General features: G+C 36.3%; 1 pseudogene across 1 annotated transcript; it reads right to left on the reverse strand.

The window, feature by feature from the left end:
- Positions 1-36,976: 36,976 nt before the first annotated feature.
- On the reverse strand, positions 36,977-41,729 carry LOC143529949 (protein phosphatase 2C 29-like; annotated as a pseudogene). Its single transcript, XR_013134760.1, has 4 exons — positions 39,860-41,729; positions 38,591-38,704; positions 38,232-38,496; positions 36,977-37,162 (listed from the first exon to the last, which is right to left on the reverse strand). The product of XR_013134760.1 is annotated as a protein phosphatase 2C 29-like (transcript).
- Positions 41,730-72,089: the final 30,360 nt, after the last annotated feature.

The raw sequence follows: 72,089 nt of genomic DNA on the forward strand, positions 1-72,089 counted from the left end.
GGTGGTGGGTGGTGGTGGCGGCGGACGGTGGATGGTGGTGGTGGTGGCGAATGGTGGGTGGTGGTGGTGTTGGACATTGGGTGTTGGTACTTGGTATAATGTTAAGAAGTGTGAAGATGTGTGAAGATGGTGAAAAAAGCTTATTTTTTAAGACAATAAAAGCAGTTTTCAGATCTTTTTTTTTTAAACAAACAGTCTTCAAGAGCTTATGTCTGCGCGCCCGCAGACATAGGCTCCTTGCAGACCTTATAAGCAAAAACAAAAACAACCTAAATAATACGTGAGCTTATTACAAAATATACGATATATAAACAAGTCAAATTATCTTTACATGAGATTACATAAGCTAAAAACTAAGATTATCTAAATAATACTTGATCTTACCTTATCGTGCGTAACATTGTATCAACAACAATCTTTTTGAAGAAGCATAAATCTAAACCCGAATAGCTTAAACCGATGATTCCACCGGGCACGGATTATAGAATGAGTAATATGTTAACAAAAGTTAAGATCTAGCAGTTCCAACGATGATGACCAAGCAAAATAGAACCACCGTTAGCTCGTTACGGGAAGAACAAGAGTGGGGTCTTCCCGTAACCACCCTCCAGCGTGAGAATAAGTATCGTTCTTAGATAGAGAAATTACTTAAGTGATTGATGTAATATGTGGAGTGCGAACGAATACCTCATGATGATGAGTTAAGTATTATAGTCGGAGGTTACAAGAATATGATTGGTGCAGCTGTCCTTTTCTAGAAGATATTCTTTCTAACTAACTAGACACGTGGCATCATTTGATAGGAGATGACAGCTAGCCATGTGCATGGTTGTAACAAACTATCTAGCTGTGCTTCTCTGATTGGCCACCTTATCATGTGTTCTTTACGAAAGGAAAGATGTCCCTTTCAAAGAATATTTGTATCAATCTTCTAGAAGGAAATTAGTTATAACTGCTTTGCTGATGTCATCCATTTTTTTTCCGTATTTGGAAGGCTTCCGCACATGCGGGCAATCCTTTACCCTTTAGAATAATTACTTGAACTTGCATTTATGTAGTGTGTGTCTTCCCTTTTCTATGCGAGTGCTGAGGATGACCAGCGAATGACTTCTAAGGAAGTCCTGGATGAGCCGCGGGTGTTATTTCATGGTTATTTGGAGCTTTTCACTACCCTACCTCTATACTTTCTTATCACAATAAGAAGTAGCAACTTGGTCGTCGTCAGTTATAAGCCCTTCACAGTAGTAACTTCTCTTCAATCATCTTCGGTGGTAAGTATTCCCATCATAGCAAGTTAGTCTTGATCAATTTGCACCTAATTTATAACAAACACTTCAATATGAACCACTTGCCATATAAGTACTTTCCAATGTCAACATCTAGTACATGTTTAGAGGGGACGGGGTGGTCCGTGATGGACCATTCATCACGCGTTATAGGTAAAGGAACGTCGCCACCGCCCCTTTCATCATGAGTGATGGGGTGGTTTGCGTGATGGTAATCATGGGATCAGTGGGTTAACGTGATGGTGAACTCTCTCTCTCTCTCTCTATATATATATATATATACACCCCAAATACACTCCTTTCACTCACACAAAAACCTATATATATATATATATATATATAGGTATTGGATCATTTCAGAAGTTTTTTTACAGCGAGAAGTGCGAGAAGTGAATGTGTAACTCCATTAATCCCAAATTTCACTCTCTTTCTTATGTGTAGGTGCGTATGTATGTATGTGTGTAGGTACGTATGTTTGTATATGTGTACGTATGTTTGTATATGTGTATGTATGTTTGTATGTGTGTAGGTACATAGATTTGAATGTGTAATTAAGACATACATACAACCAACCTACATATATGTATGTAACATCATATGAAAGGTTTGAATTGTTGATATAAGATGGTGAAACATTTCTCATCAAAATATAATTGTAAGATAACCATGTACTTTACTAGACTAACCCACATGTTTTATATAATTATCAAGTAAAATAAAGCTTCTTCATAGATATTAGATGGTAAATGGAGTTTAACTCATAATGAGCATGATTATGAACATTAGAATGGATGATGACAACAAACACATGTTTTAACTAGAACAATCTAACCAAATGTGGATGAATCTTCCCTCTTGATGATGGATGATGATGATGATGATGATTGATGATGATGACCTCCAAGCCTTCAAACTCTTCACTAGATCTTCCATATGAGTGTTAGTGGGTGTTTGATAAACGTATCGCGTTATTCAAGTTAATATTATTTTTAATATTGCTTATCATATTTAATTAATATCAATATAACTACTTTGATTTATATGCAAATTCAACCCAAACTTAAACTCTTACCCAAGTTTGTTTCCACCTTAAACCCCAAGGGACTAAACTGCAATTTTGTTATAACCCGTTTTTATAATCTGGATAACCCATATTCAATTCCCACATCCAAACCCTAATTCATAACCCGATCCAATTGGGTTTTCTTGGTCCTCAATTCTCGGAGACAATATGGAAATCAAATCATTTATATTGTTAATCTTCCTTTTTCGGCCTAACAACGCGTTAATTATGTTAATTACAACAAACATATTCGTTTTTCTTGATATAACTAGCCGACCCTAACCCTAGCTTGATATACATATCAAACGATGTTATAAAATCAATTACACCCACAGTTAGCATCATCTATCCATCGAAATCAAAACCCCTCTAATTATTTGGATTCTCTTACGCGTTTGATTAGCCGTTCATCACAAATTTCGGCCGGCCCTGTTCGTGCTCAATACACCCTCAATCTTCGTCGTTATGGGTAATATTTATATTCAATGAACTCGTTTTTCTTACCTAATCATAAGCCCTAACAATAATTACAACAACATCAATCGGATTCACCGATTGATGTTGTTAGGGTTCATAACCAACTGTTATTGTATCTGTATCTGTTTATAATTAATCGGAGTTGTGCCTCATTGCACGTCTCTTGCCAGTCAGCTGGTTAATCACATGAGTTGGGGGGGGGGGGCAGGTCACGAGTTCGAGACCCTACCTCCCCATATTTTGATAATTCAAGTATTTTTGGTTATTTTCATTTATAATAAACAGTAAATAAATGGTAAAACCCGATAATGATACTTATAACTTTTTCCCGCATCTAAGGTCCGTCCATGTGTATATGTATATGTGTATACATATATGTATATATATATATATATATGTTAAATAATGTCACTTGTTTTCTCACGTCTTTCGTTCGTGTATGTACGTATATGTAAACATATATGTATATATGCGTATATATAATAACACGAAAACTAATTTTTATTATTGAATATATATATAATTATATATATATATATATAACAAGTAAACTTTACTTATAAATATACGAACTAATAATATTTTTAAAAGACGTATTTTACTTTTATATAAAATATTATATATACTTTAAATATAATATAATAAACTAATAATTTTGCATATAACATATCTTTATATATAATTGTATTGACTATGATTAAAAAGGGTATAATAGTGACTTAATAATAATTATAATTATCGAGCTTTCTTAATCGATCTCGTTCATTAACTTAGCGTATCCATATTCTATTTTCCTTCTTAGGCTATATCGTCAACGCGAGATTTTCGCATTCTTAATATTCTATCTCACCATTGTTCATCTATCGAGGTGAGTACCACATTCCCCTATTTTACTTGTTTTCCACGTTTTGAGGACATATGCGTAAATATATTTCTCGTATATACTTATACACAAAACTGCAACTTTGTCTTATTATATGGGCTAAATTATATATAAATATTATAAATATTTCCTACATTTTATATAGCTTTTGACTTTGTTTCTATTTAATATTACTCTCAATTGACACATATTTTAACTTTAAAGGTTTTATGAGACAACGAGTTTAAAACTAAATAAATGATTATGTGAATACATTGTAGGTGTCGAAGTGTTGGAGTTCAAATTTTACAAGACATATGGGCTGGGCCCACAAGAAGATCAAAAAAAATAAAGGATTTATAACCAGAAAATAAACTCGTGGGCTTTAATATTTATTGGAACTAAAAAATTTAAAACCCTAACACACACACGTGTGTGTGTATATATATATATATAAAGAGACGAGAGCAGAAGAGAGGAGGGGGAATATATATATTGTTTTTGTTGTGCTGCTCTTGTGCAAAAAACACAGCCAGAAAGTCAACGACACAAAAAAAAATTATATTTGCTTTGGGTATTGTCGAGAAGTCAAAGAAAGAGAGAAGGTGCCGCTTCGGTTTTGACCGAGACACAAGTCAAACAAGAGAGCAAAAGAATTATTATTATTTTCATATTGAGAGCCGCAAATCAATAATAGGAGAGTTGCTGTGCAAATAAGTCAACGTGCTTCTCAGTTATTATCAAAAAGGTAAGCTTGACAAATAATTTTAAGCACATTCGAATACTTTTCAAGTATTATTTTTTTTTATGAACCGTGAACTTTAATATCTATATTATTTTTATTTCGCACTTTATTATAAGTAGCTAAATACTTTAAACTACCTAGGTTTTGGTTGAGTACTATTTTATAATAATGGTTTGACGAACTATTTATTTGATTTTAGTTGATTTGGTATTGTGGTAAAGTTTTTAATTGGTTTGGTCACAACATTGTTGAGTAATTAAATCTAGTTTCTTATTTTAATATCTATTTCACTTGTGTTTAATAGTTTTTTGGAGATTGTTAGGCACATGATTAGGTTGTCTACTTTGTTTTTTCAACTATTTTATTGCGGTTTATGGTCGAAAAAATCGTAGGAATAAGTATTGAAAGTGGTTCAGATTTTATTATTCTTTCACTAGAGAGGCCAGGAGGTAATTTAGTATTGTGTCATCTTTGTCTTTTGCGGGTGTGGGTAATAATTGCACGGGAGTGAGTTATCCTAGGTCCCTTAGATTATTGTGATACAAGTTGTGTTCAAGTTAATTAAAAATACCACCTTTATATTAATATATATATATTGTATCCGAAGAGACCGGGAGGTGATTTGGGTTGTGGGGTACCATAGTATTATTAGGTAAGGTGAGACCGGGAGGTGATCTAAACCTTTAACAATTGAGCTTCACATGTCACTAGAGTTCTAGGGTGTCGTCGGTGAGGCCGGGAAGCGATCTAGCGTATTTTTAGTGGTCTCTAGTGTCATATTTTTTTAAGATATTGTTTTTCAACCAAGTCAAGTTCGTTAGCTATTAAGTTTAACTAGTAGGATTCCATTACCTAGGTAGTCGTTTCTCATATTTGTTTCCAATCCAATTTTTATAAAGTTTTATTTTTAGTTAATTATTAATTAGTTAAGTATTATTAGTATAATTAATATAAAAAAAATCTAAAAAAATCAAAAGAAAGTCTAGGTTAGTAATCTTTTAGGTTTAATAATTAGAGCTTACCCATAGTGTCCTAGGTTCGATATCCGTTCTTACTTGCTAACTACATTGCGACCGGTACACTTGCCGATTGCGTGTTTTTTAGGTGAATTCGGTAAAACTTGGTTTTTAATATTATATATGTTTCTCACACATCAAGTTTTTGGCGCCGTTGCCGGGGACACTGGCAAATTCTTTGTTTAAACCGAGTTGATTATCTGATCTGTTTATTTGTTTATTTGTTTATTTGTTTATTTATTTAGTTGTTATTTTTCCTTTAGGTGCCTCTACTTGCTATTTGTGCCTTTAGGTTTAGCCTTTTCTTAAAAAAAATTAAAAAATAAAAAATAATAAAATAATAAAATAATTTTTATTTCAGTTAATGCATAATACCCGTTCTCAAGGCCCGCCTTTATTCACTGCATCAAAGTGCCTGAGAGAGAGTTTCAGGAGCGACTTAAGGAGACTATAGATAGCGAGAGCGATTTACCCGACATCCAGGTTAGCGTCTCTACTCCTAGAATAGATATGGGCGACGCCGTTCCACCGCCGAGACAGACCGTTCATGCTAGAGCCAGCGATGGCATCATGGGAGCCCGATCCGTAATTGTCCGACCTGCTGCGACTAATAACCAAAACTGGCAAATTCCATCTCACGTCATGAATTATATCACTAATTCTGCTCAGTTCCACAGCTTGGATGACGAAGATGCTCCGGGACACCTGTCCCGATTCGTGCGGATCTGCGAAACTTTTAATATTAATAATATCTCGTCCGACGTCATTCATCTTAAGTTATTCCCGTTCTCACTTTCTGGTCGTGCTGCTACATGGTTTGACTCTCTTCCGAATGCCTCAATCGCCACATGGGCCGACTTGCAATCCAAGTTCCTTAGGAAGTATTTTCCTCCATCAAAGGCCGGACGTCTACGCGAGCAAATCCGTTCTTTTCATATGGACCCCGATGAGTCCTATTATTTTGCGTGGGAGCGTTTCCAAACTCTTATAAGCCGTTGTCCTCAGCATGGCCTAAACGATTGGGCTGTGGTTGAAAAATTCTATAACGGTCTTACTCCCGAAACCTAACAACGGTTCAATACCGCTGCCGGAGGAAATATGCTCGATAAACTCACCATAGAGGAGGCTGAAGAAATGTTCGAGAGCATTGCATTAGGGGATCAACATACACCGAGTAGAAGGTCTGTCTCGGCTACCAAGGCCGCAGCCATCTCAGCATCACGTGGAATGCATCATGTTGATCAGAATACGAGTGTGTCGGCAGATGTGGAGGCATTGAAGAGGGAAGTTAAAGAACTTAGGTGGCAAGCTCGTAGGTGCGAGATATGTCGTGGAAATCACGAGACAGCCGATTGTCCCGTTGATTCTCAGGAGGAGGTAGATTTTCTAGCTAATCAAAACCGTAACTTCAATTCAAGATGGCGAAACAATAATTCTAACTCTAATTGGCGGGCAGGTAACACCGGTTATCAGCAACGCCAGAATCTGTTCCAAGAACCCGCCCCCGAACCTGCTTCTGTACCAAATAATACTTCTAAGATCGAGGAGATGTTGGCTAACCAATCTCAATTGTTAAATCAGCTTTTACAAAATGATGCCAACACCAAATCCACTCTTTTGCAGCATGAGACGTTTATGAAGGGACAACAGGTCGCATTTCAGAATCTCGAGGCTAAGTTTGGTGAGTTGTCCGTAAAGATTGATCAACGACCCTCGGGGAGTCTTCCAAGTAACACCGTCCCTAATCCTGGCCCCACCTATTCTAAACCATTTCAAAATGCTCAGGCCAAGGCAGTGACCACCCGAAGTGGGAAAGGTGTAGTTAGAGATACACCAAGTGAGGAGGAAGTTGACGAGGAGTTAGAGATGGAGACACAAACCGCCTGATAAGGTGAACCAGAGGCGAGGCCCAGTAAGTACCTCACGGTCAGGCGGTGCGTTAGTTGAGAAGGAGAAGCAGGTTGAGCAGGAACTGGTGCGCGTCTATAAGCCAAAACCGTCATATCCCGGTCGTCTAGTGAAGAAGAATGATTCAGAGTAGTACTCTAGGTTTCTCGACATGCTTAAGAAGCTCCATGTGAACATTCCGTTTATTGAAGCTCTCGCGAACATGCCAAAACACGCCAAGTTTCTTAAAGATTTGCTCACTAATAAAAAGAAACTTGAGGAGCTTTTGACTGTTACCCTTAGTGAGGAGTGTTCTGCCGCCGTACAGAACAAGCTTCCTAGGAAGATGACAGATCCTGGCAGCTTTACCATTCCTTGCTTGATTGGTATTCTTCATGTTAGCAATGCTTTGGCCGACCTTGGTGTAAGCATTAACCTCATGCCCTATTTTGTGTTTGCCAAACTTAACGTGGGAGAGCTGCTTCCCACCCGAATGAGTATCCAGCTGGCAGACCGATCTGTTAAGTTCCAAAGGGGCATTGTGGAGAACATGTTGGTGCAGGTGGAAAAATTCATATTTCCGGTCGACTTTGTCATTCTCGATATGGATGAGGACTCGAATGTCCCGCTCATCCTCGGTCGTTCTTTCTTAGCCACCGCACGCGCTCTCATCGATTTTGCCGATGGCAAATTGACTCTTCGAGTTCATGATGACACGGTCACATTCGACGTGCAGAAATCCATGAGGCATACTCAGCAGCATGACGAAACTCTCTACTCCATCGACACTTTCATGATGCATGTAGGCGACTATCTTATGAAGGTCTGCCAGAGAGACACGTCCGACACCCAAATTATCGATGTGGAGAATCAGTCATTCGAGATGACAGAATTTGATTTTGAGTTGCAGGAAAAGGAGGAGCAGCAGTTACTTGAGACAGGAGGATACGAACCTATCATGAGTTCCAAATATTTTCTAATGTCCTTGCGGTTGAAGAGCGAGAGTTTTCGATCGAAAAACCATTAGTTGAGAACCCCCCATCTTTAGAGCTAAAAAATTTACCATCTCACCTCGAGTATGCGTTTTTAGGGGAGGGGTCTCAACTTCCCGTCATCATCTCTTCGAGTTTGGAGACGGAGGAGAAGGAGAAGTTGATGGTTGTTTTGAAATCTCATAAGCATGTCATCGCATGGAAGCTTATGGATATAAAAGGTATAAACCCGTCATTTTGCACACATAAAATCTTTATGGAGGACGAGTTTAAACCTGTGGTTCAGCCATAAAGGAGGCTTAACCCGAACATGCTGGAGGTTGTCAAAAAGGAGGTTATTAAGTTGTTCGATGCTGGTCTGATTTTTCCAATCTCCGACTCCGCATGGGTTAGCCCAGTCCAGGTGGTCCCTAAAAAGGGCGGTATGACAGTTATCACAAATGAAAAGAATGAGCTCATACCGACACGGACTGTAACAGGGTGGCGAGTTTGCATCGACTACCGCAGACTTAACGAGGCCACACGAAAGGACCACTTCCCGCTTCCATTCATCGATCAGATGCTTGAGCGTTTTTCAGGACAACAGTTCTACTGTTTTCTTGATGGCTTTTCTGGTTATTTCCAGATCCCCATCGTCTCGGGTGATCAGGAGAAGACCACATTTACATGTCCCTTTGGCACATTCGCGTACCGACGCATGCCATTCGGATTATGTAACGCTCCAGCCACCTTTCAGCGGTGCATGGTGGCCATTTTTCATGAGTTAATCGAGGATTCCATGGAAGTCTTTATGGATGATTTTTCTGTCTTTGGGAATTCCTTTGATGATTGTCTGCGTAACTTAGATCGAGTGCTTTCTAGATGTGAAGAGACGAACCTTATGCTTAATTGGGAGAAATGTCATTTTATGGTTCGTGAGGGTATTGTTTTAGGTCATAAAATTTCTAGTGCGGGGATAGAGGTAGATAGAGCTAAGGTGGATACCATTTCCAAACTTCCACCGCCAACGTCTGTGAAATCTATTCGTAGTTTCTTAGGTCATGCGGGATTCTATCGCCGATTTATAAAAGATTTCTCGAAAATCTCTCGTCCGATGACCCAGCTTCTAGGGAAAGATAGGCCGTTTGATTTTAGTGAGGAGTGTTTGAGGGCCTTTGAGTTGATTAAGGAGAGGTTAGTGAGTGCTCCTATTCTTGTTGCTCCTGATTGGACTCTTCCGTTTGAGATCATGTGTTATGCGAGCGATTTTACTGTTGGAGCCGTGTAAGGGCAGCGTTGAGAGAAACATTTTCATCCCGTCTATTATGCTAGCAAAATCCTAAACGATGCTCAGGAGAATTACACCACGACAGAGAAGGAGCTTCTTGCGGTTGTTTTCACATGCGATAAATTCCGTTCCTATCACGTGCTTTCTAATACTATCATTTTCTCTGATCATGCAGCTCTCCGGTACCTATTTGATAAGAAAGATGCGAAGACTCGACTCCTTCATTGGATCCTTTTGCTTCAGGAGTTCGATATAGAAATTAAAGATAAAAGAGGGGTTGAAAACGTCGCCGCCGACCACTTGTCACGGCTAGAAAATTCCGACATGGACAAGACCCGGGAACAGGGGATTGGTGATGATTTTCCGGGTGAGACTCTACTGTATGTAAAGGCGAGTGATGAGGGGTTTCCATGGTTTGCTGATCTTGCTAATTATCTATCCTCTGGTGAGTTAGTGCCCAGACTGACATATCAACAAAAGAAGAAGTTATTTGCAGATATTAAGTTCTACATTTGGGAGGGTCCACACTTATTCCGTATTGGCTCAGATCAGGTGATTCGACGATGTGTTTTTGGTGATGAAGCTCGTAGTATTCTTCAACATTGTCATGACGGCCCGACTGGAGGCCATTTCGGTGTGACTTATACCGCCAAACGCGTGTTTGATGTTGGATTCTATTGGCCGACTATTTTTCGTGATGCGCATGAGTTTGTTCGTGTTATGCGTGTCAGAGAGCCGGTAACATCTCATCCCGAAATGAGATGCCCCAAAACCCCATCCAGGTGGTTGAGATCTTCGATATATGGGGCATTGATTTTAGAGGCCCGTTTCCTATGTCTAGAGGGAACTGATACATCCTCGTTGCTGTCGACTACGTGTCCAAATGGGTGGAGGCTCAAGCCTTACCTAGAAATGACGCGTGGGTTGTAGTGGGATTCCTTCAAAAACTCTTTGCTCGATTCAGTACTCCTAAGGCCCTGATCAGTGATCGGGGTACCCACTTTTGTAATGCTCAGATGGATAAGGTTCTGAAACGTTATGGGGTCACCCATCGAATTTCTACGGCCTACCATCCTCAAACTAGCGGTCAAGTGGAAAACACCAATCGTGGCATTAAGAGGATCTTAGAGAAAACAGTAGGTAACAGTCGCGGGGACTGGGCTGAAAAGCTAGATGATGCACTCTGGGCCTTTCGTACCGCATTCAAAACGCCTATCGGGACCACTCCCTTTCGGCTAGTTTATGGAAATGCTGTCATCTCCCCGTTGAGTTAGAACATCGTGCATATTGGGCTTTAAGAGTCATAAATCTTGATTTATCTGCGGCGGGAAAGAGTCGTTTTCTTCAAATTCACGAGGTTGAGGAGTTACGGAATGAGGCATATGAAAGAAGTTGGGGGTATAAGGAGCGGACAAAGGAACGTCATGATAAACATATTAAGGGGCCCAAAGAGTTTAACTGTGGGGATAAGGTGCTTCTATATAATTCCCGGTTGAAGTTGTTTCCGGGTAAACTGAATCCCGATGGGCTGGTCCGTTCATTGTGAAAGAGGCATTTCCGTATGGAACAGTTGAGATAGAGGCTGATGATGGACATTCTTGGAAAGTGAATGGGCATAGACTGAAGCATTATGTTGGAGGTCCACTTGGTGATCGCGAGGAGGAGGCGATCTACCTTGATCCGCCTGGAGAGTAGAGGAGGAGATCACACTCGGGATTTTGCCCGAGTTGTAGAGTTTGTATAAAACTTAGTTGCATTATTTTCTTTTATTTTTATTTTTATTCTGCTTTACTTTATTTTTCTTTGAGTCTGTTTTTTTGTCCTTAGAGTCTGTTTGATGTCTGCTTTGGGTTGTTTTGAGTTTTATTTTGCAGGATTGGATTTTCTTGTTCGTACTCAATCTTCATTCGGACGAGGATTTTTCTGAGCCTATCATATTGTAGAAGACACCCAGAAGCTGCGGCCGCGAATGAAATGCTATATGGTCGCCTTGGAACGAGAGTTTTGAAGATAACTGCATTATTACCAGGGGAGTCTGTTCCAATTTATTGTTTTATTTGCTTATTTTTTTTATTTATTATTTTTTTTATTCTGCTTTATTTTCTGTCTTTTTCTATTCCTACATTGGGGACAATGTAGATTTTAAGTGTGGGGATGGGAACTGGCGTTTTCTTTTGGTTAAAAAAAGTTTTAAAAAATAAAAAATAAAAAGTTTAAAACAAAAAAAATAAAAAAAAACAGTTTAACATTTTATTAAAAAAAAGAAAAAAGAAAAAAATATATAAAATATAAAACAAAAAAAAAAGTTAAAAAAAATGTCCCGAATTTTTAATGATTTTTTTTGCAAATAATGGAAAATGATAGAAAAATTTGAGATTTGTTTTTAAAATTACTATTATATATGAGATTAAATAAAAGATAACGCACTAAATATGTGATGTGTCGGTAGGCCCAACTAGTTTTGATAGTCCTCTTTAGCAAGTTTTTATATATCTAATAATTTGAAAAACGGTGAAACTGAAGTTCGCTGCTTAGAGAGGATTACCATAATCTAAAAACTTTGAGATGGTAAGAATTAGATGCACTCAAACCAGCACACACCACATGTCCATCTTTTTACGAGCTTAGAAATAGTTATATATTTTAGGGTGATATAAAATATTGAAAAAAAAAAGATGAAAAAAAAAGAAAAAAAAAGTATGTTTTGAAAGTTTGTTATGAAAGTTATGTTTGTGTATTCTCAAAAAGTTGTTCAAGAAAAGCAAATACTTGTGAAGAAAGTTATGTATTGTAAAATGCTAAATGAGCATTGTTTAAAGTTAGAAAAAGAGTCCAAAGATGCACATACTAGACGGGACTTAGAGTTTACGTGTTACCTTGGGGATAGTGACTCTGAGGATACACTATTAGGGCTCGAAGGTTCTTTGTCAATAAATATCAAATTAGGAATTTATAGGACAAAGTCCAATAATATTTAGGAATAGCTCGTACGACCTCCACAGGACCATTCATCCATCAAATGTCACCGAGTGTATCTAATTAGTACCATCAACGAGTCCTTGGCTTATGGTGATTTGTCAAACCGGTTTGCTTTGACTCTAGTTTTTTCTAGCTCTCTTTGTCTGAGATGGGGTAGGTGTACCCGTGGTTTTTGAACTTAAAGAACATAATGCAATTGGGGGCTTGATAGGCTGGTGGCTGGGTTTAAGTGGACAACAATATTGGCACTCGCGGTTTTTGCGTTTATCTGTGCTTAAAAGATAACCTATATGTTTTGAAAACTAGTCTTGAGTTCTGATTCCATTGCAATATATATATAATTTTCAGGGACGAAAAAGATTTAAGTGTGGGGATATTTGATATGGGCTAAATTATATATAAATATTATAAATATTTCCCACATTTTATATAGCTTTTGACTTTGTTTCTATTTAATATTACTCTCAATTGACACATATTTTAACTTTAAAGGTTTTATGAGACAACGAGTTTAAAACTAAATAAATGATTATGTGAATGCATTGTAGGTGTCGAAGTGTTGGAGTTCAAACTTTACAAGACATATGGGCTGGACCCACAAGAAGATCAAAAGAAATAAATGATTTATAACTAGAAAATAAACTCCTGGGTTTTAATATTTGTTAGGGCTAAAAAATTTAAAACCCTAACATATATATATATATATATATATATATATATATATATATATATATATATATATATATATATATATATATATATATATATATATATATATATACGAGCGCAGAAGAGAGGAGGAGGAATATATATTGTTTTTATTGTGCTGCTCTTGTGCAAAAAAACACAGCCAGAAAGTCAACGAAAAAAAAATTATATTTGCTTTGGGTTTTGTCGAGAAGTCAAAGAAAGAGAGAGGGTGCCGCTTCGGTTTTGATCGAGACACAAGTCAAACAAGAGAGCAAAAGAATTATTATTATTTTCGTATTGAGAGCCGCAAATCAATAATACGAGAGTTGCTATGCAAATAAGTCAACGTGCTTCTCAGTTATTATCAAAAAGGTAAGCTTGACAAATAATTTTAAGCACATTCGAATACTTCTCAAGTATTATTATTTTTTTATGAACCGTGAACTTTAATATCTACATTATTTTTATTTCGCACTTTATTATAAGTAGCTAAATACTTTAAACTACCTAGGTTTTGGTTGAGTACTAGTTTATATTAATGGTTTGACGAACTATTTATTTGATTTTGGTTGATTTGGTATTTTGGTAAAGTTTTTAATTGGTTTGATCACAACATTGTTGAGTAATTAAATCTAATTTCTTATTTTAATATCTATTCCACTTGTGTTTATTAGTTTTTTGGAGATTGTTAGGCACATGATTAGGTTGTCTACTTTGTGTTTTCAACTTTTTACGGTTTATGGTCGAAAAAATCGTAGAAATAAGTATAGAAAGTGGTTCAGATTTTATTGTTTTTTCACTAGAGAGGCCGGGAGGTAATTTAGTATTGTGTCATCTTTGTATGTTGCGGGTTTGGGTAATAATTGCGGAGTTATCCTAGGTCTCTTAGATTACTGTGATACAAGTTGTGTCCAAGTTAATTAAAAATACCCCCTTTATATTAATATATATATATTGTATCCGAAGAGACCGGGAGGTGATTTGGGTTGTGGGGGTACCATAGTATTATTAGGTAAGGTGAGACCGGGAGGTGATCTAAACCTTTAACAATTGAGCTTCACATGTCACTAGAGTTCTAGGGTGTCGTCGGTGAGGCCGGGAGGCGATCTAGCGTATTTTTAGTGGTCTCTAGTGTCATATTTTTTTTAAGATATTGTTTTTCAACCAAGTCAAGTTCGTTAGCTATTAAGTTTAACTAGTAGGATTCCATTACCTAGGTAGTCGTTTCTCATATTTGTTTCCAATCCAATTTTTATAAAGTTTTATTTTTAGTTAATTATTAATTAGTTAAGTATTATTAGTATAATTAATATAAAAAAAATCTAAAAAAATCAAAAGAAAGTCTAAGTTAGTAATCTTTTAGGTTTAATAATTAGAGTTTACCCATAGTGTCCTAGGTTCGATATCCGTTCTTACTTGCTAACTACATTGCGACCGGTACACTTGCCGATTGTGTGTTTTTTAGGTGAATTCGGTAAAACTTGGTTTTTAATATTATATATGTTTCTCACACATCATCTTATGTGTTAACAACTTATACCTTACTTGTTTATGTGCTTACATGCTTTACGTGAACCGCATTCGGAGAGGTCCAACATAATCTCATAATAGTATGATCATACGCCAGTCGTTATAGCCTTTGTGCTTCTCGATATCTCAGTTATACTTGCTCATTTGGTTATTATGTTATTCTCATATGACTTGTTGCAGCTACGTATTTTGTTATATATACTATATGTACAACTAAACTGGTGTGTTGCTCACTCAACATGTGTTGTTGACAAAATCCTATTTTAAACGCATATGCAGGTTATCGTAGAAATTTAATGCCGGTTGGTGAAGACTTAGTGAAGAATTTAAGTTAGAAGATAATTAATCAAGATCATTTGTGATATAAGTTGTAATGATGCATGATTTTGGATTATGTATTTGTTGTATTTGATTTATTTGAAAACTTAATTTAATTAATAGATATTGTCATTTTAATAATGCATAATAGTAACATTTGAAAAGCTGTGAGCAATCAGTCCACCCCGGCATTTCCGTCGTAGGTTGGGGTGTGACAACCACTAAGGATGTATATATACATAATAAAGGAGACTTTGAAAGCACATATATCTTTCACAAGTAATATGTTGGTTAAATGAACCGTGAGAGTTAAATCAAGAATAGTGGTCGCATTTGGCATAAGGTGATGATTGAATGAGTAGTGAGCATGTGTCTTGATTAGCCGAGTCAAGCTATCGGTAATAGAAGATTCGAAACAACTCATTGCCAACTGATATTATAAGGTGAATACGTTATTTTTTTAGTCATACTCTTATGGGACAAATGGGTGTTTGTCTCCAAAGAGTCAAAACATGTTTATAAATATAAAAAACTTTAAACAGATTCACCAATTGAGCCAAAAGGTGAATATGTTTAATTGTTTATCAAACTGATTTTTACTCTGAAAGGATAGACATATTATTTGTCTTAGAACTGTAAAGACAAATGTACTATTTATCTTGAAGAATCTGAAAACGTTAATAAAAAGAAATGTTATAACACAAGTTAGAAAATAAAGTCACTCAGACCGAGTACACATATGTCTGGATCCAAACATAACTGACAAATAGCAGGCATGCTATGCGTCAGTCTCAAACCATATTTCCAATGGGCACAGTTCCCGGAAATACTGTTGACTTGTGTGTGTATGTTAGTGGTACGCCCCAAGGTACAGAGTAGAAGCCCCGCTGAGCTGTACAGAAAACTATATTTGTGCTATAACAATATTTCTAGAAAATTTTTAGAGTCAACGATTCACTAGCATATCGCTGACGTATTTTTCCAACCCATTTTACAGGAAATCAGAAAGGTTAGACCAGACAAGCAATGCATAATAGAAGATTGGAGATATAGTCATTAGACGTTATATGATGGCTCATATATTTGAAATTATAATTAATGTAAATTATACTTTCTCGGATACGTTTTGTATTATCAAACAGGTATTTAAATCCCGACATTTTATAAAAGAATATTTTAAAGACTTCCGCTAAAATAACGCAACTCTAATATATTTACAAAACCGGTACCAACTATTGGTCATACGTCTAGGCCCTGAGGCCGAGTGTGACAGGTTGGTATTAGAGCCATCGATCTTAGCGAATTAGGTATTTAATCATACCTAAGCTTTGATCAGGGATAAGTTTACATCTTATTATAAAGCCATCGGTTTTTAACGAATTTGGTATTTGACAAAAGTACCTAGGCTTTAACCAGTCTAGAATTTTATAAGTATAGATAAGATAGAAGATAGGATCGTATAATGGTTGTGTTAAATCCTACTTAGAAATTCCATAATAATTGTTGTTCTCGTCTACACCGTGACAATCAAATAATCAATCATGGTAATTGCCCATATCTTAGCACATACTAATAAGACTATCGATTAAACAAATCTAGTAGTATTCATGGAGCAATCCATAAAAAAAAATTGATTTTATTATATAACAACACTGTTAACTTTTATGTGTGTTAAAAGTTATGAAGTTTACAATTGAATTGAAGAGTGTCCTACGGTTTGATGCCATAAAAGAAACACACTCAATTTTATGAGCGGATAACACAATAATAACTATGTATATATAAAAGAATACATACTCAAATCTAAACTATGGGCACATAACACATTAAGCCACGATCTCACACATTAAAAAAATCAAATTTTCAAATTTTTGATTCCACGCATTCACAAACCAACAAACAAGAACCACCTAAATCAGTAACTAATTTTTTTTTTCTTCTAAGGTTTATCTTGTTCAGCTAAATCCATATTATAGACATGCAAAACAAATAAAAGTTGAATCTAAAAAAAATATAAATAAATAAAATAAATTCCAATTAACCATAATGTAGGTGAAGAAAAACTGACCAACATTGACATACGGAGTATATCAAAGAGAAAGAGAGAAGATGAAGACAATGGAAGTAGAGAAGTTGGAATAAAAAATAAAAATAAAATAAAATAAAAATTGGAGCTTAAAATAGATAAATTGAGTTATGAATATACGGGAGTCCACAAAAATAAATAAATAAAAGGGGTTAGTTGGGAGTTTGAACTAAAAGTTTATAAAACCCTCACAGTTTGTATGTGAAGAGACTGAATGAAAAAAAAATAATAATAATAATAATAAAATAAAAAAATTAAAAATTGGCGGTTCAACATAACCACCTATGTAAATAGAATCCAGCCGAATTTCTTAACCCACACTAAACCTAACCTCTTTAGAAAGTATAAGAGAGAAGTGTAAGTTTCATAAAGTATAATGAAACGTAAGTAACGAAGAAATAAAAATAAAAATAATAAGAATAAGAACAATAATAACATTAAATAATAGTTTTTAAAAATAATACTAATAGTACATGAACATTTGATCAATGATGAAGATGAAATTTTAAGAGTAAAAGGACAACTATAAACGACTTGCAATAAGCAAAATGTTTACAATATTAAGAGAAAGAAGCTATAGCACTTTATGAATAAAACAAGTTATTATCATCATGGAAGATAGAAATTCAGTTTTGAAAAAAAAAATAATAAAAGATAATATAAACCTTAGTGGTTATAAAGTGTAGTTGCAATAAATAAGTGTGCATCTTGTAACTATAGTAAGATGAATAAAAGATATTTTTTTGAATTCTTCGAATATTGGACTTAATTTTTTTTTTTGTTTAATTCTGTTGTAGTATGTCAAGAGAAGAAAGCGCAAACTCTCATAACAGTCCTCCCAAGAAAAATGAAAATGAAGAAAATATTAAAAATAAAAATGATGAAATTCCCGCGCAATATATAGAAAGAATTCAAAAGATGATTAAGGAAGCTATGAATCCAGTTTTTGACGCAATCAAGGACATTTCTACAAGTCGAAGTCAACCAAAATCTAACAAGAGAAGTCGAAGTAAGTCTGTTCATTTAAAAAAGGAAGAAGCTTATGATAGCTCTACAACTGATAATAATCCAAGGAACAAGAAACGAAAGATTCAAAAAGGATGTAACTTTAAGAACTTTAAAGTTTACAATCCCAAAGAATTTCATGGAGACTCGGATGGTATAGCCGCTATGAGATGGCTAAAAGAACAAAAATAAATCGTCATCATAAGCAAATGCACCGGTGAAGAAGCTATCCAGTATTCTTCACAAATGTTCAACGGAGAAACTCTTGAATGGTGGAATACCCTGATTCAAAACAAGGGTCGAGAAACAATGTATAATCTAAGCTGGGAGACATTCAAAAATCTCGTATTAGAGAAATTTTGTCCAATCTATGAAATGGATAGAATTCAAACTCAGTTATGGAATCACAAGGTTGTTGGTACAAATCTTAAGGAATATAACACTTAATTCCTAGAATATTGCCGACTGGTTCCACATCTAGTAACCCCAGAATATAATAAAGTTACACGGTATATTTATGGACTGCCAAGAGAGATAAGAGATATGGTAAGATCCAATATGCCGCAAACCACTGATTCTGCTATGGAACTGGCCGGATACTTGATTAACAGCATGATTAGAAACCAAGAAGAGGAAAAGAAGAATAATAATGAAAAGAAAGATGAAAAAGAAATCAAGAAATCAAGGGAAAACAAAGAAGGATTCTCATTATTCAAAACATGTTTGTAAAACTTGTGGGAAAATGCATTCAGGAGTATGCAGATACCACATGAACCCATTTGATGCATCTGTGACCTGTACCTTTTGCAACAAGGTAGGTCATGCCGAAACAAATTGCAGAAAGAAAACAACTGCTTGTTTCCTTTGTGGAGAGAAAGGACATTTCAGCACAGAATGTCCGAAAAAGAAGAACACGACAACGGACGCAAGTGACAGTGGTGCTAAGAAAGGAAACGCTAGAGTATTCATGTTGAATGCTCGAGAATCATCTAACTAAATCTATAAACAAGACTATATGAATACAAGAAATGTCAAGCGAATGTTAGAGATTCAAAGGCATATAATATAGCTAATAGTATACCTAAGTCTTGTAAATTACTTGTAAACTTGTTTTAAGACAAGTAATTTTGTAACCGATGAAGGTTATTTAAATCACTACATTACAAAAGTAATATTAGCGCATGAGTGTAGCTTTACATAAAAGTGCTTATATCCTAAAACGGAAATATCTCAAAAGTCTAGAATATATATATCGTTCCTACGAGCATTAAATAAACATTTGTGTAAGCCAAGTAAGGTATTTGTCTAGATCTCAACATAACACAAATCAAGAATGCTTTTAGAAAAACGAAACATAAGCAATGAAGGAATAACAATAATAATAAATAATAATACATGAATATTTGATCAACAGAGAAGATTAAATAATAATAATAATAATAATAATAATAATAATAATAATAATAAATCACGCATCATGGGAACATTAAAAAAAATTATTATGAAAACTCTAATTATAAAATTTAAGTTTAATATATAATACTATAATATTAGACTAGTCACTACGATTATAATTGGGATAAGTGTCAAGTGACTCGACCCTGGTGTAGGCATGTACTGAACAACAATGCTTAAATTAGGTTGAGTTGTCTGAAGCCTACCACAATTATTAACAATAACTTATAACTAGTTAGCCATGGCATAATCTTTGCATAACAAATCTCGAGGACGAGATTTAAATAAAGGAGGGGAGGATGTAACACCCACTAAAATTTTAATTCTAAAGTGCCACCTTATAAAAATTATAAAGGCTAAAGTGTAAATATATGGTTTGATCGTTTCCTAGATATAACAAGAATATTTAAAATCAAACTATTATTACTTGAGCACCTAGTATAATAAACAATTGTTCGAACTCAGAGTTATATAACGTTTAAAGTAATCAGAGTCGTTCAAGAGAAGAATATGAATACATAACCCATTATTATTGATTAATTAATATGTTATATGTATACAATACATTATTATATATTACGTATGTTGTATATATTATTCAATATTATGTATATAATACTTAATATTATATGTAAGTAGGATGTGGTTTTAAGATATTCATACATATATATATATATTTAATACATGTGGCAGCTAATATAAAGTATATTAAAGCACTAAGGTTGGTTTAACAAATGACAACACAAGATTGGTTTGTCATGTCTCTAACTTATTACACGTTTAGGGACACGTGGTTTAAGAGATTAACCACTAAGGATGTATATATACATAATAAAGGAGACTTTGAAAGCACATATATCTTTCACAAGTAATATGTTGGTTAATTGAACCGTAAGAGTTAAATCAAGAATAGTGGTCGCATTTGGCATAAGGTGATGATTGAATGAGTAGTGAGCACGGGTCTTGAGTAGTCGAGTCAAGCTATCGGTAATAGAAGATTCGAAACAACTCATTGCCAACTGATATTATAAGGTGAATACGTTATTTTTTTTAGTCATACTCTTATGGGACAAATGGGTGTTTGTCTCCAAAGAGTCAAAACATGTTTATAAATATAAAAACCTTTAAATAGATTCACCAACTGAGCCAAAAGGTGAATATGTTTAATTGTTTGTCAAACTGATTTTTACTCTGAAAGGATAGACATATTATTTGTCTTAGAACTGAAAAGACAAATGTACTGTTTATCTTGAAGAATCTGAAAACGTTAATAAAAAGAAACGTTATAACACAAGATAGAAAATAAAGTCACTCAGACTGAGTACACGTGTGTCTGGATCCAAACATAACTGACAAATAGCAGGCATGCTATGCGTCAGTGCACGTTCCCGGAAATACTGTTGACTTGTGTGTGTATGTTAGTGGTACGCCCCAAGGTACAGAGCAGAAGCCCCGCTGCCCCAAGGTACAGAGCAGAAGCCCCGCTGAGCTGTACAGAAAACTATATTTGTGCTATAACAATATTTCTAGAAAATTTTTAGAGTCAACGATTCACCAGCATATCGCTGACGTATTTTTCCAACCCATTTTAAAGGAAATCAGAAAGGTTAGACCAGACAAGCAAGGTATGATAGAAGATTGGAGATATAGTCATTAGACGCTATATGATGGCTCATATATTTGAAATTATAATTAATGTAAATTATACTTTCTCAGATACGTTTTGTATTATCAAACGGGCATTTAAATCCCGACATTTAATAAAAGAATATTTTAAAGACTTCCGCTAAAATAACGCAACTCTGATATATTTACAAAACCGGTACCAACTATTGATCATACGTCTAGGCCTTGAGGCTGGGTGTGACAAATGCTGCCCCATTTGAAGCCAATATGGACGAAGGTGCAGAACTCCAGTGTGTTGGGCAGAAATAGGAGTAAAACAATTATCAGGTCCTGAAATCATACTAGAAAGTACTGACAAGATAAATCAAGTTAAGGAGAGATTAAAGACCGCACGAGATTGTCAGAAAGTTATGCGGATCATCGACGCAAACCATTGGAATTTCAAGTTGGAGACATGGGGCTACTGAAAGTATCCCAATGGAAAGGAGTAATCCGATTCGGTAAGAGAGGAAAGTTAAGTCCACGATTTGTTGAACCATTTCAAATTATCAAACGAATTGGACCAGTAGCCTATCAGCTAGAATTACCAGAAGAAATGACAGGTGTACATGATGTATTTCATGTAAGCAACTTAAGGAAATGTTTAGCTGATAAATCACTAAAAGTACCCCTTCAAAATATAAAGGTAAATAAAAATTTGAAATTCGTTGAGAAACCTTGCAAATTGAAGATAGAAAGATCAAAAATCTCATGCATAAAAGAATAGTTCTGGTCAAAGTGAAGTGGGACTCAAAATGTGGACCAAAATATACTTGGGAATTGGAATCAGAAATGGAACGGAAGTACCCACACTTATTCTAGTAGATCTTGAGGACGATATTCAAAATAAGGAGTGAAGACTATAACAAACTACAAAATAAATTAAAGGAAAAGTAAAGAAATGAAAGAAGAAAACTCCATCCCACATTGGTGGAAGAAAGAAAATGAGAGCCTTCCGTCATAATATAAATAGGAGTGTAAGTTCTTATCCCACATCGCTAAATTATAAAACAAGTGAGTTCTTTATAAGAAAGAAAACTCGTATTTTAATGTTCTTATAAGACAAATCACACCAGTGGTCCTAGCGGAGGGTGCGAAGCACCCAAACGCGCACGGGCGAAGTACGATGGGCGCAATGTGGCGCTTTAATGGCGCACTTTGCACTTCGCACGCTCACATCGCCGCGATCCGCTTAAGGACCGCCTTAGTATTTTTGTTGAAAATTAAGAACTCACTAGTTTCTCGGCTAAGCTACAAGATTCTTCGCGATACGTGACGCCCTTTGTTTAAGGCCATCGCGTATCGCAACGGCTTCCAAAAAACGAGACCTTCCTCCTTGCACCAAATCATAATCTCTCTGAAATTTCTGTCTATATATGGTATAATACCCGAGTATCGTAGCGATTTTCTATCCGATCGAAAGAAACTTATATACCCGCGAATCCAAAAGCTCTGCCTATTAAGGTAAGACATTGTGCCATCGTGTAAAGTTTCTAATCTCGTGATTATCGTTATGATTATTGGTTTTATACTAATCTAGATATACTACATTGTGTGTTAAACTAGGTGCTTAATACCAGGAATCATTCTTTAATTCTAAATTTGCAAGGTGAGACATTCAAGTTTTTGTACCACTCACATTTGCGTAAGACAACTGTTTTTCCGACACTCTCATGATCATTTCAAAACCTATAAAACTCATGACAGATGGTCTATATGTTTTCAAATATAATTTTAAAGTATTTTAAATACATTACCGTGATTAAGTCTCTGTAGACTTACGGGATGGTTACTACTGGTATTGTGGGGTTTTGTATACAAGGCTTTCCTACTGGGCTATTACACGTTACTTATTGGACAAGTGTTAGCCAATAAGTAATATGACCACAGTCATAGATACGGTCGAGTGACAAGTACCTTTCAGTAATTTGTAAGCAGACATATGTAAAAACATCTTAATGCTGTAATTGTAAAATGTGTCATTTACGAATGAATGTACTCACCAGTATTTCTTACTGATCAAATATTTTAAACATGTTTCAGGTGACTTGATAAAGACAAAGGAATGATGCATGCGGGCTTTCAACTTAAATAAGTGGTTTGTCACCAGAATAAAGAAACATGTTTTGTAAATTATGGTTTATCCCTATAAAGTTTATGTTTGTATCAAAATGGATTAAATTTTCAGTTTATAATAATAATAATCATGGTATTTTTATAATTATGATCATTTTTCCTAACTACGGTTCTGATAAAAATATTCCGCTGCAAATTAATTTATTAAACACTGATACCACCAATCAATGTTCACGGCTTTCCTCCTAGAGTATAGGGGTCGAGGGTTGTGACAGAAATATATTTCACAATTATTTTCTATAAACAATAATATAAAGTGGATAATAGAAACTGATGGAAATTAATTACACATCAAAAAGATTTCACCAAAATAAATCTTCTATAATATGTTAGCAACTATATAATTTTTAAATTTCCCGAAGTGATACTGTTGGACTTAATTGAATCGAGCAAAATAAGTAACACCGATAATTTTGTGGTAACTCACCACGACTCTTTCAGTATCTTTAATTAAGAAACGAAAATCACACGAAATACAGTGATCCTACACCTCATTTTATACTAACTCAAACTCGTTTCCTACTCGAACTCTAATTCTTAATAATAATAATCAAACACATAATAATCATTATACTTTATCTCTAACTCTAATAATTATCTCATACGAATAAATTAATATGTGATGATAGGAACCCACTTCTGTTTTCTCGTAGACCAAACCCCACCAGCGACCAAGAGTTTTGGTTCAATGTTCACAATTCAAGAAGCACAACTTAGATTAAAGCAGAGCTGTCAATTTATAACACGGGTATGTTAGTACAACACGACATGAGTTTTAACAGGTTTGAGTTTGAGTCTAACAGATTACGTGTCTTAAATAGGTCAGCATGTTTAAGACATGTTAAAATTCGTGTCCTAACAGATTAAAGACATGTTAACCTGTTAGTAACATGTGTAGAATTCTAATTTATATATATATATATATATATATATATATATATATATATATATATATATATATATATATATATACTCCTAAAGTCCTAAACTCAAATTCATACTTATATACAACAGGTCACTCATGTCCGTCAGAACCCGCAATTATATTTTTAGTGAATGTTATGATTTGCTTTTATTGTTTTTTGTTTCAAGTATATTATGAATTTGTGATTTTTTGTTTCATATATGTTAATGATTATGGTTTTTCGTTTCAAATATGTTATTGATTATGTATTATGTATTTATGCTTGTTTTAAAAAGTTTTGTTTCATTGCACATATTTTATTTATTGTATGTTTAAACATGTCCCTTAACAGGTCTTGACATATTCGTGTTCGTGTTTGAAAAAAATGACACGATTAATTATCGTGTCGTGTTCGTGTTATGTATTACATGTCATCGTGTCGTGTCTTATCATGTCATGTCTGACATGTTATGACACTCCTAGATTAAAGATTGTAAATCCAACTTGTTTCTACCATTCTTTTTTAACGTATAATTTTATTGCAACAAAACACAAGCCCTAGAAACCAAAGGCACCACATGATCACTAACTACAAAATAGTATTATAAGAAGAAACCAAAAAAACACAAACCTAGCTAATTATCACTTTACAAAGCTTTAGAATTAATCTATGTTTTAACAAAAAAAAAATTTGAATCTTCCATGATCGCCTCCACCAATTTATACGTAGAATACTTTTTATTGTTAAATACACCGTCATTTCTTCACTTCCAAGCGCCACCAAAAACATCAAGAACCACCAAATTGCAATTCTCTTTATCAAGGTGGAGGAGACCTTGACGATCACTACATTTTATCATTTGTCTAACAGGGAAACATTCATTAGACATTGCCCCCATACATGTCACGAGGTCTTCTGACGATTTATATATAAAACCGTAATTAATACAAAGCATGTATAGAACATCTACCCCCACAAATTAATAGTCAACGGCTCAATACAACTTATACAGATATTTTATTCATCTCCGCTCTTTAACCGAATATGAGTGGTACCCTATTAATTTCCATAAGCCCACAACCCCCATTAAGTATTTATCATGCTTATTGTCCAAATGTAACCTTACAATTTTAGTATCATCACATTCTAAGAAATTGTACATCAACTCATCATCCTCCTTTAATTTCCTACACCAATTTTGGTCTCATTTACGTTAATTTGTCCGGTAGTGTAAAATGCAACAAGTAAATATAAATTAAAAAAAAAAAGTACCATGTCAGTCTTTATCCATTTCAAAAAAGATTCCGTTTCTGGAAACATCTAGAAGATTGGTATAGTGTATCATTCCTGACCATCATTAACCACCTGAATAGAAATAATATGTCTTCTTCTCCCTACAACCGAATCTTTATCTGCGGTGACGCCTCCGCAGCAGCACTCTTCACCAAGCTCTTTCCTCCTGTCCGCTCCATCCAACGTGGCGTCAATGCTCACGCGTCTGCTGATCATCCTAACAACGGTATCTGCTCAGGTGACCTCTATTTCTCACTAGATACTTACTTTCAATCCCTACATCTACATGTACTGTATTATTATTATTTTATTGTGTTTGATATATATTTTATTTTACCTACTCTTTGATTATTTTCTACGTGATTGCGAATATATAGATCTTCTTTGAATGGCTAGATGTATACTTAATTTGATGTTGTAATTTATCATATCATCCACTATTATTTGATTTGCTGCTGTGTTTCTCATAACCAATTAAATCGTTACTGCTTGATTAATGTTTCAGCTTTGTTTTACGTCATTACGACTAGATCTTGCGTTTGAAGTTATAATGAATCGTTAGATCTTGATGTATTTAGCCGGAGTATATATGTTCTTCATCCATTAATACTTACTTGTATTTCTCTTAACCAAATCCTTATCCTGTTACGTCGGTTTTACTGTTTGATTGATTATATTGGTTTTGTCTTCGTGATTAAAACAATATATATATATATATATATCTGCTATCATACGCATGTTTTCTGTACTAGTGTCACGTATTCAATTGCTATCATACGCACGTGTTTTGATTATCGTGCTGTATTTTTTCAGTACTAACGTTGTGAATTTGCTATTATACGCACCTGTTTGTGTACTAATTGTCATCTTGTATTTGCTATCATACGCATCTGTTTGTGTACCAGTACTAATTATCATCTTGTATTTGCTATATATAGTGCGTCACCTGCAGTTTATGTAGTAATTAATTAACATCCATCTTGTATTGTATCTGGTATAATTAATACTCTTATATTCTGCTGTTATATGATCGATCACAGACATGTTCATTCCGGTTGGTCCACCACGATGCATGAGGCAGACACGCAACGTGCCAAACACAGCTCCATCCATGGCACCAGGAGTACCAATTGCCACAAGGAAAGCATGGAACGCCAAGGAAAACAACGAGTCTCTCACTTTTCGGTTCGACGTGCCAGGGTTGGACAAACACTACTACACAAACAGGTATTAGGTACGGATTTTTTGCTATGGAAAAATTTGGTTGCAAATTTTGCTACGAAGTAGCTACGGATTAGCTAGGCCTACATTTGCTATGATTTAGCTACGCATATTCTGTTGCAAATGAAAGTCCGTAGCTAAATTCGTAGCATACTTGAGAAAATAAAAATATTAAAAATGGCATCATGAAATCTATAGCAAAATCTGTAACAAATTTGAAAAAATAAAAATAATAAAAACTTCATAAAATCGGTAGCAAAATCCGTAGCAAACTTGAGAATATAAGAATAATAAAAACAACTTCATAAAATTGGTAGCAAAAGCCGCAGCAAATCCATTAAAAAAATATATTTTCTTGAAAAGTTTAGTAAATTCGTAGCAAACTGATAACAACCCTAAGTAAATAAAAATAGTGAGAGAATAGTTTTAATTATATTCGTTGCAAAATTGGTAGCAAAAATCAATAAATAAAGTTACAAAAGAATTCAATGAAATATGTAGCAAATCCGCAGCTACATCGAGAAATTAAAGATTTAAAAATAATTAAATAAATTCGTATAAAAATCAAGAAACGATAATGTAAAACTATTTTAATAATTCGGTAGCAAAAATCCATAGCGCACTATCTTAAAGTCAAATAATAATAAAAAAATTATAACAAAGATAAGTTACTATTACTAATATACTTAATAAAATCTCCAACAACTAACTAGACCCACCATTTAAAAACTTGTTTTCAGAACAGGATCGACCATTGAACCGGACACTTTATATATGTATGTATGTTATTGTCCATTACATCTAATACAACTCACCACAACTCATTGAAACTCAATATGGCATAACAAAACTCATAATGGTCCACTACGATTTATCAAGGCCCGTAATGGCCCATTGAGTTCTTTCAAGGCCCAATACGGCCCATTAATACATATACTACATGTTATTACTCGTTACATCTTATATGATACATTACAACCTAATATGACCCTTTAAAATGCAACATGACATCCTTCATGGTCAATTAAGACTTATCAAGGTCTAATATGGCCATTAATATGCCCTACTTGCAGTGCATGCATATAATTTATGTATGCGTGGGCCCTCAGGTGGGCAAAAGTGAAATTGCACTAATTTTGACGTTATTTTACTAATTTCGTGAAAATAACAAGGTTAATCAGCCATCATGTGGTGGCGTTGATAACCGAAAGACAAGGGTACATGCACCAATGAGCTTGTGTTTCAATGGCTGAGTGTTACGTGCCTTATGTCCAAGGATGATGATGATGATATACTATGGCCATTAAGACATACATGTCATGTTATTTTTTATTATTTTTAACATGACTCTACAATCCATTAAAACAAAATATGACATAATAACACTCATCATGGCCCACGAATTCTATCAAGGTCCAATATGGCCCATTAAGACATCTATGACTTGTTAGTGGTCATTACTAGAGGTACATAAATCGGGTTTTTTTCTAATACCCGGGTTCGGGTATGGAACCGGTTTCGGGTATGATCAGGTATTGAAAAATCGGGTATTGAGATAAATCGGGTAGGGTTCGGGTAGGGTATTGAGGAGAAAAACTCAACCCTATGTACCCGGGTAGGGTATGATCGGGTTCGGGTATTGTAACCGGGTATGACCAGGTATTAATACCCGGTTTTGAATTTGTAATTTTTTTATACATTTTTTTAATTTGTTTAGAATTTAAATTTGCTTTGTATTATATTACAAAAACCATAAATCTACTTAATTACAAATTATTTACTTAGTAATATGCATTTTATTAAAACTTAAACATAAAAGTTGTGAAGTAACATAAAAATATACTATAAAAAACTCATGTATTATTTCGGGTATTAGAAAATTGGTATCGGGTATAACCGGGTATCGGGTATAGGGTATGACCGGGTCCAGGTATTTACGGGTATAAATCGGGTACGGTTTCGGGTACGGGTATTTACCTCAAAATGCATACCCTACGGGTAGGGTCGGTTTCATAATATAACGACGGACTGATAATCTGATATAACGAAGGACCCTTCATACATTATAAAATATAAAAGTCGTGACACATGCGTTTAATGACCTTTGACTTTTGTGTCACTAATATAAGTTTTTAATTGTATATCATATTTGCTTGATATACATTTTTGATGACATTTATTATTTTTTTGTGTTACTAATATAGAGTTTCTTTTATGAGAATTTACGTATGCCACATTTTTTCGTTACCTATTGTTAGTAAAATTTAAAATATGTATGCCACTAAAATGTTCATGGTACGAAAATTTTCATCACACGTGTTTTCCCCAAAAATTTTTTCCAAAATAATTTAAAACTTCCTCCAAGTTTTATATTCCAATCTTCCTAATTTTTTCCCAAATTAATTTCCCTCTTCTAGAAATTAACTTTTATCCAATCTAATTTCCTTCTCGAACAAATTAATTCCAATCCTACTAATGGATGTTACAGCTCAACAAATCGATATCAAACTTGTATTGTAGGATCTTAATTTTATGTATCATCAATCTGCAATTGAGATTTGAGATGCATTCGTGGTATAACTTTTAACATTGTTTTATGGTTATTGATTTTTCTTTTGGGGTTGTCTTTTGACGCGAGTGTTCCCTTTTCTTGTGTTTTCAGATTTGGATTCATGGTGAGTGGCAGGTTGCTCATATCAAAATTAGGGCATAAAGTCATATGTTGCTTGGAGCAATGAAAAAGAAGCCTTGGTTCTACATGCATTCGATTATGCAAAATGACCGCTACTTGACATTCATGTGGTTAGTTTCTGCCCTAATTGAAGCCTTGAAAGGAATTAATAGGTCAAATATTGTTTATGATTCAGTTATTCTTTGCTAAATACTTATTTCATTGCACCAATGGAACTCCAAAAAAATGATATCATTGCCTATTCTTGTTGTGTGTAAATCTGCAATTTTGTGATTTAATAGCCAATATGTGATCTATTTAAAGGCTGGGTAATTGAGATCAGAGGGATTTTCAAAGGATTCAAATAGAATATATGGTTCAGAACCAGAACCGAACCACATCGAATTAAGCTATAATTTAGATCCTATAGCCAAACGCCCAAACCTATTGTTTTGTATGTGGTTCTGAATGGTCGGTAATGTCGCTCTTGCGAGTTTGGGGGTTCAGAAACAGGATTTGCACAGCCCTACCAACGGGTATACTTGCACCTTTTATACTCACTTTGTCTTTAGAGTTGTAAATAATTGTTGTCTGAACTATCCCCCCTTGGATCTTTGTCAATTAACATATTTCAATGATAAACTCTATTCATTCTTTTAGTTTAGTTGTGATGTTTTGGGCGATTTCTTTGCCTTTGGTGGCAATTTTTGCTTTATTATTTTTGTTCCAAGCCGGATAGGAGGATTTAGACCAATGAAATTTAAAAAAGATGAAATATATAGGAATTTAGTTTTTTCAAATGAATAGCAACCTGCAACATTAGTACTAATGTTGCGAACGAACCGAGCGACTCGCAAGCTACTTAAGCTCGGATTGATAAAAGCTTGAGCCAAGCTGAGCTTTTTCGAGCTTGAGCCTTGTGTATTTTTAAGTTCTACATCTTTTCAACTTTTATGTATTAATTTAGCACTACACATCCGAGCTCGAGCCGAACTTAGGCTCGTTTAAGTTTTTTTTTAGAATATATAAAATGAATTAAAAACATATATAACTAAATAATAAATAATAAATGAGACGAGCTCGAGCCAAGCATAGGCTTGAAAAACAACTCACGAGTCGAGTCCAGGCTTGAAAAAACAACTCATGAGCTGAGCTCGTTCCTAGTCAAGCCCGGGCTCAACTCAGCTCGCTTACACCTTACATTACCACTTACAGATGAACAAGTAAAGAAATTATAGTGATATTTACTTCTTTTGTTGTATACTAACCTACTGTACTATTATATCTTCTATAAAATGCATAACTTTAATAATTGCTATAAATTCTTGGAAAAATTACATCTAGTAAATATTTATAAAATGTATATATTATTGAAACCCTTATTCTTAATTCTGCTTTCAGTATTTATTGATTTATGTCAATCTGTCTTTCAAGGTTTCACTTAGATTTGATTGATGCTTTTATCAAATAAATTAATAAATGTTTTTACAGGAAGTAAAAGGTGGGTATGAAAACAAATATGGAGGTTTGAAATAAAGAATGAATCATAAGAAAATACAGCGAGGGAATGTCGGGGATGAGTTTGATGCTTCAGTTAATTTTAGTATAGCAATGTATGTCTTGAATTTGTTTCAAAAATGCAATAAAGTAGATCTTTTATAAAATTTAATTACATGCTAATGATGCAGGAAAGATGAAGCAAGACAACCACGTTCAAGGAAAGTACCGCATCTAGGCATCTAGCAAGATCAATTTTTACCAGATGGTGACTTCTCACAGCTTTAAATTATAAATGACTTAGTTTAGGTTGTCTTTTTTACATGAGCACATTTATTTTGTGATGAAGGTATGAGAGGGAAGGTGAACGAAATATTATGTCCCCATGGACGTATTTGCGAGTATAGTGGATTCGTTGAAGGAACCTCCCCTGTTGACAATCCTAGAAACGAGGGTGGGTGAAGCTTATGTAAGTCTTGTTATCTTTTAAATGTATGTTTCTAGTTTTATAGCTTAGTTATATAATGTTAATATACTAATTTTTTATGTTCTTATCTTAAGAATCATACAACGAAGTGGTTATAAAGAAGTATGGAGACGACACTAACTTACACCTAGAATTTGCTATGGAATTATGGTCGAGCATCACAGGGTGGAAGGAAAAAGGTCGGTTGCATGGGACTAGCAACTCGCCGACTTGTTCTTATCCATCGGGGAGAAGTGATAAGGTTTGTATTTTCTTTTAGAAAAAAAATTGACATAGAGTTTGGTCTATTTTTGGCAAACTGTGATTTGGTCTTCTTTTATTATTATATATAGAAAATTAAAAAATAATTGACGTGGTATTAAGGATGATGTGCACATTTAATATATAGTTACATATGCAAGTATGCAACAGTTGAAAGAAAAAGAAGCTGAGCTGGAATGGGAAAGATAGTTAAGTTGAAACAAGAAAAGGTAGAGAAATATGCTATGTTGGAGAAAATTGAAGAAAATGCGAGATTGTATGCTGAAATAAACGAGAATATTCAATTGTCACGCAGCCAACTACAAAAGTTTCCACCAAGTTAAGATTATATGGGTTTATGTTGGTAAACTAAATTTCGTTTTTTGTTGTATTACAGAATCGGATGATTTAGATCTTTCTTGTATTACATTTTTCTTGTATTGCATTTGAATATTTTATTCTATTTAATTTGGATATTTATCTTTGGTATGATATTTTATAAATTTGAATAGAATGTTTATAGGTAAAAAGTGGAAAAGAATATAAAAAAGAATTTTTTTTGAAAAACATTCATACAAAATCTATAGCTACATATGTAGCTAACCTTATATGATCTGTAGCGAATTTAGGCAAATTTCTATAGCTACATTCGTAGCAAAAATCATACAAATAGGTAAATTTCATTGCCAAACTGGTAGCAAAAAGCATAGCTAATTTGTAGCTAAAAGATTTGTAGCAAAATTATGTAGTAATAAAATCATAGCAAAATTTTGTAGCTAAAATTCCGTAGCTAAAAAAAACGTAGCAAAATTCTGTAGCTAGCGATTGGTATCTAAAAATCCGTAGCAAACAATTTTATAGCAAAATCTGTAGCTAATATAGCTATAATAACGACAACTTTTTCTGTAGTTAAATTCGTTGCAAAATTGTGATTCCATAGCAACAAACCGTTGCAAATAAGTTAGCTACGAGACTTGTACCTACGGATCATATTCGTAGCAAATCCGTAACAAACAAGGTGTTAGCTACGGTTTTGTTACGGATTTGACCATAGCAATTGCCTATTTTTGTAGTAGTGAAAGATAAGGTGAAGGTGTGGGTGGAGGATGACACATTCTTCATCAAAACAGAACCGGTGAAGGAGTTCGAAGAGGACAGGGAGGAAGAGATGCCTGAAGGGTATGCTGGGCGCTTTGATTTGCCGGTTGGTGCTTACAAGATGAAGGAGATCAGAGCAGAGATTAAGAACGGTGTGTTGAAGGTCTTCGTTCTGAAGGAGAAGACGGAGGAGATGAAAGATGTGTTGGAGGTTGAGGTGAAATGAAGTGAAGGTGGTGGTGGTGTTATGCAGTCTAGAGGTGGTTGCTGATGGTGCAAATAAATATAGGTTTATGAGTAAATCTTTTGATTGTGAAATGTTATGTGGTACTGGTTTTTGTTTCTTGATAATGTGAACTTTTATGATATGCATTATGATTATGGTATTAGCTACTAATGTTGAATATTCATCAGCTTGTTTTGTATTTTGGGTTGGTTTTTAGTACTAAGTTTGTTAAAAAATAATTACATGGAACTCATCACAATGGTCTATATGCATAAAGTGGAAATCAAGATCAAGTTAAGCGTAGATTTTACACTCAAAAGTAATACTAGGAAATCAACCAAATAGAAAACAAAAGTTTACTAAAGAAATAATAATATTGTAAAAAATATTAAGGTTTATTTGTGAATTAAAATACAACTATACAATAATACAATAACCAAATAATCTTGAATGCTAGAAACAAGAAGAGAGAGCTAATAATGAAAATGATGGTTGAATAAGCCCACATAAGAAACGAGAAGTCCAAGTGGATTCAGTTAGTCCAAACATGAAATATAAAAGAAAAACTAACATTAGAAATGATAAAGGTGGAGGATTAGCTTGAATAATAATTTTAACAAATAGCGAATACCCGGATTATACAAACTAGAGGGTGTATAAACACCCGACTATTTAACAACTATGGTCTCATACGGGTGGCAATAAACATCTTTCATCATTCTTCCTTGTTAAGGTCCCCTTTTATTTGTTTAGGTTGTACTTGGGATACTTTTATTTGAATCGGACTCGAAAACCCGGAATTTGAACATAATAAGTTATTAGGGTTTATAAATGTTCGGGACCTTGCCCAAACCGAATTCCGAATCTAGTTTCCAAATCGAATTTAAATCCATGAATTTAGAATTAAACCAACATGATCACTAAGATTTGATTATATAAATTTATTTGTATACAATATATTAAATTATTCATTGTTATGAAAAATCTATATTTAATATACTAAATAACAATTACGTAAATAATAGGCTCCTATAAGCTGGTTTAAGTAGGATCGATATTTATTATAATGTTGTGTACTCGAATATTTCGTCTTTTAAACAAATGCACACACTTTGCCATGCGCCCATGCTATCCAAAGTCCAAACCGCATTTACGTCGAAATTCTAAATATTTCGCAACACTTAACATTATTAACCTCGAGGCAAACTTTCATTGCTAATCCTTCACAAACTTTATATTTTCTTTTCATTGCTAAATATTTCCAACACTTGAATATGTTCCAACCCGAAATCCATTTTGACCCTAATCTTTTCTGGCCTGAAATCCATTTTGACCCGCCCTCTTTCGGCCCAAACCAAATTAAACATTTCAATGCTTTTTTAGCTTTCCTTTTGAAAGTGGAGGGATTTTTGAATTCCAATGATTATGGGATTTGATCGGAATTAGTTTCAAATTCCAATTCCTCAAAATTCCTTAAAATTAGTTTCAAATTCCAACGTTTTTACTGGTTGGCCTTATTTATTAAATCGACCTACTTGTGGTTTTGCATTTCTTTTTTATATCTTGGTTTACAAGCAGAATCTTCCACTGAACTGCACTTTGAAGTAACTTTGTAACCAAATTACTATTAGTCATAAAATTATATACCCATTAAAGCATAAATGGAACCAAATTAGTTGCTTGAACTTATCGCATAAACTCAGGCAAGCATTCAGCTACATGTAATTAAGGTACTTTCTCAACCAAATGAAAGAGTTCGATACTGCACTTTGATGCATATATGTGTTTATTTTATTTTATTTGTACAACTAGGATGGACTTTTATCAATGAATTCAGTTGTATGATTGAATATTTCTGGGATTTGGACATCCAGTTGGACTTGGCAAAACTAAGATTATCTACTTTCTTGGCGATGCAATCCGGATAATCGTCAATCGGTAAGTAAACATCCAAGATTGTTAATTGAATTGTTGTTTTGGATACTTTTTTAAGTTTGATTAAGAAGATGGAATTAAGAGGTGTGATGCTAGTACATAATTTGATTTCGATTTCACAGTAGTTACATGTATACATTGCATATGAGGCTATGAAGCTTTGTTCCATAACATCAGGTACATTTATGCCTGCAAAGGAAGTATGTAAGTGTTCGGGTCGGGTACATGTTAGACCGGGTCAGGTTTTAAAACGCAAATGGTCCGATCTGGATTAAGATTTATTTCTGACCTGGACAAACTAATTTGAACCGTTATACTAATGCAAATTTAAATATAAAATTTCGTCTGGGTCAAACAAACTTTAAACGTGCATTATATGATATGTGCACAAGACTCACTTAACAGTAGACAGAAATGTCCAAGTTCAATGACCTTTTTGATTATTTTACTACTCTTATTGTGTAAATGTGAATGTACATGTGTGTGGGTGGACTCTTGGTGTTTTAAACAAGACTGATGTAGGTTTCTAGTAAAATGGGGTTTGAATTTTGAGCATCTGGCCAGTCAACCAATAAATAGGTATCATCATGCACCAAAAGTTATCCAATTAAACACATGCTAACAATAAATATGTTTCTAATGTAGGCATGGAAGAAAAATTAACAAGAGATGTGGTCGGTACATAAATAAAACTGAACATGTATGCATTTTTGTAGCGGGCGGGTCCAAATGCATGTGTTTTTAGTGTGCAAGTATTTTTCATGTTTTTGTTGTTACGTGTTGGACTAATATGCAAAGAACGTGTTACCATATTTGCCCGTCGCAACGCGCGGGTACAATTACTAGTTAGTCATAAAATTATATACCCGTTAAAGCATAAATGGAACCAAATTAATTGCTTGAACTTTATTCATATGCCTTTCTTTCCAAGTGGGCAATAACACACCTTGATCACGTTTACTTATCTCACAAACTCAGGCAAGCATTCAGCTACATGTAATCGAGGCCTTAAGTCCTTAACCCACTTGAAGATAAGAGAAAGAGACCAATCTATTTTATAAGCATAAAGTCACAAAGCTAAAGCCAGTCTTGTGGGAATATAGTTCGTAATCGCTCTCCAAAGGAAACAATTAATTTGATTGGGATACATCTCAGACATATATGATTATTTTAACACAAATCTGACACAATTATCCAATTCATTAACAATGAACAAACCTGATTTACATTTCAAATTCTGTGCCATGTTACAAGTCAACCCGCCTCTACACCCGTATAAAAAACAGACTTTGTGAAAGTTAACATCTAATCATGGTCGTAATAATCGAGCAAGATTCGTGAAGTTAGATATCAACCATTCTACAAGGAATAATGCGTCGTTAGCTTCAGCATGAAACCAGCAGCCCATTATGCAGTGATTCGATACCTTTGTAAGTTTTTTCTCCTCGTGGAAGTGGAATTTTACTAGTTATTAGTTATGTTTATTAAGTCGTTCTTTATAAATAGCTAACACCATAAAAATAATACTATGCTAAAACACTAATTAAACACTAATTCACCTTCTTTTTCAAAAAATTCTACCCAATTTGATCAATTACAACATCCTTTCCAGGTTAAGCAATGAAACAACATTTCCCACCTATGAACAGTTCTAACACAAAACATAATTCATAAAAAAAGATATATAAAAGAAAAATCCATTCTTTACCACTCCCCTTCACCAAAATTAGAAAGAAAAACAAGTCCCTTTTTGTCAAAGAGCATATCTTCTCAATTTCCAACCAAATTATCCGCTCAATTCTTGATCGACACGCGCCTCGATTTTTAAACATTTCTTCAAGTACGCTCAATTCTTGATCGACACGCGCCTCGATTTTTAAACATTTCTTCAAGTACACTAAACGCTTCGAGACCAAGAAACCCAAGACCCCACATTGAAGTTTAATTTTAGTTGGGTTTTGCCTCGGGTGTAAAATTGAGTGTATTCGTCCGGTATTATATCCTTTTAGAGATATTTCCCTGATGATTTCCAGATTCGCCCTTCTAGAGAAACGACCATGACTGTGACATCATCATGGTATTTCCTACGGTCCCCTTGTGGGATGTCCAACAATTCATGCAAATCCATCCCTGTTGGAAGATGTTTAGAACATATCTTTATGAAGAAAACAGATAAATAGGTCGAATTGTGTTATATTTTATCTCCAATGGGTCAGATCAATAATATTTAAGGAGTTGACTAAATTACAAACGAGCCAAATAGACCGGTATGTTAACACATAGGGGTGTAAACGAGCCAAGCCAAGCTCGAATACGCTTGAGCTTGGCTTGTAACTTAAGAGAGATCGAGCATTCAAGCTCAAGATCGACTTGTTTCAAGCTCTATTTCTAAAGCTCGAGCTCAGCTCTTGAGTAGTTTTTCAAGCTGTAGCTCGGTTCGTTTATTATTTATTAATAATTTACATAAAACTTTATTATACTTTATATAGATTTTCTTAATTATAATCCTTACATATAACATAATATATATTATTTAGTTATTTTTACATTAAATTTACATATATAACATACTAAATAAAAGTTATAGAATAAATCGAGCTCAACAACTGAATCCTGGGCTCGTTTATTCAACAAGCTTAATTTTAGAAGCCCGAACACATTTAAGCTCGGCTCAAGCTATAAGCGAGCTGATCTAGAGTAGCTCGCGATCGGCTTGGCTTCAACTCACACATGTCTAGATTAAATTACTAATAATATTTATTATTTGAACATCATAGTTTTTGTAATCATGTTAAACAAAAGAAAAGGTTGAACAACCCACAGTGTTGATCAGTCAACCCAGCCCCACCTGTTAGACCTGTGCTAAAATTTTCCTAGGGTTTGCCACTCTAATATATGCAAATGACTCGTACTAAAAAAAGAGTTTCTTTTTAAAAAAAAATAAATAGGTCAATTTGTGGATCAACTCAGTAAAATGGAAACCGGTCAAGTAGGCCCAAGTATGCTCACACATGTTTAAATTACTTTACTAATATTTATTATTTGAACAGTGAACACTATGGTTTTTGTAATCATATTAAACGACTGAAAAGGTTGAATCCAAAGTGTTGGCCAGTCAACTACTCAAACCAGCCTGGCCCATTTGACCCATACAAAAACTTAACGACAGACACAAAAGGATCAAAATAACCGAAATTACCAGCTTTCTTGGCTGCGCGTAACAGAAGCTCTTCTATAAGGTGTTGAGCAGGATCACCATCTGGAAACTTCTCCATGAAACTATCGACATGTGACACGACTTCTTGATTGCTAAAATACTGATACAACCCGTCTGATGAAAGTACCAGAAACTGGTCTTTTTGACATAGTTGATGATGTTTAAGAGAAGGTACACACGATATGTAGGGTGCGTTTCCAATAAACTCGTTGCGAAACATCTCTAGTAATGAGTCATTCCATTTTGCCTGAAACATTAATATGGCAAAAAAAATAATAAATCTTATGTCATAACTCATAAGTTCATAAACGAGTGAGATCGAGGTAAACTAAACAACAAACCTGTTTAAGAGAACCGACCCCAAAAGCACGAGTGACCTTAAGACGACCTTTGACTCTATCATTGACTATACAATGATCGTCATCCGGATGCTCGTTCTTGATTCTAGTAACTTCCTGCAATAGTAATAAGATTGCTTCAAATGTGCAGGGTCAAAACGGGTACTTTATGTGGGTCGGGTCAGATTGACCCATTCATAAGTAAATGGGTCAAAAGCGTCGCTTGTAATTAGGAGAATTGCCAATAAATCTATCAAAGGGTAACTATCTACAAGATTATGCATGCATATGAGGTTCACTCGTCAGAACTTTTACACAAAACATTATAGTAAAATATTGATGTTAATTTCAAATTACAATAAGAACACTGTTTTATGATTAAAAATGATCAATTTGTTGAGTGATATAATTTCTGGTTAGTGTTTACTATTTCATTAAGTTGCACGTGGCACGATAAAATAGATTTTCCTACTGCAACTTCTTTTCACAAACTAGATTAAACATGTCCCTACACTTACTCACATGACATTTACATATGTTCCAAATGAGCAAAGACAATACTTATAGCAAATTTCTAATTAGGTGTGCTGGCTTTCTCTCACATAAGATTTAGTAAAAAAGCGCCTCCAAACAAATGATAGATCCAACTAAAGAACCTTGTTTTTCCCGTGCCTATTGAGAAAGATCAAAAAGCTATTGACACTGCATACACACTACATTAAGCCATTTATTTTCTGTTAGCAGACGATAAGAGTTTGAATCCACCTGTCACAATTCTTAGTCTTAATTCATCTTCATAGCATATCACTCTAATTTTATAACGTGGGATGAAAAAGAAATTGAGTAAAGATAAGATTACAAGCTATGGACATGTGTCATAGCCTCATAAGTAAAATTAATGCCAATGAAAATAAAATGTCAAGTTATCATGTTAACTTGAAATGTGGTCCAAATGTGTACTAATTACCTAAAATGGACCAGCAAGCTGTATTTGTCCATCCAGTGATACCAGATAGTCCACTTCAAATTTCTGAAAACACCTAAATTCACTATAATTAAAACTAGTTAAGTAGTTATTATTAGGGTTCGTTACTTTATGACCTGTAAGCCCATTATGTATTTGTCTAAAGTTTCTGCATTCTAATTACAATTTTCAGATATATTAAGTCCAGTCTCTTTTAAAATTAATAAACAACAATCAAACTAATATATGATGTAAAGTAGACAGCTGCAATGTAAAGTTTTAAGATCAGATCAGAATTCAAAACTTACTTCTTCAATGCTTGTGCTATGATCAGTAGACAGCTGCAATGCAGTCAACCTCTTATCTTGACTGCGCCCCTCATTTTCATTTCCAACTGCCTCTTATGGATTCTTTAACTACATCCTCAATATCCCCTGTTTGAGATGCAACAACTTCTTCAGTTTCGATCTCATGATGTTGTGCAACGATAACCCGACTATCACCTAAATTCATTACATACACATCTTCATCTCTCATCAAAACAGCCAATAAACACGAACCCATAAGTGCAAGCTCTGGATACTGATCCATAACTTTATCTGTCATATCAAGATATGCAAACTCCGTTACTTCCAATGCCCTAGACATTGCTCTCAACACCAGTTCATGATCCACTGGACCAGATTTCTTCTTCCTACCATTTCTAACAGTAACAACATTATCCGTCTCTTCTGTTTTGGTTTCTGTTTCTGTTTCCTTTTGTTCTTTGGATTCCAACCCTAATTTCCATCCAAACAATTTACTACCTTCCTTACGCTTACTGAACCCTAATTTGGATAACAGCAATGACCTGTGATTAGCATTAGCTTCTGAACTGGTTTTGTTTATATTAACCGCGTCATCAACTGAAAATGCAAACCTCTCAGAACCAGAAAGATCAAGTCCGTCTCTAGGTCCTTCTTCCGCAAGATATTCCCATAACCGTTTCCGTCTGGTCACTAAACTAACATTTGTTGCTTCCGATTCTTCTTCCTTTTCTAATTGTGGTAAACAAGATTGACCCGAATGTTGACCTCGATCTGCATCATCCGAATCCCAAAACAAACCTTCAAGTTCTTTATAGATAGCTTTATATAAATTCCCCATTAAAAACTCCGGAGCATCCGGACCGTTGAACCCATCATAAATCCCAACAAACAACCATCCATGCTCTTCCAAAACCACCACGTGCACCCGATCCTCCCCCGCCTTCCCTAACGCCCACTGAACATCATCCCTATCGTTCCTCATCTCCGACCCCTCACCCACTCCCCCGCCCGCAGCCGGCGACTCCTTCCGTCCACCAACAAAGTTCCTCACCGGAACCACCCACGGCCGAGGAAAATTCCTATTAAACGCCTTCCGGATCCCATGAATCGACTTCTTTCGCCTATTTTTCACATAAACCCCACCATTCAACGGCGCGGAGAACGGGACACCGTTCACATTACTCGAATTATTCGAATCCAGTCCCATATTCGAGTCTAACGGTCCAGACAAGGCCCCACGCTAAATCGGACCGGACATAAAAAAGCCCCTCTCCATTTGCCCTACCGCGGCTCTAGCCGAATCGCCACGAGGCAGCGGCTGCAACGGGAGAGCACTAAACGACGACGTACTCTCAAATCCATTAACATTAACAACACAAGGCTTTACCCCAACACCAGCAGAATCAGAAGCCTCATCATAAACAATATTATTATTATTGTCTAACTGGATGACAGTCCTAGGGGTTAGAGTATTGGCACTCACCGAAGCACCCGAAATCGCTTTAAATCCGGTCTCGTTAGGTCTGGAAGAAGCCAAATCGTGAGGCGGAGAGAATCGAAGCGACTGCGAAGGCGAAAGGAAGCGATTGGAGTTGTTAGGAGACAGGAACCGATTAGATGAGCGGAAGTAGCAGAAGGAGTGACCTAGGGTTTCGTCTAGTGGCTCGGCGGCGGTGAAAATGAGGTCCGGCGAGTGGTTCCGCCGGCGATGCTTCTCCGGCGGGTTGAGGCACGGGAGGAGCTGAGAGAATCCAGCTCCCATCACATTTGGATCATACCAAAACCACTATTAGCTGCTGATACTGTTAATATTATTATTATTATTACTACTGCTGTCAACCATTACACACAGTAGGAGGTGTGTTTGTGTGTGTGAATCATGAGAGAGAAAGTGAGTTGAAAAAATGAAGAAAGAGAGATGAGACTTTGCTTTAAATAGCAAGAAAAGAAAACTGTCGTCACTTAAAATAATAACTTTTTATTTATTTATACAATTAAATAAATGCTACTAAGTTTTCAAAATAAACACACAATAGTTTTCTCGACCTACTTGTTTATACGCTCATCTTCATCACCTGAGTTTCAAAGACCATTTTCAGATTAAAACTTTTCATATGTGAGAAACATACAAAAGTTAATGTTTATCAAATAATTTTTAATATTAATTTTATTTATAAAAGTAAATAAATAAAATGTATTGTTTAGACAATAAATTTATTAAAATATGTCACTTGCTCACTTGGACACTTTAGTGCAGTGAAATTTACATTAAAGTGTCCACGTGACTGACTTTTTTTAGTAGTTTATTTTGTAAGTAGACCATTTCAGTGTTGTTTTTAATTATTTTTCCATAAAAATGTAAGTGTGAAAATTGATAGAAAAATTACCTATAAGTTATATATAGTTTATAAAATTTAATTTTTCTAAACATAAAAATATATTTGTTGCTTTTGAATTGTAGTATTATATTGTTAAGCATTCTTTTTAGAACCAAGTTGTAATAGTTATATACTTATATGTTTAAACGGTGGTATACATATGACTATTTAGTTGACCAGATTGTGTTCATTTGAATTGTTCAAATTTGAATTGATTCAAACATAGATTAAACCAGTTGATCGAAATATTGATTAAAAAAATATATTTTGTCCATTCTATAATTTTATTTGCTGGTTTGTTTACCTAATCTCGTACTTTGTTTTATTTCAAACTTTAATATTCACATTCAAACAGAAAAAAATACGTAATAATAATAATAATAATAATAATAAAGTTTCTACAGTGCTATCTGGTCTAAAACTAATTGGTTCAATAAACGATACAGTTATAAAAGGTAAAAACATTAGTTTAAATTATAAGCTTGAGTTTGTAAAAGCTATTGCATATTTTATGCAAAGGAAATATAATAATGATTAATAATTGAAAAGTAATAGTTATTTTATTATATAAATTTGAAACTTTGACTTGACAGTAAACCCTAGGTAAGTTATTTATTAATTTTGTATGAATCTAGGAACTTTGAGAAACAATTGTACACGTGGACGGTGGATGTTGAAGTGTTGATGCCTGTCACTTTATTTGCTGTACCTGATAGTCAAAGCCATTTGTTTTTGTCTACACCTTGTACGCTTTATTAAATAAATGTCATATAACGACCAATATCTACTTTCATTGTTGCACAAATAACTACTTAACTAGTGTTAATGACATTTAATGACACCAAGTCACCAAATCCACCATGTTTTGGTAAACATTGATAAATTAAAATGGATTATTCCATGTAATAGTAATTAATTTTAAACATTGTTTACCGACAAAAACTACTTTTTGTTCCAATTAAGACATTGAACTTTTATTTTTGTTTCAATCATAAATATTTTACCTGAATAACAGGTAATCTAGTTTTTTTTTAAACTTTTCAATGTTTTTACTTTGCATAATAACTTTTAAAGGTCGCGAAAATTAGTAACAATGTAAAATATAATTTTAAAATTCCGAAAATTGGCAAAAAAAAAGTTCGGAAAATTGCAATAAATTGCAAAAGTTAAAAAAATGCAAAAATGTTCTTTTTTTTTTTTTGAAAATTTCAATAAATTACAATCCTTTTAGTTATATTGTTAATAGAGGTGGCAGATGGGATGGGTTGGGTTGGGTCGAAACGGGTCATGGTCCAGAACGGGCTAGGGTCGAAACGGGTCACTTAAAAAAAGGTTGTTTTGGTTTGGGTCGGAACGGGTTAGGGTCAACAGGTTCGGGTTAGAACGGGTCAAGGTCGGAAAGGGTAAAAACGGGTTTCATGTCAGTTTTTTTTTGGACCAACGAATCATCGCTTTTTCAACACGTTACAGCTCGTTTTAACAGCAAAAGCTCGTTTAAGCGATTCTTTCAGTTCGTTTCAGCACACTTAACAGCTCGTTTAAGCGTTTTTTCAGTTCGTTTCAGCACCTGGCAGCTCATTTAAGCGATTTTTCAGTTCGTTTCAGCACCTAAAAGGTCGTTTAAGCGAGTTTTCAGTTCGTTTCAACACCTAACAGTTCGTTTAAGCAGTTTTTCAGTTCGTTTCAGCACTTAACAGTCGTTTAAGCGATTTTTCAGTTCGTTTCAAAACCTAACAGCTCGTTTCAGCGTTCGTTTCAGCACTTAACAGCTTGTTTCAGCACTTTTTAACCAAAGTGGGTTGTTTTGGTTCGGGTCGAAACGGGTTAGGCACTACAGGTTCGGATCAGAAGGGGTCTGGGTCGGAATGGGTCCAAGTCGAAAAGGTCAAAACGGGTTGGTTTTTTTTGTTTTTTCTGTTTGTTGAACGAGGACAACGGACGAAACGTTTTAGTTTTTTTTATTTTTTTTTGTTTTTGTTTTATATTTTGAATTATGGTTTTTTTATTAATTTTCTTAAATTTTTTAGGGGTTTAAAAAAAAACATAGATTACCTGCTATTCAGGTAAAATATCTAGGATTTGAACAAAAATTAAAGTTAAATGACCTGATTGGAACAAAAGTTTTTATCAGTGACCTGATTGGAACAACTTTTTAAGTTGGTTACTATTCTATGGAGTAATCCCAATTAAAACAATAAAGGTATTGAAAAAAATTATATATATTTTTTTTCGAAGGCTGACTTTTATAAAAAAAAATATACCCAAAATGGACGACTTACAAGTAACAAAACGCCCCAAACAAACAAAGACAAAACAAACAAAAACAACTATAAGATTACAGTAAAGCATATAACGAGAGACCTATAAAGAAAAATTGATAAAGGTAAACGTGCACCATTTATCATAGACTAAGCTTGCCTTTTTTTGCTTCTATTTTTTACTCAAAGAAACAAATTAGCTTTATGTCATTTACCAACTTTTCAAACACCATGGGGTTGTTAAAAATGTCCTCATTCCTCGTTCTCCAAATCAGTCAACACGTAATTAACAACCAAAATTGCTTGAGTTGTTGAACTTTCTTCCTTATTGCTAACATACAAAACACAACTAATGAACATTATATACTCTTTTTTCCTAATAGCAAATGTCTGGATATGCACGATCACCCCGACAATTTGATCACAATTTCCGTCTGAAGTACAGATCATTGTGACCCAACGCACCCACCTAAATGATTCAGTGGCCCATGTAACCATCAATTCCTTCAACATATATCTCCCGACAACGTCAAGAGAGCTTTGAATTTTCATACTAAAGATTTCAATATACATTGTATCAGTTATTCTTTATTGTTAGCCGTTTCTTTTTTGACTATGTGTAAATCAAATCGGTTGTCTTATATATGTCAAGTCTTACAAAAGGTTGAACCGTCGTGTTATAGCGTGTGAGTCAAAGATCGAATCCTATTTCTTCTAACACATAAAAAAAATTTGGGAACTCTAATACATTTGTATCATTCTTTTCACTTTAACATCTCTTAAACACGTAAGCGCTTGGTGGTGTTCTATCTTGTATGAGTATTCTTTTTGTAAATAAACTGATCTCATCTCATCTTGAAAGAAGAATAACTATGGGGCTGATTGTTTGAAGCCTATAATGGTGAAGAAACACTGATCCAATCCCCTATACGGGTCCTGGATCCATTGAGTCAACCGGGTAGGATACAATAACAACTAACACGATATGAGCACAACTTCCCAAAGTCCAGTGACTGGAACCTGCAAAACAGACACCGTGAGCTCGTTACGGGAAGGACAAGAGGGGAGGTCTATCCGTAACCACCCTCCGGCGTGAGAATAAGTACAGTCCTGACGTAGAGAAAGTACTAAAGTATTGAGAGTAAATATTTGGGAGTGAATGAATACCTCTTGCAGGTTGAGAGGGTATTTATAGCTGAAGGATGTGGGAATATGATTGGGGCCGTTGTCCCCTTAGAAGATCCCTGACGCGTGTCCTTGCGTGGTAGGTTGAGCTATACGTCCCATGTGCATGTGTATAACAACATATACACGCATCGCTCTGTGATAGGACGAGTTGATCCCTGGCCATGTGCACGGTTATAACAACCTGGACAGGTTTTCCTCCGTTCATTGGTTACCGGGTCACGTATTCTTCAAGTAATCAATCGTGGTTATTCTTCTAAAAGGTAAATAGTTATTTACAACTGTCCTGTTGGCATTGCCTTCCGGTCATCTTAGCAGGTAGATGTGCTATCACGCGGGTGACGTTTTGGTGCTTGGATGCTTCCGCGTAAGGTAAGTTATGCGGGTGATAACATGCCTCACGGGTGGTATACGAGGAGTTTCTCTCCGACCCGCGGGTGATACTTAAGGGCATTTGGGTCTTTTTAGTACTCTACCTCTATAAGTCCCTCCAGTCCAGTGTTTCTTCCGCGTGAAGTTTTTATGTGGGTGAAATTTTGGAAATAAGATGTATGTGACATTCGTCAAATTCGGGTCTCGATTTGGATTCGTTTTGTAAACTTTTATTATGTAAACCCGACTCAACATTTTTGTTTCCTTATTTAATTATTATATAATATTATTATATACCTCGATCATCAATAAATCGATGTTTGTCATATTATAGTGTCGTTAAGAAAAACATAAGGGTGTTCAAACTGATTTTTGTAAAGTCGTTATAAGTTTTAAAAACCTTTAAACTCATATTTAACTTTGATTGAAACTTAAGGGGTTGTTTCTGTAAATATGTGATACATATATATATAACCCAAACCCTAACCCTAACTCATTTAAATCCAGCCACCCCCATCTCTTTCTCTCGTTTTCCGGCGTCGTTTTCTGGCTGACGGCGATCTCCGGCCACCCTTCTCCCCCGTAACTCCAACACCACCACTCTCCTTACCTCTCTCGGTTTCTCCGGCAGCCGACGCGGAGGCCCGGTAACCCCCTCACCCAAAACCGGCTCCCGTGCTCTCTGTTCCGTCTCTCTCTCCCCTGCTCCCTGCTCCATCACTCTCTCTCTCTCCCTGCTCCGTCTCTCTCTCTCTCTCCGTCTCTCTCTTTCCCCGTCTCTCTCTCTCTCTCGGTCTCTCTTTCTCTCCCTCTCTGGAGGCGACTGGGTCTCCGACGACCCCTGCTCGGCTCCGACAATTGTTCTCAGCCAAACGTCATATGGTACGCAATGATATTTAGAATTTTTAATCGTCTTGGTGTCTAACTCATAATCGGTAATCGAACTTGATAATCATAACTGTCGTAATGAAAATGGATCTGGGTATAAGGTTTGGATATTTGTTTTGGGAAGATGATAGTGTCGGGGTTAATTGTTTTAAATCTCTCTTTTGGGTTTTCCTAACGAATAGATGGCTAGTGAAGTTGGTTGTGGTTGTGACTTGGGTTTGGGAGGTCACAAGTTCGATTCTCCTTGAACCGACTTTGGAGAGTATTTTGGGATCATTATTATTAATATCATAACTTATTATAAAACTCTTTATTATTTTTATTTTTATTATTATTATTAACAAGATAGTTTTTGTTATTATTATTATTGTTATTATTAACATTAACAAAACAATTATTATTATCATCATTTTCAAAATTAATATATTATTATTATTATGATTATTATCATTTTTTTTATGATTATTAAGTAAAATTATTAAATTCTATTATTGTTAATATTATCCAGTTGTTTTATAGAACCGAAACTCATGTCGGGCCTAGTTACCATTTAATGTCATCGTTACTCGAGTCTTATTTTTTTATCACTAATACTATTATTATTAAAATGTTATAAGTATTAGTCATTATCACTAATATGGCACATATGATTATTATAATAATGATAATAATTATTAGTAAAATTCATAAATCCATTAATAATGTATGCAACAACAAAAGTAATTATTATTATATTTATCATTATTAGTACTATTTTTAGTTTTAACAACAATTTTCGATTGGTGGTATATTATATATTATTATCATCATTATCTTATATATATATATATATATATATATATATATATATATATATATATATATAAAACATATTTTTGAAGTTATTATTATCATTACTATCTTTATCATTAATAATATTATTATAAGCTTTATTATAAATTAATTATAAACCCGAACTCTTGATTTAAACCCGTCTTGTTTCTATTTAATATTGGGTTAGTTATTTAAAAGCACAATAAAATAATATTATTTTAAATTAAATTATCAATTAAGTACGAGTCCCTAATCGTTAACAAATTAACCGTAACCTGATTAACAACCGAACTTTCTCGTTCAATGTTTCAAATGTAGTTTCAACTAAAGTTCAAGTTCATTAATATATTATTTATTCGTTTTCAATTAGCTTTCAAGTCGGATTCGTTCGTTTCGTCGCAAGCTTTCTCTATTTCGATCATTTAATTATTTCTCGATTCGTCAATCGATGTGAGTATTTTCATACCCCGTATTCTATCTTTTATTTTGGGGGTGACATTTCATACTTATTCAACTAAATGTTTTATACTTGAATCTTAAACCACAAACGTTATTGTATACTTTACTTAAATACTTGCTCGACTTGGTGTTCTATGATTATATGCTTATGTGTTTATCGCTTTTGGTTGGTGGAAGTCTATAAATCCTAGACTACTTGGCATCCCCTTGTAGCAAGGTGTAGTTAACGTAATGCAATTAACGATAACTATTAAATCCTAGTATATTTGGCATCCCTTTATAGTTAGGTGTCGCTAACGTAAGTCTATTAGCGATTTTATCCAAATTATTGTTTTTATTTATTTTTTCATATACAAGGTTTGTGCCTTTTTATTATTATATACTTATATGCGCAAACTTATGAATTGCTCACCAACCTTTGTGTTGACGAACTTTATTTTATGAAATGTTACAGGTTTGATTTTTGTTGACTCAAGAACTTGACGAAAAACGTTACCAAGACTATTAGGATATTAGTAAAACGAACAATATATTTGTTTATTTGTGTTCAATTTATTTGGGTGACCAAGATGTGTTTGTTTATTGATTTATGAAATAAATGAGTTGATTAAATATTGTCACTTTAATAGTGTCTTGTGTTTTGGGCAATCTATTGCATCCTGGCATGTTTCGTCGCCTTTGGTCGGGGTGTGACAATGTATTTGGGGGGTTTTTAATCTTGGAGTTTGGTAGAAATATCTTCTGTTGGTGGTGTGGATAACCGGGAAAAAGGACAAGTTGACCGCTTGCAGGCGCGTGAACAGATAATGGGACGTTTATGCCGGCTGTCACTATACCCGACTGTATACCTTTTTTCTCTTTTTCATATCTGCATTAATTGTGATGGGTATAAATAGTGGAGGTTAACTTCTTTACTAAGTTTTATAGCCTTTGCTTCTCTTGATTGTTCTTTGTTTTCTCTCAATTTAGTAACCGATCATTCGATTTTCTTTACGATTGCTCGCTGTTTTCCGGTTATAACCGAATCGATGGCTAGCGATACAAGGTCGTTGACACCTGACATCGATACTGTATAAATCGGTTGGAATCAGGCCGAATACGAAACGTTGCTTCGTAACTATGGTATTTCATCGGAGTGGGAACCGGAGTTTCCCTCTGCCGGATCTGTAACTAGTTTGCCTCCTATTGGCAAGATGGCGGTGTACTCTGACTACTTTGAGTATGGGAATTTTCTGTTTCCGATGACCAAATTTCTCATGAAGGTATTAAGTGCCTATGGGATCCATTTATCCCAATTACATCCCCTTGCACTTATGCAAATTCGCCATTTCGAATTCCTGTGTACGGCGAAGGGAATGTTGCCTCGTGTTGACCGATTCCCTGTGTTCTACTGGATGACCAACAGTGACGGGTGGTTTAAGTGCAATCCAATAGCTGATAGGATTATCGGCATCGTGCCCGAGGGCGGTTCGAAGGATTGGCGCCACAAGTTCTTCTGGATCTCAGAGGACGTCGTTCCTGATTCTATGGTTCGTCGTCCGGCCAACAAGGCTCACCCAGAAGTTGTCACGGCTCCCCATCAAGGTCAAGGATGGTTCCGCGCATTGGTTTCAGAACCATCCCCAATGCGGGTTTTGCCTGAGGAAGCCCTAGTATGGGCAGGAATGAGCCGCCTGTGGCCATATCCTGATTTAGATCCTGTCTTTATGGGCGTGAACAAACGTAAGTTGCATTTCCTTTCCTCCCTTTTACTTCATATGAAACGTTTTATTACTGACTTCTTATGTGCGTTTCAGGTGAAGAGCCCATGTTGAATGCCCTTTTTGAGAGTAGGGGTTGCATAGGGAAGCGTATTCGTGACGCTAAGGAAACTCCTGTTTTGGAGAGGACATGAAGCCGATTCCTCTTACCCACGAAAGTATGTGTTGAGCCGGTATTCTTGGAAGATATCTTCCAGACAGGTGCGTATACTCTTAACCCTCATCCGCTCGATGCTATCACTTTTGATGGGGTGGTCGTCATTCTTTCTTCAAGTGACAAACTATCCCAAGAAGAAGAAGACTCTGATGATGCTTCTAACACTTCATCTATTTGCATCTGTTGGCAGAGTTGGAGTGGATGAGGAATTTCCAGTCTGCCCGGTCGAGCGATGCAGGTGCTAGTCACGCCTATAACGAAGAAGGTCCGGCAACAAAGAAGCAGCGGACTCAGCGCCCGAGGAAGCAGAGTCAGCCTTGCTGCCCGTATGAAGGGGATGGCTGGTAAGTCAATGTCTCAACTGTACCTTTCCCTTTAATGTTTTCCTTAATATTCAAATTCAATTTTGTTTTTTGTATATTCGGCTGATGTTGTTGGTGAAAGTATCTTCAAGAAACAAGCAACTCCACCAGGGGGGGATGATAAACTACCATCTCCAACGCCTGAAGGTGAGAAGCTACTATCCCGCCACCAGAGAAAGAAGGCAAACCATCAACTCCTCCGTCTGAGGAGAATCCAGAGGATCTGCTCCCTCCGCCGGAAATCAAGGATCATTTGGCTTACCTGTTTGAGACTGGCAATGCCTCCATATCTGCAGGAAAAGACCAAGTTGTGGACGAGGAAGCGTCCAAAACGCCGAAATCTCCACCGCCAACTCCGTCAGGGTTCTTGACGACTCCCTCCCCTTCTGCAACAGACGTTGAAGGTGTGGTGCATCCCCAAACGTCACACTTCGACTGTTATGGGAAGCCCAATCCAGTGGAGGATAATAAGAAGTTTATCCCGAACTGGAACATCGCGAAAGGGTCTCACTTTACTGATCCAGATACTTGTGTGACATTTGTCAACCAATGTGTTCCGACAACGGAGCGAATACATCAGCGCGGTCGCCCTCTCCAAGATCTTTATCATGACTATTCATCGTCCTTAGCCAACACTATGGCTTGTGGGCAGGAAATTTTACGCGAGTGGTGATCGATGGGGGAGCGATGGGGTGAGCTGATTCAATCTTCTGAGGAAGCGAAGAAGGAGGCTCATGAGCAACATGCTGCCAATATTGCCAAGTGGAAGCAGTCTGATGCTGAAATCACTCTCAGAAATGAGAAGGATAGGCATGCGGCTGCTTCCCGTCAATGCAAGAGGCTTGTAAGAAGCAAAACACCATTCTTCAAGCTGCTCGAGCTGAAACGCAGAAAAAGAAGGACGACTTTGGCTAAGGCACTTGAAGCCAATTCGGCATTAGAAGAGCAAGTGGCCCGCCAAGTTGTTTTTATCCAGGAACTTAAGGCAGGATCGAAGGTGCAGAAGGAGCGGGCGGAGCTCAATGAGAAAAGGGCTGATGATATGCAGTCCGCCTATGACTCAATTCTACAAGCCCGTGATGAAGCGGAAGCCCGTGCGGCGGAGTACTTAAATGAAAAGAAAAAATAGCCGCCGGGTACAATGAGCTTCAGGAGAGGGCGGAGCGGGCAGAGAGGGAACGACGTTGGTTGTTGGGCCAAGGTCTTAACGCGGTATGTTATCCCACTCTTCCGCTATTACCCATATTTTTTGTGTTTTAACAATTGTTAACAATTCTATTTTTCCTCTATAGGTCATCAAACATATTAAGGAGGGAACATAGTTGACAGACAGCTTGGCTTTCTTGCTTGTTGCTCATTCCAACTACGGCCGCGTGTTAGGCTTTAATGAAGGAATGGGTTATGCCCAAACCGGTCATCCTTTTTAAGAACACCCGCTGCATAAACGTATTTTTGCCCAAGAGTATGATATGCGCCTTAACTATTACGACAACTTATCATTTCCCTTGGAGAACATGATCCCGGAATTTGCAGCGGCCAGCGACGGCGTGGAGAAATTAAAGTAATACCTTGGGGAAGGGGCAGAAGACAATCCGCCTACGTTTCTTGAGGATGCGTCCGCTCAAGACCTTTAGATTAGATTTAGATTTGTAATTTCTTTCCATATTTTGTAATTATTTCCGATCATGAACGAAAAGAAATCTTTTTGTCTTCTTACGAGTTTTTTATTGTTTCGCACTAGGATAATATCATGTGAGATATTTTCGAAACATCCACTTTTGAATTTTGCAAGTGGGAGAGAAATGATGACGTGACGGAAAGAGAAATAATGCAGGACAATTGAGAAGACGTGTCTGACACCTTTCCACAGTCTGTTGTGCTTTTTCATCTTTCCCGCCTGACGTGTCAACTGTTAATTGGATTATACTTTTCTCTATCCACTGGCATCCCATCCATCGCATTAACTGCGATGCGTATAAATAGGGCGTCTCTTCCTTCCATTCATTCTTATTTTTTAATCTTTCTTTTTTTTCTCTCCAATTCCAGATCTGAAACTATCGTTTGCTTTCAACATTTACGTAGCCGTCGATCTAAAATGGGTAAAGATAAGAAGAGTGATGCTTTAACCGACAACGTCGTTCTCCATTGGAAGAAAAGGGATTACGATGATATCGTCAACGTGTACGGCCTAGCTCATGAATGGGAACCCGAGTATCCGGCGGACGCGTCGGTTTCCACTAAACCGCCGGCGAAGAAGATGGCGGTGTACACAGACCACTTCACTACCGGGAATTTCAGGTTGCCCGTGACGAAGTTTATTCAGGTCGTCTTGACAGCCTATGGTATCCACTTATCACAGATCCATCCTTTTGGGATGTTGAGAATTCGACACTTCGAATTCTGTTGTCAGGCTCACGTCGTGGAGCCTACTGTTGGCCAGTTCGCCGTCTTTTATAAGATTGCTAACCGTGGTGGGTGGTATAGTTGGTCTACCACCGAGAAGGTTCCCATTGGAACTGAGTGGTACCGGAGTCTCCACGAATGGAAACCTAAGTTCTTTTGGATCCGAGAAGACGTCATTCCGTTCGAGATGACGTATCGCAAAGCCGAGAGCGGGCTGCCTGTGGTCCATGGAACCACAGAAGTGAACCTCCTGTGGTTCAAGACTCTAACCTAGACGCCCACTCCCATGCGTGCCAATAATGAGGGGGGCACTGGTGGCTGCCAAGATGAGCCGTTGGTGGCCATTTCCTGATTTGGAGCCGTACTACGAGAAGTCCAACAAAAGTAAGTTTATCTTTGTTTCTTTTTAGGGTTCCGCCTAAAACTGATTGTTCTCTTTTAATATGCAGGTGAGGGCTCCATCTTCAGCACTCCTCTCGATCATGAAGAAGGTCTAATGGTGCGCCGTCCTATTGACCCAAAGGACGCGCCCATTCTTGAGCGTACCCGCAACAATTTTTTGTTCCCCACCACGCTCCACCCGGAACCCATGGTTTCTTAGGCGATGTTTGCCAAAGGTGAGGACTTCGTTACAAAATGTGAGGGAATTCTAAAACCTCAGCCAATTACTGCTGCGACTTCTAGCGGGGTGATAGTACTTCTTTAGTCTAGCGAGGAGTCATCATCCCGAGAAGAAGGACTATTAGTTGGTGCTACTGACACTTTAAATATCCTACATTCGACTGTAGGTCTGACCCGCAAGCGGAATCAGATTCCAATCACCATTGAGGTGGCGGATGACTAAGGTGCTAATGTCACCTCCGGAGATGAACATCAAGCTACTGACGATGTCATCGACGAAGGTGATCATCAAGCTGACGATGCTGGTGCCACCAAGGTTTCTGGGAAACGGAAGGTGCAAGCCACCAAGCCCGCCATTACTCAGAAACTCAAGAAGACGAAATTGGCATCTCGTCTTCGACAAATTGCATCCACAGATGTTTTTTCAGGTAACCTCAATAATTTCAAAGCATTGATAATTGCTTTTCATTTCAGTGAAGTATGTTACTGATATAGACATGTTGCTTTGCAGAATTCCCAGAGACATCTTTTAAGGATCCTCGGGTCCAAGGGGGACAACGCCACCTGCGACACCGCCAACGTCTCCGCCAGCCGGTGTGCAGGATCCAGTTGTTATCGCAGATACCCCTCCTTCAGGGGGTAAGAAAGACGGTAACTCAAAATACCCCGTCATTTCTTCACCTCTCTATTCTTCCTATCGTTTTAAGGATCAAGGAGGGGTTAGTGTCTATGGTCGTGGCCCACAAGCGTCTTCGTCCCAGCACGAGGAAGAATCCTCAATGCATCATCCGCGTTGGTCCATACGCCAGGATTCAACTTTTTCCGACGCGGATGTTTGCTTGGAGTATCTGCATGGAGGTCTTCCTCCTGCGGAAAAGGAACGTCAGCGTGGGCGTCCGCGCCAAGACTTATTGAACTCCTACTCCTATAGCCTAGCCAATACTGTCTCCACCACTCAAGAATTATGTCGAGACTGGCTAGGCATGAATGAGGAATGGGAGGAGATGGAAATTAAGGTAGCCCAGGCAGAAAAGAGGTCGCTAAGGCTATGAAAGAAGCCAAAAACAACCGCCTAGCTGCCGATGATGCTGAACGACGTTTGGCGGATGCCAAAACAGCGTTAGAGGAGGAAAAAGCTCGCTGATCTGTTACCGAGGACGCCAAAATTGCTCTTCAGCAACAATTGGATGAGCGTGATGAACTAATAAAGACCCTGAAGGCTGAGTCTACCACCAAGGATGAACGCCTCGCCACTCTTGCTACCAAGAACAGGGAGCAAGCCTTGGAGTGTGTTGGGCACAAGATGGAACTTGACCGAGCCAAGGCGGACAAAAGATAGCTACTAGCGGAAGGGGGTCCCTAGGTAATCCTCATTCCTTTGTAAATTCTATTTAAAGTATTCGAAACAGTTGTTCATCTTTGTTGTTTAAACAGGTTATTGCCCATATCCGAAAGGGCGATGAACTTGGCAACTGCCTCGCCACACTTTTGATTGCGTCTTCTCTGGTTGGCCGTCAGACGGGTTTCCGGGAAGGTTTCAAATTCACGGAAGAAAATAAACTTCTCAAGGAATACGTCTTGCACGGCAAGGATACTGCCAAAATCCTTGATGACAAGACGGAGATTTTTGACAGTTTGAAGTTCGCTATTGAAAATCAGATTGTCGAACTTGCAGACAAGGAAGACGGGATTGAACGATTGTAGGAACTCCTTGCAACCGCTAATGATGATCAGGAAGACGAGGAAGAAGGAGATGCGGAATTGTAATTTTATATTTTTGTAGCTCACATAGTTCTTTCTTCTTTGTAATTATCCTCCTTTTGTAATCACATTTGCACATTTAAATGAAGTTTATTTCATCCGGTACACTTTGTCTTATTGTTCATAATATAAGTACTTGTATGATCTTCTTTTTGTCAATAACAGATTACATTATTACTGTTGTATGGTCATATGAATCCCAATTGATACGCGGATCAGAACATGTGTATTACATAAAACTAGAATGCGGGGTTAACAGATTCTTCATAAAAAAGGCATAATGTCACACCCCGACCAAAGGCGGGCGGAACATGCCAGGGTGCAACGTGATTGGACAAATACACAAGACACTATTTAAAGTGACAATATTTATTTAACTCATTTTATTTCAACAAATCAATAAACCAGACATCTCGTCCACACAAATAAGTTGAATACAAGTAGCAATTATATTGTTCGTTTTACTAATATCCTAATAGTCTTGGTAACGTTTTCGTCAAGTCCTCGAGTCAACAAAAGTCAAACCTGTAACATTTAATAAAATAAAGTTTGTCAACACAAAGGTTGGTGAGCAATTCATAAGTTTGAGCATATAAGTATATTGTAATAAAAGCCACAAAACTTGTATATAAAACAATAAATAAAAGCAACAACTTGGATAAATTGACAATCGCTAATAGAATTACGTTAACGCCACCTAGCTACAAGGGGTTACCAAGTAGTCTAGGATTTAATAGAATATCGTTAATTGCATTACGTTAACGACACCGTGCTATAAGAGAATACCAGATAGATCACGGATTTATAGACTTCCCCCATGACTGAAAGCGATAAACACATAGACATATAGCATAGAACACCAAATCAAGCAAGTATTTAAGTAATGTATACAATCACGTTTGTGGGTTTAAGATTCAAGTAACTAAAGCATTTAGTTTGATAAGTATGAAATGTCACCCAAAACGGAAGATGGAAAAAGGGGTATGAAATTACTCACCTCGATTGATGAACCGAGAAATAAATAGATAAATAAATGAAGCTCGAACGGTAAACGAATAGATCCGACTTGAAACGATAAACACCTTAGCTAAAATAAATAATGTAATATATATTAATGAACTTGAAACTGTAATGAAACTATATTAGAAACATTGAACGGGAAGGTTCGGTTGTTAATCGGGTTACCGGTTAGTTTGTTAACGATTAGGGACTCACACTTAATTGATAATTTAAAATAAAATAACATTATTTTATTGGGACTTTTAAATAACTAAACCAATATTAAATAGAAACAAGACGGGTTGTAAATCAAGAGTTCGGTTGTCATAAAAATGAATTGATAATAAAGTTTATAATAACATTATTAATGATAATGACAGTAATGATAATAATTCTCAAAAGATATGTTAGATATATATACATATATATAGATGTATAAGATAACGATGATAATAATAATAACAATAATTATTATTAATAATACTAATATAGTATGATGCTAATAATAATAGTTAAAGAATAAAAATCCAAGTATTAAATTAAGCGTTGTTGATAAAAATGATAATAATAGTAAAAATTTTGATAGTAATAATGACATCATACCCGATGTTGGCTCGATTTCTAAACGAGTTCACAAAATAAATATAATAATATTATTGCTAATAATTAATGATAAAAATATGATTTTAATAGACAATAATAATATGATCTTTAATAATAATAATAATAATAATAACGACCTTAATATTTATAATAATGATAATAATAACATTAACAATAATACTAATACTAATAATAGTAATAATAATAATAAAATAGTATTAGTAACTTTAAAAAAAATAAGTCTTTCATATTATGTATATATATATATTTATATATATATATATATATATATATATATATATATATCTAATGATAATAATAATAATAATAGTTTTTATATTTTGATATTGATACTAATAGTAACAATAAATTTGTTAAGTATAAAATTAATACCGAAACCGGTCTAGGATGAAACGCAAACCCGTGACCTCTAGTTCAACAACTTATGTACAAACCAACCGAACCAAATAACAATTGTTAATTAAACCCATAAGAAAATTTATATATCCATTACTCGGGTGTTTATCCTTTCCCTAATTCAAACCAACAACGCAAACCCGTCCAACCCGTATCAAAGAATATAACCGATACACAAACCAATTGTTAACAAAGAGATGGTGGTGCACGGAGCGACCACGGCGGCCGGAATTCCGATCGCCGGAAAAACGAAAAAAGAAGAAAGGGGACCGGGATGGTGGTGGCGTCGCCGGTGCTTGTGGTCGGGGAGACAGGGTGGAGGTGGCCGGAGCTCGCGTCGGTTTCTCGCCGTCAACTCGGAGCTCGCCGGAAATTGTTAACAACGTGGAGGTGGTTTTGGATGGTTGCGGGATTTCGGAGGAGCCGAGAGGGAAGGAGGGTGGTGGTTTGCGGCTGAGATGGTCGGAGTCGATTTCCTGCCGCCGGAAAACGGCGCCAGAAATGGGAGTAATATGGAGCGGCTGTGGTGTTGTTTGTGTTGTTATAATTAGGTTTAGGGTTTCTTTTATATATATATGTATTATATATATTTTCAAAAATGACCCCTTAAGTTTCAAACAAGTTTAAATTGAGTTTAAAGTTTCTTAAAACTCATAACAATTTTACGAAAAATATGTTAGGACCCCTTATATTTTCTTAACGACTCTATAATATGGCAAACATCGATTTATTGATAATCGAGGTCCATAATATTGTTATATAATAAATAAATTAAGGTTTTAAAAATGTTTGAGCGGTTTTACAAAATAAAAGTTTAAAATACGAATATAACTCGAGACTCAAATTTGACGAATGTCACACATAAGCCGAACGAAATTACAGGAAATGACATTACATGTTCTTCGCTAGTCTATTAGGCGCGCATGCCAAAAATAAAAGTAAAAAACATGTCTTGTTAGATGTAGCATTTCTTTAATTGTGCTACGTTCCAAGTTCTAGGGACCTCAGTCCCATCCAACTTTTCTAATTTGTAAGCACCCTTGGATAACACTTGTTTAACCTTGTAGGGCCTTCCCAAGTTGGGGCCAACTTGCCCGGGGGTTCTTGGCCGGATGCTTCGTTGCTGCGGAAGACAAAGTTTCCCGCATCAAACATGCAATTTTTGACCAGCGAGTCATAGTATTCCTGCAGTTAGCCTTTATAGTTATGCCCGCGATGTCAATTCCTTTCTTTCTTCAAGAAGGTTGAGGTTCATCCATAACTCCTTGTCGTTATCATCGATCAGCATAGTTCGTGCGGATGGAACCCCGATTTCGGCGGGAATCATGGCCTTAGTGCCATAGGTTAAACTGAACGGCGTTTCAGAATTACTTGAATTCTTCTTAGTGCGGAAGGCCCAAAGTACATGAGGCAATTCGTCGACCCAACATGTTTGTTTTGCACCTAACCTTGCTTTTATCCCCTATTTGATTGTCAGGCTGGTTCGTTCGACCTGACCGTTGGCTTGCGGATGAGCTACAGATATGAAAATCTGAGTAACATGAAGTTCTTTCAACCATTCTTGTAACCCGCTATCCGCAAATTGAGTACCGTTGTCACTCACAAGTTCTAGCGGAATACCAAACCGACAGATTATGAATTCCCAGAGGAATTTCTTGACACTTGATGCCGTAATAGATGTGACTGGTTTGGATTCCACCCACTTGGTGAAGTAATCAATGGCCATGATTAAAAATTTGAAACGTCCCGGGGCTTCAGGGAGAGGTCCCATAATGTCAATAGCCCATTTTTGGAACGACCAAGCGGAAGTTACTGGAACAAGCTCATTTTTTGGTCGCAGTGTGCTGGGAGCATGACGCTGACAAGAATCACATTTTTTAATTTTTTGTACAGCATCTAAATGCATCCCCGGCCAGTAGTATCCAGCGTTCATAAGCTTTGCTACGACCATTATTGGGCCCGCGTTAAGGCCACAAATGCCTTCATGAACTTCCCTAATCAATTAATTCGCGTCCTCGGCGTACACACACCTCAGGAGTGGGCAGAGGAAGGAACGCCTATACAAAACGCCATCTTGAATTTGGTAATTCAAGGCCTTGTGCCTTATCTTTCGAGCTGCTGTCTTCTCTTCCGACAGAACTCCCAACGAAAAGTAAGCTATAATTGGTGTCATCCAGGATTCTACGCCAGTCTGAATTACTAAAACTTGGTTCTTCGGGATGGATGGGCGGTCCAAAACTTCGACGCGAATGTTCTTAGCAAAGTGCTCGAAGTTTGTTGAAGCCAACTTGCTAAGGGCGTCCGCCGGCTTGTTCTCACTTCTCTTGATATGAATTACTTTGCACGAAGAGAATTGAAGTATTAGGTCCTTCACTTGAGACAAGTATGAAGCCATTACATCGTTTTTTGCATCATAAGTTCCATTAATTTGCCCTGCGATCAGCATGGAATCCACCCGCGCTTCTAGATGCTTCACCCCAAGTTTCTTAGCTATTCGTAGGCCTGCCAGGAAAGCTTCATACTCTGCCTCATTATTAGTACTTTTAAAGTCTAACTTGATGGCGTAAGTAAACTCATGACCTTCGGGATTGACTAGCCTGAGGCCTGCGCCAGATCCCTCACTGCTAGATGCTCCATCCGTGAACAATGACCAGACTTGTCCTTGTTACGGGAGTACTTGGGGTTGCTGTTCAACTAAGCATTCTTTTTCTTTATGCTGCGGAACCTCTGTGACAAAGTCCGCCAACATTTGCCCTTTAATTGCGGGTCTGGGTTTGTACTCAATCGCGTGCTCACCCAGTTCGATGATGGCCCATTTTTCCAATCGCCCAGACAATTCCGGTTTGCTTAATACATTCTTGAGTTGGTACCCTGTCAGCACGTTGATGGGGTGACCTTGAAAATACCTGCGAAGTCGCTTGGCAGTATAGACCAATGCCAGAACCAGTTTTTCGAGCATTGAGTACCTGGTTTCTGGGTCTGTCAACGTCCTACTAACATAATAGATTGGCGTTTGGACATTCTTTATGTCTGTGAGTAGTACGGACTCAATGGCGATGTCAGTAGCTGACAAATACAATGTCAGATGTTCACCCGCATGTGGTGCGGTTAAGGTAGGTAACTACATTAGGCATTTTTTGACCTCCAGGAATGCTTGATCGGCCTCCGTGGTCCACCTAAAATGTGCTTTCTTGAGGCAATTTCTCAATGTTGAAACGAACGGGTAAGATTTGGCAGCATGATTTGCTAGGAATCTGTTTAGTGCAACCAATCTTCCGTTGAGTGTCCGTACCTCTTTAAGGGACGAAGGGGAAGGCATGCAGGCCACTTCCTGGAATTTAACCGGATTAGCCTTAAAACCCGCGCCTGTAACGATCACTCCTAGAAATTTTCCCTCTTCCATCCCGAAGGAACACTTGGCCGAATTCAACTTCATGTTGATACTTCTCAAAGTTTCAAATGTCTCTTCGATATCCCTCAGCATTTGATCTTCCTCAATGCTTTTGATAACGAGATCGTCCATATAGACTTCCAAGTTTCGACCAATCTGTTTCGTAAATGCCTCATCCATCAACCGCTGATATGTAGCCCCGCGTTTTTTAAACCAAACGGCATCATCTTATAGCAGAATGTGCCTTGGTCCATACGAAACGCTGTCTTGTCTTCATGTCCCGCCGCCATGCGGATTTGATGATAGCCTTTGTAGGCATCTAGAAAGCATTTGAATTTGAATGGGCTACAACATCAATTTTGAGATCGATTTCCGGCAATGTATAACAGTACTTGGGACACGCCTTGTTCAGATCCTTGAAATCTATGCACATCCGCCATGTCCCATTGCTTTTGGGGACGATGACTGGATTGGCGACCCAAGTCTGGTATTGGATTGGGCGGATGATTCCAGCATGTAAGAGGTCCTGAACTTGTTCGTTTATTGCTTTCATTTGTTCTGGACCCATCTTACGCTTCTTCTGTACTATTGGAGTAAACGATGGGTTTACTCGCAACTTATGTTCTGCAATTCTTCGTGGAACCCCGGTCATGTCTGCGGTTTCCATGTGAAGATATCGACGTTTTTTGTCAGTAACTACTTCACAAATGTCCTTACTATCTCAGAGATAGCAGGTCCAATTGTTACAGTTTGATCTGAGAACTTTTTGTTTAATACCCATTTCTCGGGTCCAGTCCGCCGATTTTGCTTCGGAACCTTGCTGGGTTTGGAACTCTCCGTCGCGAAGCAATGGCGATTAATATGAATGATAGCCACACCAATGAGAGTCGGAACTCCCACTGCACCGTGTGCTGTAGAAGGATGGGCATTATAATCACCAATCTCTTCCCTACCGAGGATGATGTCATGCTTTGATGTTGCTGGCAAAACCAAGAACTCAACCTCTTCGGTTCTTGAATGGATTCCGTCACTGAGAGTGACTGGAAAGGATATCACCCCACGCGGGTGCATCACCTCGCCTCCGAATCCAGATACGGGAGCATGAATGGGCTTCAACCTCTCCTTCATCTAACTGTTGAAGCACTGCTCATACATTATATCTGACGTGCTACCAGTGTCGAAGAAAACGTATTGTGAGCGATAATGGCTAAAAAAAGCGGTGATGATCAAAGGATTCTTGTTACAAGGACCTCCTTTGATTCGCGGAAAAATCACAGGCTCATTTTTCCACTCTTCATCCATGAATTCTCTCCTCTTTCTGCCAACTTTGTGTCTGCCTTGAATCATATGAACATTTAGATCTTTCACTTGCTTTTTGGGTGGACCCTGATTATCTCGCACGGGAGCCTTACCAGTCCCAGGTCTTGCACCTTTGACCAAATGTTCAAGTTTTTCTGATTTCACAGCCGCCTCAATTTCATTTTTCAAAGAAACACACTCGTTCGTATTATAACCGATGTCGTCATGAAACGAACAGCGTTTCTTCGCATCAAGGAACGATCTCCTTGTGAGTGGCTATGGTTTTCTGAAATTCACGTTCTCTGTAGTGAGAATTTCAGCAGGAGTTTTTGAGAGTGGAGTCCAATTGTTTGAGCTTCGAGTCGAGGAGCCTACTTTGTTTTTGTTCCAATCAACGATCTGGCATCAAATGATATAGACGCCTCCGCGGACGGCTGAAGTCTAGAACAAATTGTTCCTTTTGGCCCGCTTGTTCGGCCGCGGAGTCTGGAATTCAACTTTTAAATTCTGTTTAGGATTATTGGTTGCCAAAGTCTTTTGAGTCCTGATGAACAACTTCGCCGCGGACATAATGTCATTCCAAGACATGGGCATACCATCTCTTCCGATTAACGTCCAAATCAATTCATCACTCTTCACATTTTTGCGGAATGTTCCTCGCAACATGTCTTCACTCACCCCACCGATGTTAAGACTTTCGTTGTTAAACCGGGTAATGAAGTCCTCAATAGACTCATTATTCCGACTAACAACGTCTAATATTTCGAACGGATCACGAGTGTGTTTCCTCTGCTGACTAAAGTGCTGGGAGAATTTGGCTACAAAGTCATCCCAACTTTTGATTTGCCCGTCCGGAAGCTTCTCGAACCATTCTCGCGCTGCACCAGTGAAAGTTAGAGCGAACATATGGCACCAGTATGGGAGAGTCCAACCACTGACTCCTCCCACAGCCACAAAATTTAGTAAATGATCACTGGGATCAGTCATCCCATCATATTTCCCTACTGATGTCAGGATTTTCGCGTTGACTGGGAACGGTGCAGTCGCGATACGTGCGATGAACTTTGACTTTTCGGCAAAAGAAACCGGACGATATGGCTTGGAAAAATCTTCTTCAGCATCACTATGATAAACCGCTTGACGAACTACCGCCTGCGGACGGCTAGTTCCCTCATACAAATGAAGCAGGCTATCACCGCTGTAATAACTGATATCACCTGGACGATATGACGGGTCATAACTATCATACTCGTCGAGGTAAGATGGCACACGCATGACCATACGAGGACGGTCATGCTTCCTCCAAACTTCCCTAGGGTCTCTCTCCGTCTAAACGTTGTGACGGATCTGACTTCTCCTCGCCGTTGGAAGAGGAGAAAGCGATTTCCTGGTAGATTCATCATAATTCATAGTTCGAGCTTGGAGTCGCTCTTCGCGTACTCTACGCTCGTACTCTGCTACAACCTTCTCTTATTGGAGACGGAACCACTCGTCCGGAGACAAGGGTCCCTTAGCTTTGGAACTATGACGATGAGTTCCCGTCGATTCGGAATCATCAGAATTATCCTCTAGGCCTAATTCTGAATGAGTCCGGCGAGTTTCTCTCGTAATTCGCCCCGGGTTACCAGATTTGGAACCTCCTGGCGCCGTGACATGTCCTAGGTCCTTTGGAGTAGGACCTGCTGGTGTTGTGACATGTCCGAGGTCACCTAGAATGGAACTTCCACGTTCCGTGATAGAAGAAAAAACACTCGAGGTAAAACCTCCCAATGCTTCAGTATCGGTATTACGTAAGAGCGGTGCAGGAGTTCCTGTCGGCCCCTCAGGAAGCTTACTCATATCGTACGAACCAAAAAACCAACAAACATTCTTGCAGTTCTAACACCAAAAAGGATGGCGCCAATGAAGAAACACTGTTCCAATCCCCTATACGAGTCCTGGATCCAATGAGTCAACCGGGTAGCATACAATAACAAATAACACGATATGAGCACAACTTCCCAAAGTCCAGTGACTGGAACCTGCAAAACAGACATTGTGAGCTCGTTACGGGAAGGACAAGAGGGAGGGTCTTCCCGTAACCACCCTCCGGCGTGATAATAAGTACAGTTCTGACGTAGAGAAAGTACTAAAGTATTGAGAGTAAATACTTGGGAGTGAATGAATATCTCATGCAGGTTGAGAGGGTATTTATAGCCGAAGGATGTGGGAATATGATTGGGCCAACTGTCCCCTTCTAGAATATCCCTGGTAACCGTCTGGACGCGTGTCCTTGCGTGATAGGTTGAGCTATACGTCCATGTGTATGCGTATAACAACCTATACACGCGTCGCTCTGTGATAGGACGAGTTGATCCCTAGCCATGTGCACGGTTATAACAACCTGGCCAGGTGTCCTCCATTCATTGGTTACCGGGTCACGTATTCTTCAAGTAATCAATCGTGGTTATTCTTCTAGAAGGTAATTAGTTATTTACAGCTATCCTGTTGGCATTGCCTTCCAGTCATCTTGGCTGGTAGATGTGCTATCACGCGGGTGACGTTTGGGAATGCCTGGATGCTTATGCGTAAGGTAAGTTGTGCGGGTGATCCGCATGCCTCGCGGGTGGTATACGAGGAGTTTCTCTCTGACCCGCGGGTGATGCTTAAGGGTATTTGGGTCTTTTTGGTACCATATCTCTATAAAAGGTATACCATTTTGTTATGTATGCATGTTTGATTAAATATGGCATTCTAAAACAATTAATTTGTTGTAATTCTATTTTATTGGAGTTGGGTTCTTTCAAAAAATATATTGTTATTGATGGAGTTTCTATCGGATATGATCGTTGTTGAAGTTGCAATTCAATGTTAAATTTAAAATTAAATAAAACTCAAAGAAATAGTCATATAGAACCGTAGAAGACGCGCGAATATGATTGGCTAGTTTGTCTTTGTAGCCTTTTAAGTGTCGTCTTCAATACAAATTTGGCATCAATCTGGTTGACTAGGCCATGTACAACATTATTTGTATTTTATAAAAGATCTATGTTTAATCTATGTAATATTCAAGAAACCATTTTTAGCCTTTCTATAAAAAGTTATTCATTATATACATTGATTAGATGGTTGTTTAAATTTTAAAAGCAGTCTCAAATATTGAATTATATATCTAGTCTAATATAATATAAAAGTTGGGTATCACAAAAGTTTTTTTTAATATTTTAATATTTTATTAGTTACGTTTTGTTTTCATGTAAATCATTTGATAATTAGTCAATTGTAATATCTTGGTATGTTGGTTGATGTTAAATTTGTTAATAATGCTTAATAATGTTAAACTAATCAAGTTCAAGACACATATAAAGCAACATTTAGCATTTCTTGATATTCAATTTTGTTAAGTGGATGGAGACTCCTTAGAATAGATTATTTTTAGGTTTCTTCTTTTTCTTTTTACTTTAATATTTTATTTGTGTTTTTTATCTTAATATGTTAATATAAATAAGAGTTTTGGTGTCATAGTACCTCATTAGGTCACTTGGCGAATGATATTTTTTGTTATGATTTTGTTCAGGTACTGTAACAAATGTGACGGAAACCGGTCAAAGTCACGTAGAGTTATCGCGTTTTGTTTTAGCTCAAGTGCAGTAACGATCGTAACCAAAACCGACCGAATGCTTATTTTTTTTTTGGTCAAGTATCGTAACGGACCTGACAAAAACTGACCGAATTTGCGTACACTCATCGCCTCAACGCACGGGATCCCAACACTCGAGTTTTACCAACCGACTCCACCTCATTGGCCCACCTAAATTTTTAGATTTTTTTTGTTTTATGATTGGTTTTAGTTTCTGTATAATAACGCACTTAATCAAAACTACCGAATTCACATCAACTTACCTCTTCAACGCATAGGACCAACGACGCTTGAGTCTACCACCGTCCGAGTTTTACCAACCAGTCCCAACGCAACGCGCCAGGTAAAATACTAGTTTATAATAATAATAATAATAATAATATATTGGGGACATCAATAGGGCCACATGTGTCACTTTCTCTTAATTGACAAAATAAATTCATTTGCCCTATGCTGTAAGTTAAAACTAAAACGCCCATGAATAAGACCCTCTGTTTTTGTAATTTTATAATGTAGTTCTAGTTTCAAGTTTAAAAATAATGTAACTGTTAGGGGTAAAGGACGCCTTCGGGTACCCACCATCGAGTAGTGTACCCGAATTAGTTAACACAGTCGCCGCCATTGTTTGCCGATTTAGATGTAAGGCCCCGAACCCGGTAGCCCTACTTTAACGTTGGATTTACTCATAAACACAGTTCTACAAATCAGAGTTCATTAAAAATTTTGCGTAAACGCTAACATAAATCATTCGTTACAAAACATTAAACATTTTCTTGATACCATAACACAAAATATTATATTTACAACATCATTTCTTCCATCTTCAGATGTCATCCGTTCAATCCATGCCACGTGCCCTCCTCATGCTATCACATTAAACATATTCAACTGCGTGCATACTAAAAGTCAGTTACGCTGAGTGAGTTCTAGTTAATCAGGCGACATATAATACATTCACATATCATACATACATACATATCCGAAAATACATATCCATACTTAACCAGTTACCCTACTATCATACATACATACATACATACTATCACTTACCTCAGTCTACCGAGAATACATTCATAGTCTGTCGTCTATACCTATACTCAAGATCGTGAACACGAAAAAGGTCTGCAGTTCTTACCTATGTTCACCAATTATGGTACGTGCAAGGTCCGCAGTCCTTCCCTATACCATCCTATATTAACAACACGTACAAGGTCCTCAGTCCTTCCCTATGTTGCAACCTAAACCATAGCACGTACGAAGTCCGCAGTCCTCCACTATGCTACCACAACACAAATACAGCACGTATAAGGTCCACAGTCCTTTCCTATGCTGATGCCTATCTACAATACGTATAAGGTTGCAGTCCTTATTTACGTTCTCATCTATTGTCTATAACACGTATATGGCCCACCGTCCCTATCTACGTTACGTTCTCATCTATCGTCTATACACGTATAAGGCCCACCATCCCTATCTACGTTTACATCTATCACCTATATCACGTATAAGGCCCGCAGTTCTTAACTACGCCATTACGTGCCAAGTCTATGTCCAACAGAAGTTAGAGGGATTCGACATCCTAACTTGCTACGTTGGACGTAGAACTCACATACCATTCCTATACCTGTATACAGATACTTCACATAACAATAATTACATTATAGCATAAGAACACTCTAGGCGTTCTTTACATCATTCATTTAACAATCATACCCCTTGTCGACACGTGCAATATATGAAGATCGTTCACGCCACGACAAGTGTTCATTTGTAATGTTCATACATCATCCATACGTTACATATAACATTCATATCTTTATCTCTAACCGGACAGTACGCGCAATATCCGAAGATCATTCGCGTACCGACAAGCAATCATTCAGGCCTATCACATATATGTCATAAATGGCATGCATTATCACTTAAGGTAAGTGTATTAAAAAATCACATTGAGTATACACACAGCCCCGAAAACATAACAAGGAATGAGGCTAGAAACTCCCCTGAACTCTGCTTCTTTCTCTGATAATCTTTCCTTAAGTGAGCTCGGCTAACTGTATATGAGTTATACGTATCAATACTCATCTGATCTAATCTAATGGCCTTGTATTAGATATTTTTAGTTAGCATAGTTATGGTTTTTCCTTTATTTTAACATTCTAGTATTTTATCTCTTAGGTCCTTGCAATGCATACTGTCAATTGTATACACATACAGGTCGCCATGTATCCGGGTCTCAATATAAGAGAACTTAGATATAAGCGGACTTGTATATAAGCGAACTTGTATATAAGCGAACTTAGATATAAGCGAACTTGTATATAAGCGAAGTTAGATATAAGCGAACTTGTATATATAAGCGGACTTGTCATCAGGCGAACTTATATGTGGCGAACTTAACCAGCAGGCGAACTTAACCAACAGGCGAACTTAACGTGCAGCAGCTATGGGTTTGGTTTGAACAACATTTAACCTTTGATATGATAATAACCATTCCCATAAACGTTCCCACAGCCGTTTCCGGATAAGTCTTGACCCGGGGAACCATAAAGTTTGGACCTTTAGGCTTAAAACGTTCAAAACTAAATCTAAGGTTTTTCTTTAACAAGCTGTTCATAACCGCAAGTTCGTTAAGTCCATTTTAACATCAAGTTTGCTACTTTATGGTTCGTTCTACCCGATCTACTCTACGTTCAAGTTTCGAGACGAACCGTTTATAAAAATGTAATCTTTAAGATCAAGAACATACCTTTACGTGTACGTTTGGTCTTGGTTAGCTTGTTTATGAACTCTAAATCTTGTATATAGCTCGTATAACAAATATCTAACACAACTAACGTTCGTTTGATCTCGTTTCTCTCCTCTTGCCTGCGTCCGATTATGGATAAGTGTGTGTGTGTGTGTGTTTGAGTGTGTAGAGAATAAGGTGGATAGGATGGATGGAAATGGAAAGGATTAGGGTTTAAGGGGGTATTTATACTCCCTTAAACCCATGGACCTAAGGCCCATCTTTCCTTTTTAGTCCATAACTAATCTCATCTAATTATCCTACTTAATCTTTCATATTGTTTTATTTTTTTATTATTATTATCGTTCCACTAACTCATTTATTTCACCCGACGCAAATAATATATTAATGGCTTGTATAACCCAATGTGAGAGAGAGAGAGAGAGAGAGAGAGAGAGAGAGAAAGAGAGAGAGAGAGAGAGAGAGAGAGAGAGAGAGAGAGCTATGAGTGAATGTATGGAGTTGAGGGAAAGGTAGACCTTTATTAAATTTTAAAAAACAAAAGGATTTTGTGGTACTTGAGACGACTTGTTGTATTTTGTTTAAGTAATTTTAAAGTAATTGATGGTGTAAATAATATGACATATTGATGAAAATTAGTGTGCTTTGAGAAACACCCATTCCTCCTTATCGAGAGAGACATTAAAATGAAAGTAAAACTTACAGAGGTAGCATCATATTAATTCAATACGAAAAAATTGAATGTATATAACGAAAAATATAAATGAACATAGTAAACTGAAAAGATAGGTATTGAATAAAATATTAAATTGTTGTAAAGATACTGTTTACGTAAGACTATAGGGTGTGGTTAAGGAAAGAAAGAAAATGATGGAGAATGGTATCATATAATACCCCCCCCCCCCCCCAAATCTCTTGATCACGAGTGACGTGATAGGCCTGATCACTATCACACACATCACGGGCTCTCCCTCTCCCTCCTCTAGATATAAATCAAATGAGAGAGAGAGAGAGAGCGAGAGAGAGAGAGAGAGAGGGAATGTAGAATGATGGAGAACGACACACCCATAAGTAATTTAGTTTAGTGATAGAGAAAAACGAATGTGGCAAATAATAAAGGATGATGAGAGTGAACCATACCGCATAACCTAAGGGTGGAAAAAGGGATTTTTAACTTTTACCCAAGTCACTATTCAATGGCGCCCCTTCCATCCTAGTATCATCGAGAGATGAAGGTGAATGATAAAGATTCATTCAAATTTACAGGTAAATGGTTCACTAATCGACACTCATGAATTCAAAATTGTTGTTAAGATAAAAATAAAGTTAGTTAGTTAGATTTATTCACTATCACCTAATAATATTGTGAGCCCGCTATATTATGTCAAACGTAACGATAGCAAGCGGCTAAGTAGTGGTACGGTATCCAAAGAATCTGAGTAAATGAATATTATTAAACTCACTTGAGATATTAGGGTGTGTGTGCTATGGTTTAGTTAGATTGGGGCATGAAGGGCCACTTGGGATTAGGATTAGTACCAACACCACAACACCTTTAGCGCGATGGGGCGTTACTCCTACTATTTTCGTGGGTGTTCCCCCAATTTTTGTGCTAACATTTGTTCTTCAAGCCAATTAAACTTGGTCATCTTAACATTTCACCTTTTTAATTGTTTTATTAATATTACTTTCATTTTAGTTATTGAAAAATAGTTTACTCGCTCCATTACATTTTATCATACCATAAAACATTCTAGAAAGTGTGAAATGTGAAAGCCCAATTTTCAAAGTAACGCTTACGTGTCGCAATTGTTCTTTTTCACATCGTATACATATCCTTACAATGAAGAAACAACTTATTTATACATTTTGTACTTCTATTTGGTAATACAACATATTAACTTTCTTGATTACGTGGGCATATATGACGCCAATGCAACATTTTCTTGTTATTATGATAAACTAGGGTATAGACCCGCGTGACACGCGAGTGGAATAACATGTCACTAAACATAATCAATTTAAACAAACATGTATTTCTTTAACTATTAAAACTTGATAGATTTACATTGTCACTAAACACATCACCATACCAACAAAAAATTAATAGATTTACATTGTCTTAATATTAAAACTTTCAAATTACAATAAGTTAATTTGAGCATAAAAACCAAAACACGTCAACAAAATAACTAATAATGTTCTTTGCTATTAAACCATAATCAACATCTTGAAAACTTCAACCAAAAGAAAATCACTTATCCTAACGCACCTGAAAATTGTTATAACACAATAGTAGATTATATAAAATATAAACCACACAAACAACATGTATAATAATTAGTAACATATAAACATTGCTAAAATTGTTATATGGAACCAATAAATCTTAACTTCCAAATTATAGTTGTTAGAAAGTGTAAAGAGGTGTTGACCATCTACTACTTGTATTAAATCTAACAACAATATCTAAAGAATTTATATTTTACCTTAAAGTTCATCATCAGACTCCAAATTGTCTGGAAAATCTTCATAATCACTTTCATAGTTACAACATTCTTCTAACCATTTCACCTTCAAACTCACTTCCGCTTCCAACTCAATACGTGCAACTTCTTTTCTTGCATTAGATAACTTCAACAGGTCAAGCTCTCTCAACATGATCAAATCATCACATGACAATAGCTGTTTAGGCTTAAAATTCTTATACTCTCCATTCTCAAACCAGATAACAACCTTGTTTTGATAAGGGTAAAAAAACAACTCACTTACATGTTCATAAGGTAAAACCTTTTGCTGAAGATCATGAAGGAAATCATGTAAAACATTTATGAGATTTGTTTCTTGTTGACACGGAGAATTCTTCCTGAGACCAATCTCATGAATTTGATGTTTAAAGAGGTTGTTGAACATCATGACGGATTCAAGATTATCTTTTTGTATCGTGAATAATTCAAGGATCCGAGAGTTTTATTTTAAACAAGATTTTTGACATAATTAAAATATTTTAATATAATCTTGAATAATTCAAAAAACATTAACCTACAAAGTATTTTGAGATTTATAAACTTTTAATGCGAGTTCTATTTTAAGCATCCATTTTGACATAATTAAATGGTCTTCATCTTACAACTATTATACCCAAAATTATGCGTAAATTAAGGAACAAATGATTTTATTTTAAGCAATAGTTTTGACATAATTAACATATTATTATAATATAATATTGAATTCAAATTCAATTAGAATCATGTAAGAATTAATTGGTATTTTAATGGAATTAAAAAAAAATCTTGATAGTATTTTGATATTGGAATATTTTTAATTACAGATTTTTAACTTCAAATAACATTATGTAACCATTAATTTGTATTATAATGGATGTTTAACCTTAAACTGGAAATTATTTTAGGTTAATGTATATATTATAAATTTAGTAAAATGCAAATGTCATATTTATATAAAAAAGAATAATTTTACATAAATTATGAGAAATTAAATTGTTATGTAAATTCAAATACAAAAACACACAAACACTAACAAAGATAAATAAAAAGTTAAAACCTTTTTATAACTTATAACATGAGAAAAAAACACATATTAGTTAAAAATTAAGCATCTAATTAAATCAACATCCAAAAATTGCAATCTATAAGGATTATTTCAATATACATAAAGTCCGAGACCTGAAAAATTACAAAACATATTAGTAAATATAGGGGTAATAATAGTATTG

This window comes from Bidens hawaiensis, unplaced genomic scaffold (assembly GCF_021521415.1).
Source record: "Bidens hawaiensis isolate Kalapana, Puna unplaced genomic scaffold, B.hawaiensis_p1.1 tig00000636_1, whole genome shotgun sequence".
NCBI lineage: Eukaryota > Viridiplantae > Streptophyta > Magnoliopsida > Asterales > Asteraceae > Bidens > Bidens hawaiensis.